The sequence below is a fragment of the Pholcus phalangioides genome, unplaced genomic scaffold (assembly GCF_987345545.1).
Source record: "Pholcus phalangioides strain wild (caught in Gottingen) unplaced genomic scaffold, Ppha-v1.0 ptg000007l_1, whole genome shotgun sequence".
Classification (NCBI taxonomy): domain Eukaryota; kingdom Metazoa; phylum Arthropoda; class Arachnida; order Araneae; family Pholcidae; genus Pholcus; species Pholcus phalangioides.
Genome location: NW_028301600.1, coordinates 42431669 through 42484347, shown reverse-complemented (window position 1 = coordinate 42484347; position 52679 = coordinate 42431669). Strand labels below are relative to the sequence as shown.

Here is a 52679-nt window from a genome sequence, read left to right as displayed (position 1 = left end):
TCGGGAATCCGGTAAAAAATTAAATCTACGACATCGCTGCGGATGGAAAAAAGACCATGCAAGAACAGGACCAACGACGACTGACGAGAATCATTAAACGTGACAGACGTGCAACCCTTCCGCAAATTGCTGCAGATTTCAATGCTGGGCCATCAACAAGTGTCAGCGTGCGAACCATTCAACGAAACATCATCGATATGGGCTCTCGGGGCCGAAGGCCCACTCGTGTACCCTTGATGACTGCACGACACAAAGCTTTACGCCTCGCCTGGGCCCGACAACACCGACATTGGACTGTTGAGGACTGGAAACACGTTGCCTGGTCTGACGAGTCTCGGTTCCAATTGCTTCGAGCTGATGGACGTGTACGGGTATGGAGACAACCTCATGAATCCATGGACCCTACATGTCAACGGGGGACTGTTCAAGCTGGTGGAGGCTCTGTGATGGATGGGGCGTGTGCAGTTGGCGTGATATGGGACCCCTGATACGTCTAGATACGACTCTGACAAGTGAGTAAGCATCCTGTCTGATCACCTGCACCCATTCATGTCCATTGTGCATTCCGACGGACTTGGACAATTTCAGCAGGACAATGTGACACCCCACACGTCCAGAATTGCTACAAAGTGGCTCCAGGAACACTCTTCTGACTTTAGACACTTCCGCTGGTCACCAAAATCCCCAGACATGAACATTATTGAACATATCTGGGATGCCTTGCAACGTGCTGTTCAGAAGAGATCTCCACCCCCTCTTATTCCTACGGATTCATGGTGTCAATTACCTCCAACACTACTTCAGACATTAGTCGAGTCCATGTCACGTCGTGTTGCGGCACTTCTGCGTGCTCGCGGGGGCCCTACACGATATTAGGCAGGTGGACCAGTTTTTTTGGCTCTTCAGTGCATATTAATTTTTTTTAGTCACAATGAAGGTTAAAAAAAATAAACTTCATTTTTTCCCTTTTGGAATCAAATGTTATTTAGAAAAATAGGTGGCAATGTAGGTAAAATTTTACTGGGGAGCTATAGCCCCCACATCCTGGAACAGGGCCCCTAGACTGGGATCTTTTTCAATTTCTCAAGCCACACTTTTCACGGGCCCTTTTGTAGTGAATTTAATAGCATGAAAAGCAAAAGATAATGATAAATGTCTCGGACCCAGGACTAGAGATCTGCCAGCCACACCCTTGCGGGAGCCAATGCTGAATTTAAAAAAAACATTGTGTTTAAATGATAGAAGTTTGTTTTTCCAGAGTTATTCATACAAATAAAATTCTAAGAACTCATTTAGATAAAAGTGGACTTACCCCCTTGAAGTGAAGCAGAATCTACTTCATCAATGTATCAATACGAAATTCTTTTGAGGCAACAAATATTATGTAGTCCATAACTTTCAAAGGTAGTTTTTGTTTTCCCTAAAATTTGTCATCCTCTCAAAATTGCTGCCCAGGGCCAAAAGTTTTTCTGAAAACATCACAGCGTTTTACACGCCGCACGTTATTTTTCTGCAATGACTGATGAAATACTGATATTCAAATAAAACTTAATTTTTTTCAAATTAATTCCCTGGACCGACAGCCATTTAAAGCCGCCGCTGTGATGGTCGAGTGGTCATAATGACGGACTCACATCGCGGGGAAAAGTCTGGCTAGGGCTTGCCAAAGATTCCAGCCTAGGCGCCCTACTACAGGATGTGAGGGCCATGCCACGGAGTGTTGCTATATTAAGCTCTTTACGGGAGCAATACGTCCAAATGAATTTTATTTATCAATTAAAGTATTTTTGCGGTGAATAATTACTCAAAAGCGCATTTTTTCGGTGGTACTAACAACGCCGATTCAGAAAAGATGCCAACAGCAACAGAAATTTCAGGGCATGTGATGATAATGTTGCTTTTTCTACAAAATTTCTCTACAACGATATTTTTTCTTGGTCCGCAATCGTTATATCGAGGTTTCACTGCATTTCATTTAGATACTGTTTATTTGTCTCAGTGTTATATTAGTCATTTAGTATTTTGTCAAAAATGTTTTGGCCCGAGCTCCCGAACTCGATAAGTAAAATATGACTCTCGGAGTGTACTTGTTTTGGTTTCAATCATTTTATATTGGCCTGCTAGCACCTACAGGACACCCAGTATATTTGAGAAAGGGGTTCCTTCCTTGTGTTGATCACAGACGCATACTCCTTTGCAGAATATTCAGAATACAATAAAGGAATAAAAAGTGAATTGTTTCCTCATCCAAGCCAATACCTTCTAAAGCAGAGAAGCTTGCTCTAGAAGGTGTTGTCCAACCTTACTGACTCCCTGAAATGCTTGGATCCAGAGGAACATTGTTGGGGGGGGGGGGAGGCGATTTATTGTGCAGGTTCGTTGGATCGTCCCATACTTCACGAAACATGCCAATTTTTCCCTACCCGAATCCTTTGGAAGAACCGAAATAAACAATGTTCAAGTTCACGTGATCATACGTAAGGCTACCTTTAAAGTAGATTGAAGGAAAAACGATTTTTCATTTTTTTGTTTTTTTATGAAAACAAGCAGAAACTCTCTGCAAAACTCTGTAAGCGCTCAAGCAGGAACAGCACCCCTGGTTCTGATGCCACACCAAAACATATGTATCTGGATACCCTCTCTATTCCTTAGGTAAAACAGAGAATCCTTGACACAAGCAAAAATTGTGAGATGGGGGAGGGTGCAATGTCTCCTTTATTGGTGCCTAAAGGCTGTATCTATTATTTGGCAATGGAGGCTCCAGCAAGATTCAAAACGCATAGGGAGGATAGGTGTAGAGGCAGTATTTCCTTTCAAATATTTTTTTTCATGCTTGTGTTTGTGAAAAAAAATCAGAAATCTACCGTATATATATAGATTTTTATTTCTGAATCAATTCTGTGGGTGCTCTGCCCCATGATACAAAACACTGTGGGTGTTGGAGCACCCACAGCTCCGATGTCACTGCATAGCCATATTTATTAAATCGCCACCTATGGAACTATGCAAATTTTGCCGCCTTTTTCCAGTTCTAATTTAATATTCTTGTGTGTGTGAGATCACCAACTACTTAAATTTGTCGCCCCTTTGAACTTACCTCTCTGGGCAATAGCCTGCTTAGCCGTCCTGTGAATACACCTCTGCTCTTTCATTACATACAGGGCACATGACATTTCACTGGTGATCTGTTGATCCTAGAGGCGTACTTCCAATTAGAAAAAGTATCCAAATAACGTGTAGTACTCAGATATGTCATTCATTTTGCAAGGGGTTGTACAGTTATTAATATGAAAAAAAATAATTTCTTATATGGACACCGTGCTGAAAAACCCAGTTAAAACATTGTTATCTTGTCTTTCCTGATGCCAACAAAAAAATCCCACGTTTCTAAGTGCAATATTCAAATTCGAAAAATGGAGGAATGTTGGGGAAAAATAGCATTATATAAATGCATGCAAAACAAGAGAGAGAGAAGTTGTTTACCCACATTTTTAATGCTATTATATCCCAACTTTTCACCATTTTTCGAATATCTTTATAAATATTGCACTTAGAAACAAGGAAATTTCTTTGTTAGCCTCAAAAAAGACAAGGCAACAACTTTGTGTTTTAGGGCACAAGGTATCTGTATAAAAAGTTCACATTTTTATTTTAATAACTATACAAAACCTCTTGCAACATGAATGACATACGTTATTAAAATACTTTTTCTAATTTGAAGAATGCCTCTAGGATCAATGGTTTGCCAATAAAATACCATACCCCCTGTTACCTATGCACCCTGTATATGCTGGTTCAACTTTTGTGTCACTGACACAGGATGGAAAAAAAAATTGAATAAGTGCATTTTTAATTTTTTATGATCATTATTTCGAAGGTGTTTTTACTATTTTGTTAATTTAAAAAAAAAAAATCATTTCAGTGGTGTGCGAGATTAAAAATTGGTCCTTTGAAGTTCAAAAGTCCTTCAGACTGAGGACTAGGCACTAGCATCAGGCATGGATTCAGGGCAATGTCTTGGGAGGGGCGACTTATTGTGTAGGTTTACGGGATCATCCTGTATTAAAAGAGACTATCAGTGGCAGCTGAAAGTTTTGAATACAGTTGCTAGTCATACATGCAGTGCCGTCTTAACGCATGGGCCCACCCGAGCTTCACAAAAATGAGATCCAGTTGACATTTTTTAGGATTTATCAGGTAGGGCCTCCGAAAAACCACTTGACCCGGGGGCCCATGTTACTCTTAAGACGGCTCTGCATATATATTAATATCTTAATGCTGCACTAAAACATATTGTCTCCCTTATGTCAGAAACATGAATGCATAAATTTCAAAAACTTGGGTAAACATTCAAATGTACATATTCATATTTCTGGAAAAACTTACACCAAAATAAGTTATCCAACCAGCTGATAAACCCAAAAGTGAAAATTTGCACATTCATGTTTCTGACATAAGGGCCGATATATATATATATTGTACATAAAAAAAATCGTACTACATACTTTTTTTTATTATTAATAACAAGATCTCTATAAATTCTCAAGAGATCCATATGATCTGTCCAGAGAATTTGTTAGTGTTAGTAAACATCCAAAAATACCTGAACCAGAATTAGAATCCAGACCTGCTCAGCCGAAAGCAAGCATGCTAACCACTCAACTGCAAGGAAACATTTAATTTTGCAATTGTATGTAATTTTCATAATCAAATATTTATTTTATTCAACAGTTAATGCAATTATTGTGTATAATGTCTTTGAATTAATGCACAAGTATACTAGGATATGATTTGTTACAGGTGTCAGGGCACGATGCAGATACAAACACAGAAAATACAGTACTCTCTCCCAAAAAATACCCTTCACCACCTCCACTCTTTTGCAGTATTTCATATAACAATGCCAGTGACCCCTTTGAAGGGTTTTCTGCATATTGTAATAATCAGATGAGAAGTTACATTTCAGAGAAGGCAAATCATGAAGCATTCTTTTCCTACAATGTTGGCAAAATGAACTTTCAGTATTTGTTCAAGCTGTATAGCAAGTTTGGAAATTCCAACAAGATAACTAACAAGATTACTTTGATGAATAGTGATAAATGGTTACGGCAAGCAAAAGTCATAGATAACAAAAATCTCACTGCTACAGACACTGGTATATATTTCACGCAAATAGCAAAGTAAGTAAAATACAACAGGAATCATTTTTTAGTAACTTTGTTTTGCACTAATAAAAGTGAAAGTGTGATGCAAGTCATATATGGGTCATTCCCAAAAAAAGTGTACAACTGTTTCCGAGACTTTTTAATTTTTTTTACAAAATTTCAGAGCACTCTGGTGGTAATTTTAATTTTTTTCTAGTTTTTCATTTAATTCTCTGTCATGCAGTGTTTCTTAATTTTTTTCATATGGCATGTAATTTTTTTTAAAATCATTGTTTGTAGAAAAACGTCAAAATCTGGCTGTCCCAGCTTCAAAAAAGTGAGACTTGGTGCAAACCTGGAATTTTTTATTTCAGAAAACTTGGAATCACATTTTATATATGTGCCATAGATGAATAGAACTGACAATAAATTTTGAGAGAATTTTTTTTTTCTTATGAAAAAATTTTTTGTTCGTGTCCCGAAAATTTTCCCGTTTTAAAATGTCCACTCTGTTACGGTGTCATTTCGGAAATATATTTTTATACCAGATTAAATCTGATAACACTTTTGAGCTCATTGAAAGGTTTACTTTTAATGCTTGATCAACAATTTTGGATTTGACTTTTGCAAAATTACAATATTATATGTCTAATATAACAAATTTTATGTCTTTAGCACCAGATTTTTCTGTCAGATGTCCACTCTGTTGTCATTATCATAAACAATTACGATTTTTTTTTCATCTATATCAGCATCTAATGATAGTACATGGAGATGTGCTTCAAAATATAATAAAAGTTTGCGCAAATCATTTAAATTTATCATAAAAAAAAATAATTTAGGCTAATTTGTCCACTCTGTTACATCTTCCAAAAACTCAACCAACGCAACAGAATGAAAACTGATTTAAAGTAAAGTTTTCTTAGTTAAGAGGTTTTGAAGTTTTAAGTTAAATTTAATAAGTTATCTATTCAATTTAAACCCTTTACCAAAATTTGAAATGAAATGTCTCACATGCATTAATTCATTATTGCTACCAAATCATTAGTTACTAGATTTTTTTTACTAAAGTCAGATTTTTCCGGAAGATATTCCCAGTATCCTCTCAATGACCTCCCACATCCTGCAGCAAAGGCCACTCTATAGTGAATTTGTAAGGTGAAAAACAAAAGATAAGAATCGTTCGAGGATTCCGGGCTGAAACCCTGTCAGCCCCAAACTTGGGGCAGGCATGATCCGCTCCACTCCCCAAGTGAATTCAAATATCAACTAACTAAATTACATGTTATTGCGAATCAGTTCAGAGTATCTAGCCAGTACTTTCTAATAAATTTTTTTTTTGTACAATACAAGAGAAAAGAATAACTACTTGAATGAGATCAATTTTATCCAAGGATATGATGTCACTCTACACTATCCATACAAAGGTTTTTAACAGCTGGCTGATGCGAAGATATATTTTAGAAAGAGAAAATTCAACGCCCCTGCAGGGAATCTAACCCATGGCCTTTCACTTTCCGTGTGAATGCCCTAGACAACTAGACTACAGAGGCATTGAATTTCTCAATCTTTCCTTGGAGCTCTTTTGCACTGAATGGGACTGTACATGGACGGTCAAACATAACTCAGGTCAAAGCTCATAATTGCTGATAACGCCACCAGATGGCAACTTATCTGGAGAGTGACATCATCCTCAGATAATTCGTCATCTGGTGGCATTGTCAGCAATTGTGAGCTTTGGCCTGAGTTAGGTTCGACCGTCCATGTACGGTCCCGTTCAGTGCACACGAGCTCCAGGGAAAGACTGGAAGATTTGATTCCTCTGTAGTCTAGTGGACGGGTGTTCACCCGGAAAGTGAAAGGACGTGGGTTTGATTCCCCGCAGGGGCAGTTGAATTTTTTTTCTTTTCAAAATATATCTTTGCATCAGCCAGCTGTTACAAACCTTTAGATAAATTGTATCCTAATGTGTAATGTGCAGTAGTTATGTTGCACTTACACCAAGAAAAAGGGAATTTAGTTTTTGTTTCATGCTACACATATTATTTACATTTGGAGAGAGCAGGCATGAAAAATCCAGGTCTAGGATTCAGTGAGAGAAACTAGCCTGGGAGGGTAGGGATACCAAGATACCACATTATCCAACATCTCATATTTTTTCAATTAAATACAAAAATTAAATAGTACAGATCATCAAAATTACTGCCAGGCACAGATTCAATGAGAAGGGGCATTTTAGTATGAATAAAGGTTGTTATAGGACAATACATTGTGTATTTTATGGGACAGAATAATTATTTCCTTATATTATTTTTGTTTCCTGGCTCTATCTCCCCCCCCCCCAAGTCTCACTGGATATACTCTGGATCACTAATGTGAGAGACATAAACGCAAAATTTATACCAACATCAAATTATCATTCAATTTCAACAAAAAGTTTTGAAGCAAAAGAAAGTTGGAAATACGGAAACATGCTTATGTTGGCAGCACAGTAATTTTAAATGTAAATTGATTTGACTATATAAACTGAGATTAATCCAAACATCTCAAAGAACCATAGTTGATGATGATATGTGTAACAGAGAGTCTAAATCCTGTATGTATGGCAAATGTTTGAATTGTCATGACAAGATGGTATCTATGAATGAAATTTCTAAATCAATGGATGAGAATAGCACTGTACAGTGTGAAGAATGGCAACACAAACGAGAAAAAGTGGAAAAGAATGGAAAAATGATAGAAGTTACAAAAATAACAAAAGAGCAGAGATTGGGGAACCTAACAGACTTGATCAATGTTTTTAAAAAAAGAAATGAAATTGTTCAAGAAACACATTTTTAACATCCAACACCAATATAGAGCTTACAAAATGTGCATTAGAATCATACAAAAACATGAAGCTGTTCTTCATGTGTATTTCAGTGAAAATTATAATTGCAAATTATCTGAAGAAGTGCAAAGTCATCATTTCGGTGGGTCAAGAAATCAAGTATGTCTTCATACCCAAGTGCTGTATGTTGCGGAATGTGAGAAGCCAATTTCATTCTGCTCAGTGTCACCGAATTTGGGGCATGGACCTTCATCTATTTGGGCTCATTTGGAACCGATTTTGAAAGTGATGAAAGAAGAATATGAAATAAATGTGGTTCTTTTTTCTGATGGACCTTGTACTCAGTACAAACAAAAGAAAAATTTTTACTTATTGGACAAATATGTCGCAAAATATTTCAAGTGGTGTACTTTGAATTTTTTTGAAGCAAAACCATGGCAAAGGAGCAGTTGATGGTGTTAGTGCTGTATTGAAAAGAACAGCTTATAGATTGGTTGCATGTGGGAACGACATATCAGATGCTACTCAGTTTTTTGCAATTCTCAAACACGGCACCAATGTAAAATTGTATGAAATCAAAAATGAAGAAATAAAAGGTATAAAAAAAATTATCCCGAATGATATATACCTGTACCGAAAGGCACTATGGCAGTCCACCAAATAGTTGCAACTGGCAACGGATTGCTGCAATACAGAGATGTTTCTTGCTTTTGTGAAAGAAATGCTAATCTCTCTCTGAATGCTACGAAAAGAAAACTAACTCTTGCCAAAGAAGCATAAAACTGAAAATTCCACAACCAATTTCAGAGTTTGAGTCTCTGGAAAATGACATTCAAGAAAATAGTGAAAAACTATGCTATCGACTTCAAAGGAAACAGCAATGAAGAAATGACAACTGGTCTAATTAAAGTATGTGTTCATATGCTGGTGAAATTTGATTCTGGTGGTGTATATATAAATCTACATACAGATACGTTGTTGTAGCTCAAAATGACATTGAAAATGATGGGGAGGTCAAAGTTATGTGCCTCAAAACTATGAATGATGCTAGGAAGCTGTTCAGAGCTGATGACAAAGATATCTCTTACATCCACTTTGACCAGATTTTAAAAATTTTGCCAGAGCCAAAATTCAAACCACGAGGGGGCATGTGTTTTATAAATTTCCTCATAGCATGGATGTTTTTCAGATGTCATGGAGGAGTCTCTGGGACACCTTTCAATATTGTCTACATAATTGTTGAAAAAAAAAGTATTTAGAATAATTGTGATTGCTCGCTCTAACATTTTTGTCCACTCTGTTACAGGAAGCATTTTTGCAGTTCACAGGCAAAAAAAAATTAAAAAGCACTTCAAACTAAGATGTTAAATTATACGTTATCAACCCATTGTCTGCCAGAAATAAAAAAAATATTTTTAAGTAGTTAGAAAAGTTCATTTTTTAAATTTTTTCATGTGCTATTTTGAAAAAATCATGAAAAACAATCAAAGCAACAGAGAAAAAAGTTCAAAAAATTTTTTAAACTACTTTTTTTTCATTATTTTAAGGGTTAAAAACAGCAGAAATAATATTTATTTTTTACAGCTATATTTTTTTTCGTAACAGAGAAAATCCATCGAAAAATCCTTTCGAAAATCCATAATTTTCAGTCATAAAATCCAAAAAATAAAATATTACAAAATAAAAGTGAAAAATATTTATGAAATATTAAACTTCATCATGGCTATAATTTGAGATCAGTTTAATTTCGAAAATTCAACTTTGAATTTTTTATCTCAAAAATGTGGAATGTACACTTTTTTTGGGAATGACCCATATATACTTTGAATAAATACAACAATTGGGTTTAAGCAATAAACATCTGAACAACAAAAAAAAGGCTTACAAGAATTTTTTTTCCTAACCAAAAGAACCTAACCTGATTTTTTTTTAAATTTATCAGCATGTTTAGTTATGAAGTTAGCACTCTATGTTCATTTTAAAATATAGCCTGTGTATCGTCACATTTTTTAATGTTGTGATGAAGTTGGCTTATGGGATTGAGGTAAAAAAATATTGTTAATAAACTTTCCACAGGACAGAAAAGGCATTAAGTGTGAAGGAATATGAACATTATCTAGATTTTATAGCTAAGAGGAAACATATGAATCCTGAACAACTGAAATTCATGCTTACAACATGTGGAAAGCCAAAACCATGGAAAATAAAGGTATATAAAATTTCATATATATTAAGTACATATCCAAATTGTGACTAATGAGTATAAAAATAAATTCCTGTATCTCATATTTATACTATTACTTAGAGAGTAGATACTGATTGTCATGAAATAAGGAGGGCACAAGACAATGAACCAGACTACCAGTGGGAGATCGTAAATGGTAAGAAATTAAAGAAATCTTGCATATTCAACAATGAAAATGAGTGTTCTGATCAAGACTCTCAATCTATTAGTACACTCAGCAGCAGTAAATGTTCATCTTCAATGTATTTTACATAAAAGTAGACTTTAGCCTCTGAATAAAATTTTGGAATAAATTTTTTTAGTTGGAAAATTTAGTGTAGACGGTCATTATTATCACAAAAATGAGGAACTTTGCATGGTTTTAATTTATATAAAATCTACCACATTTCCAAGACAAATAAATTCAATTGGTCGAATGGTCGACGCGTTTTGGCTCTTCAAATGAACAACTAATTTATTCAACAAAATTGATTAGGACTTTTTTAAATCATGTTTCAATGTATGAAATTTCAGAAGTTTTAAAAATAAACCGATGATTTTTTATTGACAACAATAAAAAAGTAGTAAGAAACATTTTTGCTTCCTCTGTCTGTTCTTTACACATAGATAACAAGCTTAATACATTGCAGGCGGGGGTAACTCAAGACAAAATGCCTATCCATGCAGAACCTATTTATGGCACCCCCCCTCCCAATTTATCCCCCCATCTCAACAACTCTTAAAAAACTTTATTTTCTTAAAATTTTTTGACCCTTCATCCTGGATTTGCTGCTCCACCTAAAGCAGACAGAAAAAATTCTCCCTAATTTTCTTTGTGGTCAATAATTTTTTTTTTCACTATCAATTTGGTATCCCTCCTAGAGCAAATAGAAATTACTTTTCCTATTTTTTTTAATCAGTATGTTTTTTTTTTGCTCTTTGGATTTGACACCCTTGCTAGAGCAAACAGAAATAACTAATATTTTTTAGTCAATAAATTTTATTTTTGTCTTTTCACATCAGATTTGGCACCCTCTCAAAGCGCAAGGACCTTTCTATCCATGCAGCTGCATTGGTCAAGAGCTGCCCTTAATTGCAGGTGGGAGACCGAGATCTCAGTCAAACTATACATACAGCGCATCCTCAATAACTCAACTAAACAATACTAATTTTAATGGTCAAAAACATCTCTAACTTGACACATGATGACCACATCTCTCTTAAGTTGACCACAATAAATTGGATCTGTAACCACAACTCATTTTCAGAAATCGCTAATGTGTTCAAAAAATATTATATCACTCTGGTGTTTCGAAATTCTGTTTCATTGTTTCTGCCATATCCAAATAATGTATAGAACTCAAATATGACATTCATGTTGCAAAGGATTTTATAGTTATCAAGATATAAAAATTAACTTTTTATACCGACACCCTGCCTTCAATTGTTTGACTGAAAAAAACTTCTTTTGAAAAATAAAACACAAAAAGTGCAAAAAATGTATTTCCATTTTTGGCAGTCAAAACACGAGTATAACATTTTATTTATGATTAGACAAAAATGTATATGATCCATGAACAGAATATATTATACAGGGTTTTGAACTAAGAATTTTCATAACTTAACTGATGGAACTCACACATATTCAAAAAGTAAAAACTTGCACATAAAAAATTACAAAAGAACCAATGTTTTATTTTATAAAAATTTCAAAATGTATATACATAAATAAAATTATTAAAAATGAGTACAAAAAAGAAGCTATTTTAAAATTTAAAATCTTATAAAAATGAGTGTAAAAAATTAAAAATGATACTTGAACAGTTTTTTCAAATTTCATAGCCTTATGTTCAAATGTGCCAAAAACATTTAAAAAAATGTCAACAAGAAAAAAATGATTATAAAGATTGAGCTTAAAAAAAACAGAAGTTCTGCTTTCTAGATTCATTAACATTGTAAGGAAATGAAACCATTAAATATATCATTTATGAAACAGAATAAACATGTTGAAGTTTCCTCCAGAAAATCTTATTTTTAAAAGTTAATTTTTGATTTAGGCAGGCTTTAAACCCTTTAGTGACAGATTTCTCACAAGTTTGGATAATGTATAGTTGAGTAGCAGCAAAAACATTTCCAAAACTAAAATGACTATTGAATTTTTCTTTACAAGTAGAAAAAAAAGAAAAAGACGAGTCAATTTGGTTCTTCTTTTTTTTTTTTTTAAATCAGCATTCCTCAATAAGCATTCACCAACCTTCCTATATTTCTTCTGAATTTGTCAAAACCAGTCTCTCTTATTTAGGGCCATAGCCAGAAATTTCTTTCAGAGGGAGATGAGACAGGCATTTACGAGGGAGAGGGATCAGTCATATAATCAAACCATATTATTCAATGTACATTACTCATTTTCTCTCATTTTGATTTTCGATGAGATGAACACACCAGACTTTTTTTTTAACACATTAACTGGCAAGGTTTTGGCCCACAGTAAAGAGAGAAAAAAGTTTACTCGTGGGCTATGAGGTTTTCTATTTTTACGATTATGACTCCCACAGCACTGTTGAATGCCCTTTCTTCAAAGGAGGCCGCAAGTTTGAATTTATTTTAAAATGCCCCCCTCCCCAGAACCTTGCTCTTATTCTTTTCCTTGAAAACGAGGAGAAACCATAACTTATATGCGAATTGAAAAAATATTTTTTTCTAACCTCACTTTATTGTATCTAAACAACAGAATAAATAATGTAACAGTCAAGTGCAGTTGTTCCAAACGGATTGAGATGATATTGGTTCTTATCAAAAAAGCAGTAAAAAAAGCTCAATACAGTTTGATGCTTGTTATAGCGACCATTCCATTACACAACTGGTAGAAAAAGTTTCAAATGTCTTCATATAACAACTGTGCTATATGGTTTCCTTCCAATATAATGACCTCTCACTATAACATTTATTTTCTAGGGAACGATGGGGGTTGTTATAATGAGCACCGACTGTATAGAGAAAAAACCAACAATAAAGTGAAATAACAAGGAAAAGCCACAAAATTCTAAAAACCTTCATCTAAAACTTGTCTCATAGACACTGGTCAGCTGCCTGTTATAAGTTGTTTCCCTCAAAAATTTAAAACGTGAGCATGGGCCATTTCGTTATTTTCATGATGTTTTAAAATTTCAGAGCTGTTGCCAACAATCTTTCCTATAAATGCGCATAATGGCTGTGCATGCCATAAAGGCACACACATGATTGAAATATATGCTATTAGTGTAAATGATAACATTTCATTATATTGTTATACCCTACAGAGAAAAAACAGTTTCACACACATGGAAAAAGAAATTAGAGAAAATGTTAGGTCAGTGAATCTGTACTTCAGTGTACTTCTATTTTTTTTAACAACATACATTATTTCCTTACCGATTAATTCTCATAAATTAATAAACTAATAGGTGTCCTATTATATTATTTGATAGGACTAAACAAAAATTATGCAGAAAATTGTTTTTCACATTATATGATTTCATGCTAACAATTTTGTTAGCGCAGAGAAAAAAATACTACAGGTCAATGATTCCCAAATGGCATGGCTCTGTGAGTCCTTAGGGCTCCATTTGTGCAGATCCAAGGGTCACCACTGCCACTCCAGGAAAATATAATCTATCAGCAAATTTAGTGGATGATTAAAAAAAGAAGAGATTTAAAAGGCTCTGCCATAAAATTTTATTTTAGTTAGAACTCCTCGTGTCAAATAGTTTGGAAACTGTTGCTACAAGAGAACATAAATAGAAGGAAAAAAAGATGCAAAATGGAGAAAATGAGGGAGAAGAAAGTAACACATGGAGTAGGAAGGAATTAAAGGATTGAACTTAATGAACTTAATCATGTTTCCAGCCCAGATTCATGGCCGAGTTCCAAACACTCCTGTGCTTATCGAGTGAAAAACAAAAAACAATCTAAAGGATTGAACTATGTAATTAATGCAATTTGAACTTGCGTTATTAGATTTTCAAATAATGTAATTTGAACTTCTATTCTATGAAAATCTACTAATTTAATTTGAAGTGTTAAAAAGTATTCATTCTTACTTTAATACTTAAGCCTAATGCATAATTTACTTCTTTAGTTACTTTCATTACAGTCTATCTTGGATAAATCTCCTTTATACTCTGTATATAATTTACTATGTTCTTCCTTTTCTTGTTCTTTTTCTCCAGTTTGTATCCTTCTCTCTTTTTTTTAATTGGATTTCCTTGAGTATTGCTCTCTTGTGGCAACCTATGGTAATTTTTCCTGGGTACTAACACTAGTTTAAAAAAGATGATGTTAAAAAGACGAGGTTAGAAGATGAAAAAAAAACTTTCATTTTCAAGTGGTACTTTAACTCTTAGGTTGAATAATTTTGTTTTTTACATAACAATGAACGAATCTTATTTAAAAAGTATGTTTTCTCCCCATTAATTATTGCCAATGATATGAGAGTGAACAAGAAAACCAATACTTTCGGACAGTAATTCTGTGATTGAATATAAAGTTCTCACAGGCAATATTTATAGTCAGAGTTCACAAGTGTAAAAGAATGAATGTAGTAAACAAATAAATAAATATATATTTTCAACTTCTTTTAGCTTAAGAAATCAAAAAACAATTATTCTACAGTTCTGATTTAAAAATATGGAAAAATAAACTCTGGCATTTTTATCTTCATTAGTTTAAACAACTTTCCAGCTTACCAATCAATTTTTCTTCAATATTATAACCCATCAAGTCTTTACGTGTGATTATACCAACAATTTGATTATCCGCATTTACCACAGTCAGATGACGTAATCCTAAAGAACGGAAAATTATGTAGGTACGATGCAATGAAAAGTTTTGATGCACACAAATCGCTGACCTATTCACATAAGGGGCCTGAAATATTAAAACACAGAAACATAAAATTTACAGCAAATCATGATGCAAGGAAAACTAAGTAACATTATGTGCAAATTATTTTCACATCATCAACAATGAATCCTAAAAATTTGAATGAGACTATGACACTCTTGATAAAATTTGAAATGTTTCACATGCATTAATTCATCATTGCCACCAAATCATTAGTTACTAGATTTTTTTTACTAAAGTCAGATTTTTCCGGAAGATATTCCCAGTATCCTCTCAATGACCTCCCACATCCTGCAGCAAAGGCCACCCTATAGTGAATTTGTAAGGTGAAAAACAAAAGATAAGAATCGTTCTAGGATTCCGGGCTGAAACCCTGTCAGCCCCAAACTTGGGGCAGGCATGATCTGCTCCACTCCCAAAGTGAATTCAAATATCAACTAACTAAATTACATGTTATTGCCAATCAGTTCAGAGCATCTAGCAAGCACTTTCTAATAATTTTTTTTTTGTAGAATACAAGAGAAAAGAATAACTATTTGAATGAGATCAATTTTATCCAAGGATATGATGTCACTCTCCACTATCCATACAAAGGTTTTTAACAGCTGGCTGATGCGAAGATATATTTTAGAAAGAGAAAATTCAACTGCCTCTGCAGGAAATCTAACCCATGGCCTTTCACTTTCCGGGTGAATGCCCTAGACAACTAGACTACAGAGGCATTGAATTTCTCAATCTTTCCTTGGAGTTCTTGTGCACTGAATGGAACTGTACATGGACGGTCGAACATAACTCAGGTCAAAGCTCATAATTGCTGATAACGCCACCAGTTGGCAACTTATCTGGAGAGTGACATCATCCTCATATAAGTCGTCATCTGGTGGCATTGTCAGCAATTGTGAGTTTTGGCCTGAGTTAGGTTCGACCGTCCATGTACGGTCCCGTTCAGTGCACACGAGCTCCAGGGAAAGATTGAGAGATTTAATGCCTCTGTAGTCTAGCGGACGGGCGTTCACCCGGAAAGTGAAAGGACGTGGGTTTGATTCCCCGCAGGGGCAGTTGAATTTTTTTTCTTTTCAAAGTATATCTTTGCATCAGCCAGCTGTTACAAACCTTTAGATAAATTGTATCCGAATGTGTAATGTGCAGTAGTTATGTTGCACTTACACCAAGAAAAAGGGAATTTAGTTTTTGTTTCATGCTACACATATTATTTACATTTGGAGAGGGCAGGCATGAAAAATCCAGGTCTAGGATTCAGTGAGAGAAGCTAGCCTGGGAGGGTAGGGATACCAAGATATGGAATCCTATCAGGTCCCCTCAGGTGCGACTCGAAACAAAATTCTCAACAGTGTGAGACATATTTTTGCCGTTCCTCTGGCATATAAGCTGTAAAATGACCCTGAGAACCCACAACTGTATCAGCTACATAAAATGCATAAAAAAATTGTTTTTTTGTGAATCATTCATAGTTTGAATTTTACTGGCATAATAGGCACCAGAACCTGATGGCAGAGGCTATTTCAGCCCCACAATAAATTTTTTGAGGGGCTGAGCCCCCTTCAAAATTAATGAATATACAATGCAAAGCATCTTTCCCATCCTGTGTATGGGCTTGAGTCCCATATATGTAGGATGAATGGAAATTTTTAGAACCCATTAATGTTTTCTTCATGTTGGTGCTTCTGAATGACAAAACGTTTTTTCTAAAATTTTCTGCTATAATTCTCTTTTTTCTTGATTCACCATGTGAGCCACCCCCCCCCCTGCCCAGCATGGAATCTTCTGCCATCTATTAATTTAATGAAGTTTTTTTGTATATATAATTTTTTTATATCAGTGGTTCTCCCAGGGGTGTTGCTGTGAGCTTGCAATATATGACAGTTTCGCGCTCTAAATTTTTTTTTCTGAACTGTTCTAGAAAGCCGCAGAGACATGATGGCTAGGACAAAGAGGGTTGGATTGGCAAACATTTGAGAACCACTTCATACTGTATAAATGGAATTATTTCTTACCTAGTTATTTCAAATAAAAGAAGTTTAAACACACAGAAGAAGTCACCTTCATAAACAGATTAAAGGAAATAACGAACGCAGAAATGGCCTAGCCACTGTCAAGATCTCATAAGCAAATTATACCATATAACTTCCGGTATCAGTCATAAACAAGACACATTTTTCTAAAAAATTCTTGCATTCTCTTCAGGCATTCATTGGTCCACTGCAACATGTTTGTATTGCTCCATATATCAATGCAGAATTTCATTTATTGGAAAACCCACTTTTACTTTGAGGCAAAGGAAGACACAATCCAGGAAAATTAGAATGCGAGCTCTATAAAAATACCCTTCATAAATATCTGAAGCCATACAAATAACTACTGGACACACAGTATAAATAAAACAAGTCAACAGAACGAGACGGATAGGGTGAATTTCCCCCCCCCCCATTTTTTGTTAGTTTTTTACGAAAACAATCAGTAGAAGGTTTCAGTTTACTGTTGGTGCTCAAGCAGTCACAGCACCCCTTCATTCTAATGTCACTGCTAAAACCTATGGTATCTGGATACCCTCTATCTCTTAGGCAGAAACAGGGAATCTTTGACAAAAGAAAAAATTATGAGAAAGGGTGGTGGGAGCTCTACAGTAAATGCCTCCTTTATTGATGCCTAAAAGGCTATATCAACTGTTTTGAAACAGAGGCTCCAGCGAGATTCAAGATGCATAGAAAGGAAACAGGAAGTTTTTCTATTACACTTTTTTCCATGTTCAATATTTTTGAAAATAATCAGAAATCTATGCGAGATATTTTTATTTGTAAATTAGAGCTACACTTTAGTAGAAGAATTCAGTGTAAAATCACTAAAAGTCAAAAATCACTTAGAAAATTCATAATTCTGAAATGCAAAATAGAGAAGGCCTTCCTTCTTATTCTATAGGTATTTTATACGTATATAATAAACACAGAAAAAGTTAAATCATTTCAAATCAAATGAATTAAAATCACGCTGAGAGAACAGTATTCTTCACATACGTCAACACTTAAAAAGTACAAAACAAAAAAACATTTACTAACCAAATTCAAATTTCTGCTTTCATACATCTCAGATGAAAGTGAGATCAACAGTTCTTTAAAACTTCCAGAGTGACTTAGTTTTTCTGCATAATCATCACAAAACTACAGAAAATAAAAATTCTTAAAATATTGAAAAAATAAAAGAATGTGCAGAACAACAATGATTTGATGAATAAAAATTGTTTGTTTTATCTGATTCACTAAATCAGAGTTTGATATATGTGTGCATCCTAATTATTATCATTCGAAAAAAAATCTGAGTAAAATACAATAAATCACTTTTATACAGTGCACCACGAAAGTTTAGACACTAGTTGAAATCACACAATATTTGAAAAATACTAATATTGCAGCATAACAAACTAATTATCATTTATTAGGGTGAACATGTAATTTATTTTCAAAGTAATAAAATTAGACTGAACACTTTATAAACAATATAATGACAAAATAAACAAAAAATTGGCAAAATAGAATATAAACAATCAATGCAAAAGTTTAGACAGTCTATTTCTCAGAAAAATAAAAATTATCTGAAATCTGGTTGGGTTCCCTTTTTTAAATAAGTAAATTAATGCAGATTTTCCATCGAAGAAAATAAGTCTTGCATTATCTGCGGTTCAAAATTATAACTATAACTTTCAATGGAAGCTCCAAAATCATGAATATATTTACATTCAAGGAATGGAGTGGCAGGGGGATATGATCGAAGTGTTTAAAGTTTTCAACAGGATGGACCATGAGTTATTAATACACAATCAACTACTTTGACAAGGGGGACACTAATATTGTTCAGAAGGGACAATTCCAAGTTGTGGTGTCAAAGGGAGTTTTTCTCTAATAGGGTTGCTAATAAATAGAACAGCTTACCTCTGAAAGTCATAAATTCGAACACAATTGACATGTTTAAAAAGAAGCACAATAAACACTGTGAATAAATAGAGAAGTTATCTATACTTAGATAAGACAACCATAATCGTTTTTATGTGGACAGAATATTATACATTATCACTTTCAGTTTTTTTCTTTCATGATATAGGCTTTAATATTGGGTTGCTGTATTTTTGTTATATCTGTGTGTGACATCCATATTTTTATGGGCATCTTTTTTCAGCCACCTTGCTGGGTAATTTCACTGTTGTGGCCTTTGTATTAGCATTTGAACACCATCAAATATTTCTATAAACCTCTCGCAAAATGCCACAAAGATTCTCAATAGGTTTGAGATCGGGGCCACACATGTTTCAATGTTTTGCGCATTAAACTAGGCTTTTGCATGACCTGCTGTGTGCATAATCTGCCTATCGCTACAACCTGCCTTACATTAGCTTGCTAAGATTTTCACTGGAGACCAGCTAGAGATTAACCAGATGATAACAGATCATGTTCTAGTATCTGTATGTAATGCTGAGCATTTTAGCGACATCTAGAAGTGACTGTTGATACCTGCCCATTGCAGCAGAACACAGCTGAAAGTATCAGTAAACCACCACCTTGTCTATGACTACAATTAGTCCATGGTTTCTTGTGCAAATCATTTGAATATTACCCTCATCTATCTGACCTATCTAGGATCCCCTTCTCTTTCATTGCGGAAAATAACTGAACACCATTTTGGTCCATATGACACACATTTGCGAGCCCATTGTAATTGTTGTGTTTTGTGCTCAAGTTGAAACCTGAGTGTGAAACAGCTGGTTCTTTCATAAATTTTCAAAATACTACCATACCTGTTCCTCGTATACGTGTACCAATTGTATCCATTCACACTGAAAGTCCAGACAAGTTTCTAAGTTGCCGGGTAGCCATCCTTTGCATAGATGCCAATCCTTGGATTCTTCTGTCTCTTTTACCTGTAACATCTTGCCTTCCTGATCTTGGTGTTTGACATTTCATGTACCACCTTCAGATGATACTCAGTAGACAGACATTTTAGAACATTGTGAGAGAGAGCTGCAATTTCTGAAGCAGTCTACAGTTCTAATTTCAACTTCCATATTCTGTTTTTCTGTTTACTTTTTTCAGATTTGCTTGCTGTAGCTAGCGGCATCTCAAATAGCTGATGCTGTCATCTGGAGAAGATAAATACTGAACAACGGTGATGCAATTTGTGGGGAATTTGTATATTTCAACATTTCAACGACCAATCGCAAAAATTCCTTATTGTGTTTAAACTTTTGCAGACACAAATTTCACTCTTTTCAAAAAAACTTATTTTTATTTCAAATTACACAACTGTTTTTCATATTGAAATGTTTGAAAAAATATTTTCAGAGACAGTGAATAATTATCTGTTAATAATTATTATTCAATAACTAAATTTTTTCATGTTTATGTCTAAATTTTTGCAGTGCACTGTATAGCATTTATGTGCTTATCTCAAAAATAATAAAATTAATCAATGATTCATTCTGAAAATAATTAGTTGACAATTTTTGTCACACCATGGTCATTTTCAAGGGCTAATTAGACCGGGACCTACAATTTATTGCTGATTCCAAATGGCAGGCTTGTTTTTTATACTCATAGAGAGGTTGGTGCGCTAACCCCTCGATGGGGGACTCCCTGCGATAGCAATTTTTTCTGCAGTCATGTCGCAATTTCTGTTGTACCCCTGTGTCAGGAAACAACAAGGATGAACTGGTTATCAAACTCGTGATGACTCCAAACATCCTTTGGTACTTTAGGCTAGTATCTTATCGACCTGGGCTACCGCGCCCAAATAATTAGTTATCAAAGTTTTATTTTCAAAGAATCGCAAAATATTCAGTGAGAATGTTTTTAAAAGTATGTGTGTGAAGGGTTGATGCTATTTTTCTTTCTTCTGAAATAACATTAGCATTTTTATCTAGTTTAAGTCTACAAGTTTGATAGTGAAATTATTTAAAATGTGTGTTAAATCAGGGTGTGATTTTATTTGCAGAGTATGAGAATATGAGATGTTCCTCCAATTTAATAAATTCTCCACCTTTGATTTTTGTTTATATTTAGAATCATAAAGGCATCTTAAGAAATCCATGGTACAGGAAAGATAAAGGTTTATTTTTTTTCCTTGGCCTAAAGGAAAATGTAAATTTGGTTTGTATGTAAGAAAATTTCTTGGAACTTCTAAATTCAAAGAAGCATGCATAAGTGAAATTAAATGAATTGAATGTAAATATAAACAAACCTCTAAATAATCGACATCAACAAGATCAGGTAATTCAGAAGATGCAGAATCAGAAGGTTCAAATGAACTCTCATGACACAAGAGAACATATATTTCTGTCCTGGAAAATAAGTGGACATGTACATTTTGTTAAAAGTAAGAGCTACAACACTTTTGTTTTTGAAAATATAATTTCAGAACTTATGAAAAGGTTGTGCATACATTAGATTTGATTTTGAAATGAGCAATTTAAAAATATTTAGATTGGCTATAAAAAAGCCTAAAAAACATTAGTAAACATGTTCTCATCCCTTGAAATATTGATTCTTGGTTAAATGCATTTAAAGTATTTTGAATTGAATCAAGTATTTGTAAGATACTTCTCCAAATTTTTGTTTGTAAAAATACAGAAAACAGACAGTGAATTTGCGAGACCTAAGGCAACTTTCTTTTATGAGGATCTTAAAATGACAACAAATGTTAATGCTCCTAAAATAGACAAAATTTTTATTTTTGTCCTTGTTATGAAGAGCATCTTCAACTTGATGTCCTCCTAAAATGTGAAGCTTAAATGAGCCCCTTCTGTCAGACAACTTATGTTAATGTGTTCATAAAGTTATGGAATCAAACAATAAAATAATATAGAGAAACGATGTCACTCTCTGCTGTTCATACGATCCAGGCCAACATTAAGTTTTATAAATATTTTGAATGATGTCTATTGTGGGGAGGGGTCATTTTCCAAGGGAGTTTTAGGCAATTTTTGCATTATTATGATGTTTTGACATGGTCTCTTGAGCAACATATAAACGGTTGCGTGGCACCTTTCAAAAAGGCAGTTTTACAGAAAAATATGTAAACAATCGATTTACATAAATCCATAATTCCAAAACATTGAAAAACTTGAGAATGTTAAACTGAAAAACAAACAACTTTCAATAAATGTAAAATATATTTTATAATTACCTGGTGATGATGCCATAAAATTTACCATCTGAATGTTGTGAAGATTTGGAAACTGGGAAACCAGAGTGCTGGCAGGAAAGCATCACTTTGGCTAATTTGGAAACAGTGACTCTTGTTTCTAAGGTAACAACAGGACTGGACATGATAGACTGGCATTCAAATAAATCGAGATTTAAACTGCGGATAAAGATTTTAAATTAGTAAGAAGTTAGATTGTAGTAAATTAATACTAGAATTTAAAAAAAAAGACTTTCTGCTTTTAGGTGAAGGAAACAATCAGGTAATGTTGGCAAACATTAGCATAATATTTTTTGGAAAAAGCGCTATAGTTCAGATGTTGAATTAAACTATACATGAATAGGGACCAATATGCAAACATGTACTGGGCATATACATGACCATAACTTCTTTGGATGCACATGTATAGTACTTAAAAAAATGTGGACAATTTCAAAATATTAATTCAGAACTTATGTAAATAAAGAATATTATAGTAAGTTAATTTTTAAAAACAAATTTTTTAAAATGAAAATTGGAGGAAAAAGGCAATAACTTGATTATTTTAGCATAAGGATCAATTAACTTAATTTCAATTAAAATATTCAGTAGTTATAACCAGAGAGAGGACATTCCTTTATAGATTTTAATTGAACTACCTAAACATTATCAGAAATTTTTCTCATCTTTCTAACACAAAAAATTCAAATGTACCACGTACTAGAAGCTACGATTATGAATCATTAATCTAAGTTTAATTAAAAGAGTTCCAGTAAGAAAAGAATGTTTATAACTGATCATTTTGCAAATTCTTTTCCGCTAATGTTTATTATGTGAAGTAAATTAGAACATATTTAAATGATGTATCAGACACGAAACTTAAATTTTATTTCATAATGGAGCAAGCACTATTGTTGTGCTGTTTGTGTCCATATGAAATTTAGTTTACTGTTTCTTTTCACTGGGGTACATGTACTAATGTAGATGGCTTATTTTACGGAATATGATAATAGATTTAGAATGAAAAAATACATTGAAGGAAGAATTGAGCTGAAAAATGTTTTTGCATTTTGAAACAGAGAATCTTGATGAATACATACTTCTTTTTCCCATTGCATAAAACAACTGGTTCAGAATCAAGAAATGGTATGCATTTAAACTCAAGAAGTGAGTGATAGAATGGATGCGTTGCGTAATCTCCCACCCACTTTGCAACCATAATTACTATCATTATTAGCAACAGAAACTGAACATCATTTGTAAGTTCAACCTGAAAAAAAACCAACAAAATGAAAAAAAGGAATACATTATACAAATTATGATGTTTTTCTGACAATTAACAAGTCGATTCCAATCATTTTTAGCTGTGTTATTTGTTTTCAGAAACAAAATTAGATTGAGCTTGGAAACTATAAAATCAATCAGGCTTTAAGTAGTTGTTCTCTTGAAAATATTTTATAGATATATAAGAAATACTGAGATGCTTGTGAATACTGTTACAATTTTGGAAATGGTCAAAGAAAGGATTCCGTCTTGTTTCTCAATTTTGGGATCAATAAATTTTTTCTTACATAATTTAAAAAAAACAATAAAATATTTTAATTTATAAATCATTTGAAGTCTTAAGATGTATGAAGTAATTAAAAACATTAAGAAAAAGATTAAAACTCTAGGGATAGTGAATTTCTATTACTAATATACAACTGCAGAAAGCACACAATACATCAATCCTATTATAAAAGTTCTCAATGGGAAAATCTTATTGACATCAAACAATCACCTTGTTTCACCTTTGTTATATTTCAAGAAAATAAATTAAAATTAGAATAAATTCAGTCAAGATATAAAACACCACTTATCACAAAAATAATTAGAAAGTTGCTGCCCTGTCTGTCTTGAGGCCAGCAAAAGAAATTCCATGTTTTCAAGTGCAATATCCACTGAAATATTTGAATTCAAAAATCTGAGAAAAGTTGAGAAAAACAACATAAACTAACAGACAATGCCTTCTTCACTCATTTATGCCATTATTTCTAACTTTTTTAGGATTGTGAATTCAAATATCTCAGTGAATATTGCACATTAGAAATGCAGATTTTTTTTTTGTTGGACTCAGAAAAGATGGGGCAACAACTTTCTAATCAGGTTTTTGGGGACAGGGTGTAAGTATGAAAAGTTAATTCTCTCATATTTTAATAACTATACAATTCCTTGCAACACGAATGATATATATGAGTTCTACACATTATTTGGATACTTTTTATAATTGAAAGTAATCCTTTAGGATAAACAGTTTGGCAGTAAAATGCGGAAAAGGGGAATTATGGAATCATCCTGCATATTTATGAATCAAGGATAAGAGTATCACTAACCATAATCACAGTAAGAGACATAGTTAAACGTGAAACACCACCAAAAAAAGCTGCTGCACCCAAAAGAGCAAATGCACCTGGATCCATCCACTGCCAAAATGGATCATCATATACACCAGACATTTCAACTAAAACTCGCCCAATCAGCCTACCCATCATTCCTCCAATAAACCTGAAAAATTGTTTTTGAAAACAAACAATATCATAGTATGTGTCATCACTTTAACTATAAAAACTATTAGTAGTTAATGGAAGTTTGATACAATTTAAAAATGTTTATGCAAAGAAAGTCTGGAAGAAAATAAAATTTAATTACAATCAAAGTTCATCTATAGGTTATAAGCTTAAGTAAATTTCAGAAATAGTGCAACTAAATACTTCACACAGTATCATTAACAATAGGTTTTTCCAAACCATTTTTTTTGTGTTTAAAACTATATAGGCCCCCTAATCTGTAAATAAGCAGTTTATTTGAGGATAAATTATTTTTGAACGTTGTTGCCCTGTCTCTCGAGACCAACAAAAGAAATTCCATGTTTCCAAGTGCAATATCCGCTGAAATTTAAATTCCAAAATCAGAGAAAAGTGGATAAAAACAGCATAATTTAATGGACAATGCTTTCTTCACTCATTTATACGGTTATTTCCAACTTTTCTCTGATTTTTGAATTCAACTAAACTATTTAACCATTTTTATTTGCATATTTAACGTCTTTGATTATTTTTATAGGTGTAATAAAAAGTATTGTATAAATTATGAGTTATCATAATTTCTTCCTGCTGATCCTTTCATTCTTTCTGAGCATAGAATGGAGAAATATTTTTTTGCATGTGGATGAATAAGACATCATATATATGTTTGATTGTGCACTCAATTTTTATTTAACTGCAATGGTTAAAACCATCAGAAAATGTTTTTATGGTCTTGAAGTGATGGAAAATGTTGATGATGCCAAATGTTGTAGTAACACTAAGTACCAGCTTAAATATATGCATCCAAGTGGTAAGATGCTCGCCTTCCACCATGAAGATTATTGTCAAGGTCCACAGGTTCAAATCCAGGGGAAAAAAATTGAAAGCAAGTTCTTTACCTACTGAGCCTGGAGTGACCACAGATAGATGGTGCCTTCATTTCCCACCCAACTCCACTGGCTTGAAATTGCTTTATGGCGATATGACCGGAGTTGATGTGTGGTAAAGTAGCTTAAACATATGTCTTTTTTGTTAAAACATATTTTGCTTGATAATCTTTTTATAATCTGGCCCTCTTTAACTTTCACCCTTAAAAACAAAATCCTGTCATGCTTGGATGTTATGACTTGTGACTTTTTTATCATCTTACAAAGAGGTCATGATGCTATTTTTTCCATATTTTATTTGGAAATTTTCCTTGCTACAGCAGATTTATAGACGTATAGAAATGTATCTGGGCATTATTATACTACAGAAGCATGCTACTGTCATTAATCTTTTATGGTCCAAATTTGGATATGGATTGATTTTCATTATTATCAGTTTTTATTTTTTCTAACGAATGAAATTTGTTTTCTGAGAATTGAGTTTAGAATCTCTCCCCTCCAGAAAAATAATTTATTTCAAAAAAATAAAAACACATTTTTTAATTAATCAAACATTGCTTATTAAAAGGTTAAATAAATATTATTAATAATAGAAAAGCACAAACTACTTAAAAAGAGTGCAACTACAACTTCTATTTTTTTTCCATGATTATGCAAATTAGGATCACCAGTGAACAAATCAACATTTCAGTTTTATTAGTTCCTAAACTCAAAAGGAAGGTTAGTTAAAATGCTATATGTACCATATACTTCTTTTAAAATAAGAATAATTTTGAAATATATTTATAGATGACCGAAAAAAAACTGGAAAGAACACTGCATTTATATTAGGTATATTTACATCAATGTGTGTGTGTGTTTTTAATAAGGCATGATTGAATTCGAAAGAAAATCATATTAAACCACTATGAACGTCCAAGTTGATAAAATGCATATCAAATACACACATTCATATTATCCTATGACCACTACTATACATATCTACTGTCTGCATTTTTCAATAAGACAATAATGCAATGCATACCTTATTTAGAGATATTGTTTAATTTTTTTTTCATGGCTGCTTCGATCACCTGGTTTTGTTTTTTTACAGAAAAAATTATAAAAAGATATGATCAAACTACATTTGTTAGTTTTATCATAAGCCACCATCAAATCCTAGAGATCTATGAATGTAGTTGGAGTATCTATGCACATTTTGCATATAGTTTTAAAATTTTAACTATTCTTTCTACAGTTGTCACTACACCCTTTCAAAGGATTTATTTAAAAAAATTATATTAAAGCTCATGGGGTAGCTTACATTTTTGGTACAACAACTCCACTGGCTATAGATGTTCCTGCAGACCAGCAAGCAAGAAAGAAATAGCATGGAAGTATAACTAAAAGTGATGCAAAGTTGAATTCGAAGTGCGTCTCACGTGAAAAAAGATGCTTGATTGCACGCTCCCCAGTAAGAAATAGAAGAGTAGCAGCTATAAATTATACCAAACAGTATAAATTATAAGTTATGTCACTTTCTTATTAACAATTTGCACTCCACTAGTATCATTGTGGGAACATTTATAGTATATTATCAGTTTATACAATCATATATAATCAAATATACAGCAATCCAATATGAAGCATATATTTTGAAAGAAAAACATAATATAATTAATACTATATAATACTGTCCATAAAAAAATTGTGGCTGTCTTAACCCAAGTATGGATAGTTTCTCAAATTATCCCACTATGTTATCATACTTCTTTTTAAATGTGTCAATTGTGTTAGAATTCATGACCCCCGGAGGTTAGCTATTCCATTTATTGACAACCCTATTTGAGAAAAACTCCATGCGACACCACAACCTAGAATTATCCCTTACTAAACAATACCAGTGTCCCCTTGTCCAAGCAGTTGATTGGCTGTGTATTAATAATTTATGGTCCATCCTATCCAGTTGAAAATGACTATTTGGATCCAAGCTAAGAGGGATTAAGTCGGTTCTAGAAGAGAGCAGGAGGGTGGGAGACACAAGACAAATGAATAATGCACCATTTGCCATTTGTTTGAGAAAGCCAACAATGCACATGGGGGATTGCTTTAAAAGATGTCATACAATGGAGACATTTGGTGTAAAATTTGAGTTTTATTTACAAAGCAAAGTAATAAAAGAAATAAAAGCAAATTAAGGGTCCACAACTTGAATATGTGAAGTAAAGTGGATTTTCGTTTTTCCCCAGTGTACAGAAACCTTGTTTTTTTTTTAAAAGCTTTAACATTGTTCTACCCCAAAAATGAATGCATGTGGGAGATAGTAGTCCTTGAATGTTACAAGTTGGCTATGCTATCAAATTTTCGAAAAAATTGCTGTAAAGTGGTTTTTACCCCTGAGCCCTTCAAACACTTTAAATTTTTTTAATTCAATTCAAAACAGCACACATAAATACATGAATACACATATACAAAATAAAATAAAAACAACAGAACAGAAGACAAAACATACACTATGCAGCTCTTTTTTTTTTCTCGATAAAATTAATTTTTTTATTTCATTTTTTAAACAAAACATTTACCTTTAAAAATTTTTCACCCTGAAAGTGTGGTGGGAAGAGTTGCTAATTAATCATATCAAAAAAATTTTGGAGCGCAAAAAGTTAAAATGTAAATGCAATGTTTTGCCAATGTATTTTTGTGAACTTACAAATAATAAAACAATATATTTTTTATTTATAAAGAGAAAAATGCATTAGGGGAGACATACATCACCTTACAAAACACCAAACATCATCAGAAGAAACAAAAGAGAAATATCAGCTTGCTATAGTTACATTGGTGAAGTTTATAAAGACTGTTAAGAGAGTATTTGTAACAATAACAAACACAGTGTTACATATTTAAAAAAAATAATAATAAATGTATACGGAGATAATGTTAATTCTCCACTAACCATATGAAGGTTTTTACAACTAGCTGATGAAAAGATATATTTGAGAAAGAGAATATTCAACTGCCCTTGTGGGAAATTGAACCCAAGTCATTTCACTTGCCGGTTGAGCACCCGACTACAAAGGCAACGAGTATCTTAATCTTTGCTGCCACTAGATGGTGACTTATCCAAGGATGACGTCAGTCTCTGCTATCCATACGAAGGTTTTTAACAGCTGGCGGATTTGAAGATATATTTAGGAAAGGGAGAAAAAATTCACCTGCCCTTGTGGGGAATCAAACCCACATCCTCTCATTTCCCAGGTGAGCACTCTAGACTACTAGACAGCGAATGTTTCAATCTTTCCTTAGCACTCATATGCACTGAACGAGACCATGCATGCATGGATGGTCAGTCCCAATTTCTCTCTTTTCTAAACATATCTTCGCATTAGCCAGGTGTTAAAATCTTCCTGTAGATAGCAGAGTGTGACATCATCCTCGGATAAGTCACCACCTGGTGGCAGTTTCAGCAATTGTGAGCTTTGGCCTGAATTAAGTCTGACTGTCCATGCACGGTCTCATTCAGTGCACATGAGTGCTAAGGAAAGATTGAAATATTTGTTACCCTTGTAGTTTAGCAGTAGGGTGCTCACCTCACGAGAGAACGTGGGATCTATTCCCTCCAAGGGCAGCTGAATTTTCTCTTTCCTAAATATATCTTTGCAATCAGCTGTTAAAAACTTTTTTAATAAATGTATATATCACAATTTACAAAATAAATTAATTCCAAGTAGAGAACTAAAAATTTCAACTTTAAATATATTGAAAAAAATTCACATAATTCACCTTCATTGTATGTTTTGTTTGTGTAGACTGAACCATTAATTTCTTTATCAATACCCTTTGGACATGTGTAGTACTCCACGCTACTTTCTATATGAATCGATTTGTTATAAACACATTGGGGGTTTTGGTCAAGGGTCCAGTGACAGTTGAACTTAGTGCAAGAAAAAACAGCTGGAAGTAATAATGTCAAAGTACCCATAAGCACCTAAAATTTTAAACAAAAACAACAAAAATCAATCAAATAAATGACATTAGTGAATGAAAAATTTTAGTTTTTAATATAATCAACACATGAAAAATCTGAAGCAAATATAAAATTTTTAAAAATGAGGTGTTGGGTTTGAGGTGCTGAATGAGTCTCAATAAAATACTATGATATAATTGTAAAAAAAATTGTATATACACAATTTCTAAATTCTTTATTTAGAAAATTATTTTTCTTCCTTTCTTTTTTGATTATTAATCCACAACAAGAAAATTAACAAAATCATTCAGCATTAGTTTGGGAGTTGAAAATAAATAGTAAAAAATTGAAGAATTGGATACCACTACTTGGTTTGATTCCTAAAAGGTCTCTTCACGTTCTCCTAGAGTCATCCTTCCACTTTCTGCTTTTCAGAGGCTAGGTGTGTCCTGGCCTAGAATATGCCATATGGTTTTGGAGGCCCTATCTTAAAAAGGATATACACTTGATTGAAGGGATGCAAAAAAGAGCCACTGGAGCACTAGCGGGTATGGAAGGCTTGAGCTATGACAAGAGACTTGAATCATTGAATATTTCTTTTTTGAAACAATGTAAGCATCATGGAGATATGATTGAAGTATTTAAACTTTCAAGGGGATCGATATGATGGATCATGAAATATTGTTATGTGTCATTCAAATACTTCAATTCTGGGACACCAGTTTTAGTTAGTTAGGGATAATTTCAGGTTGTTGTATCGTAGGGAGTTTTTCCAACTAGGTTGTAAATGCATGGAATATGGAATAACTTACCTTCTGATAACATGGATTCCCCCACAATGCACACCTTCAAGAGGGAGTATGATAAGCTGGGTGTGATTGAGAAGCTATCCATATTTAAATGAATGACAACCATATTTATATGGGTTTTTTTTTAATAACAATATTATTTTTTCTATATATATTTCTTCTTTTTTCATTATTTTTCCAGTCACCTTTTTAGGCGATTTGTCTGTTATGGTTTCTGATTTTGTTTTTGTATAGGGTTGCCACAACAAGTTTTTGGGGTGGGAGTGGAACTTGTCTTTAAATTTTGTCAAAGCTGTAGTGAAAGGAAGGATCTGGTGTCCATCCCCTCCTGAAATGTGGGAAAATGACTGATGTATATAGAGTAACATGGTTGAATATATCACTTTGAATTCAGTCTCCCCCCTAAAATACCAGTCATTCCTCTATACAAGATATTTCTGGCTACAGCCCTGATTTCTGTGAAAAATTTCTTTCAGTGGTACAACACAAATTAAAATTGCCAATAACTAAATAAAATGAACTACTGAAGTGAGAAATAAAAAATACTTATAAGAAATTTAGAATAAATAAAAATATCTAATAATTTCGGGAGATCTCTGTTTGATGTGCGTGGGGTCCTAGCGGCCCATTGATTAAGGCACCACTGCTATTTTATAGGCATGCTAGCCTTTGGCTGTGCAGGTCTGGGTTTTTGCCGCTGTGGTGGTCGAGTGGTCATAGTGACAAACTCGCATCGTGAGGTCCCAGGTTCAAACCCCACCATTGCCACAGTGGTGGTCGGCTGAAGTTGGTTTTCTGTGGTTCCCAACTTTAAGGTGCAAATGCGAGCCAATCTCCCTTTTAAAAAGTCTGGCCACAGAGAGCAACAGACCTACAAACAGTACAAATGTAATTCAATCATAACACATCACTCACTTCACTTCTGAAATACAGATGGCAGCACTGAAAAATCAAACACAACACTACATACACACTCAGACTGTTAGGTACACACACAGTTACACTTCCGGCACAACTTACAAGGTAGTAAATAACCCATAGATGGCAATAGACCAGAGTTTTGCTCCATTTGAAAGGAAGGTCTAGGTTCACATACTGGTTCGGACATGGATGCCTACTAATGCACGCAGGATTTTCTCAAAGGAGGGGGGGGGGTAGGGAGTATTCATAATTTTCCTTCTTCTGAGAAGGAGGGTTTTTATTTTTTCCTGCAAAATAACACTATAATCTTGGGGGGTTGGAATCCCAACACACACTACTTGCATACAGTAATCCTACTAACACTAACAAATTCCCAGGAAGATCATACTGAATAACTTAGAAATACGAGAGTACAACATTATTATTGATATTAATTTTAAATGTAATCCATATGTTTCATACATTCCTTCTCGTATCCAGCTTTGCTAGTTATTAGATGGATTATAATTTTGAAGTTTATATAACAAGCAGTATCATTCAAACAACAGGTGCATGAGATGTAAAAAATCCATGTTCCAGAATGTATGAGTAGTCCTTAAGACAAGAAAAAAATCTGCTTTAATATTGCAGATCTTCATAAAATTTGAAACCTACCATGATTATCATAGGTTCACATATCTGAAGAGCCTTCTGGTGCCATTTTGACTTCCTTGATGAAACTATTTTACGACGGGCACGAGCAACTTTCAAATTCAGAAAAGTAAAAGCTGCACCCAATATACCTCCTGCAGCCCCAACTATCATAGCAGGTATGAGTGCAATAATATTGAGAGCGATTCCACTGTCAACCTATTAAATTGAATATCATTAATCATGATTGAAAACAGTTACTAATTATAGCAATAAAAAAGCATACTACATACTTGGCACAAAAACATTATAATGTTGATTTGATTGTAGATTTAAGAAACAGATCATAACATTTATAATATTCACAACTTCTAGTTTATACTTAAATTCTAATTTGTCTTTTCTCTTTTGTCAACTCAGAATTTTTAACACTTTGTCTTTTTTGTTTCTGAGCATATCAGATATTTCAAAATCAGAAAGGAAAAAAAACTTGGAAAATGAAAATTTTATCCTATTTCAACAAACTGTCAGGCTCACTAATATTTTTGTGCATGTATTTACCACTCAATGTCTACAGTATAAATGAATTGTGATGGCATCAACTGCACATGATTTTTGAGCATTCTTAATGAGAAGAAAACATACAGAAACTTCACCATTATATGGATTTAAAAAAGTTTTATATATGCAACCTTATAAAAATCTAGATGAATTTTTTTTTATCACAGAGAAGCTTTACCTGGAACAATATATATTTTTCAGTCTTGAATAGACCAAAGTTTCCTTGGTATCGAAAAGCACTAAATGCAGAATTGAATAGGTCAGTTGTGAAGGTTGATACCATACAACAAAAAAAAGTTTGCCATGAAAGTTTCATATTCCAGAACGATGACACTTCCTCCATTGAAAATAAAAGGCCACCAACTGGAGCACCAAATGCTGAAGCAACACCAGCAGCTGCACCAGCTGATATGAAATTTCTTCTGAAAAATAAAAGTTCATGACAATAGTCAGAAAAAAATGTAGGCCTATATGATCAGATTAAGAACTTGTGAATTATCTTTACATTTTTAAAAATTTTTGGAATTTCTAGGAAGTAGGAAAAAAAAAGTTACCATAAATATAAAAATATATAACATTTTTTTTTAAATTTAATTTCATCACACAAGATTGTAGATGGTATGCTCTGGAAGTGAAAATTTAAAGCCATCAATGTGATCACATCATGCTACTGTAATTTATGGTCAAATACAGTAAGAAGAGATTCTGGTTTTTTTATCATACGACTCTCTAAGTTTCTGTCAATTTTCACTGAAAATTCTGTTACATAGCCAATATAATGAGTGTTTTTGCCTTCTTGACTATTAACCTTCTTATATTTTATGGTAGAGGGGTCTGCACTACCCTGTATAAATATACTGTATTGCTATTATTGTATTCATGGGTGCTTAAACTAAAATATTTGTAAATTTAGTCACCAATCCTGAAGAATATGTAAGAACTTTCTTCTCAAATGTGATGGGAGATGGAAAAATAATTTGTGAGAGAAAAAAAGGTATTATAAACTAAAAAAAAATGACTTGTTTGAATAATTCATTTTTCACTTTATCATTTATTTTTATAGTGATAGAAGAAATGATAGGGCCAGGTGAAAAATGATATTTAAGAGAAAAAGAACTGTCAGAATTTTTTGAAATTTTTTTGGAGATGAATACAATGTGTGTGAGAAATGATATCTTGAAAATTCCTATCAAAATTCACAATACTTTTTTCAGAAAAAAAGGGTTTTTTTTCTTATCATTACCAAATGGGAAAACTATAAGACCACTCCCCTTAACTCACATCACTTACCTTATTTGCATATCCTTTTGGCTAGGCATTATTTATGGGAGCCTCTTGAATACAATTCAAATATTTTGACATGGTTTTTTTCTGTGAACCCCAATTCATAAAAAAATCACAGATTCGAGGCAAAAGGGTATTTTTTTATAGCAAAAGGGAAGATCCTTGTTTTAAAAAGTATAAATTAGTTTCTCAAGAAATTAGATAAAATATAAACGTCTTAAGACTTTTCCTAATAGTTTCCTGAAGAACAACAAATTTCATTGTGAGTATAAATGAACGGTTAGGCTTTAACAGATTGGCAGAAGAGAATAGCAATAATACAAGATGGAACAAAAAAAAAAAATTTTTTTTAGAGAAAATAACAAACATTTTAAAATTCTTTTGGACCAGTAGAAATGTTCTCAATAGAAGATTAGGCCACTGCATACTTTGTGTAGGAAAAAAGCTTCCCTGACCACTCTTTACAAGCACACAGTGATGAGATTGGAGTTCATTAAACATATTTAATTTCAAAGGGGGAAACGTTTGAAATTTTATAGTGCTTACATGAGTTATAATCTGAAAAGATATTTTACCACACATTCATTTCCCAAAAATTAAATACTTTTTAGTGAACTCTAATCTCATCACTATGTATGTTCATAAAGGGTGGTCAGAGAAGCCTTTTTTCTCAAACACATGGTATGCGGCATCCTATTCTTCTACTGTGGACATTTCTGCTGGTCCAAGAGAGTTTGTAAACATTCACAGTTTTCTCTTAAGAAATTTCTTTCATTCTATCTTAAATTATTGCTATTCTCTTCTGCAAATCGGTTAAAGAAAATGGGCTAACCATCTTTTTATACCCAGAATAAAATTTGTTGTTATTAAGGAAATTATTGAGCAGTGTCTTTGACATATTAATATTCTACCCAATTTCTCAAGAAATTAATTTACACTTTTTTTAAAACGAGGATCTTACCTTTTCTATAAGAGATACCTTTTTGCCAGTGCCATCTTAACGCATGGGCCCACCCGGGTACGGCACGGGGGCCTCAAGGGAAGAGGAGCCTCACAAAAATGAGATTTGGTTGAAATTTTCTAGAATTTACCTTGTAGGGCCTCAGAAAAACCACTTGGCCCGGGAGCCCATGATGCTCTTAAGACGGCCCTGCTTTTTGCCTCATCCTGTTTTTATGAATAGAGTTTCGTGGAAAATGACCACGTCAAATTATTTGAGAGGCTACCAGAAATGATGCCTAGCCAAAAAGATACGTAAATTAGGTAAGTGACACAAGAAAATGAAAGTGGCCTTATAGTTTTTCCATTTGCATTGTAATGATAAGAGAGAAAAAAAAATGACTTAGAAAACATTATTAATTTTCAAATGAGTTTTCAACATATCATTTCTCATTATCTCTGGTAAAAATTTGGAAAAATTTTGTTACTTTTTTTTAATTGCTATTTTTCTCCTGGACTTATCATTTCTTCCACCACTGTATTCTATAAAGAGTTTGTACTCACAAAATCTCCCACACTAGCCAGAGAGAATAAGAAAAGAAACATTTTTTTCCAGAAGATAAGAATCCTCATATGGATTAATTTAATTTACATAAAAATAAATTTAAAAAATTAAAATTGTAAATACAAGTGCAAAAACACACATTTTATAATCACCAATATTTTAATTTATTATTAGCTCACTATTTATTCATCAGAAAGCTGTAACAATTTAGGGAAATCTTAATACAAAGAATTTTCAAAGCCTCTTCAAAGACCAAAAATCTCTGTAAAGCTACTGATGTGGAATCAATGCTTTTGTAAAAGATTTTCACTAGCAAAGAGCATACATATCCTTGTAAACTCGGCATCATATCAAAGAATTTAGGCTTTTATAGGCGGTGGAAGTGTTAGACCCATGGTGCAGTCAGATTATTACCAAATGTTTTGTTCATATCTGTAGCAGACACCCTCGTGGAGACTAGAGATCTCGGCTTTTCAGACATGACTGATGCCAAGGTTGCACTTGTATTTGAAAATGCATGGTTTTTGTTGCATCACTCATGTCAGGCTGTAGGCCAATCAGGTTAGAGTTTATTGGAACAATCAAGAGAGGATTTCTTACTCTCTGTAACACTTGATTGAAAGTAAAGCCAACATACTCTGTTGATTGGTTTGATAGTTCAATAAATCATTCAGTTGAAAGCCTGATAGGAGCGTGACAGATCTAAAGCATGACATTTACTTAAAAACTCCAGCCCTAGCCATCTTTGGGTGGCAGAGAGATTTTAGATTTTTTTACTCCTCTCCACTGAGGATATTCATTATAAATGTGAAAAAAATGTATAGTAATATTTCGTTTCGATAATGGCTTTTTAGTACAAAATCCCTTTTATATTCCACAGTGCCATATTCATTTAATGTACAGATAGGAATGAGAAAATGTCTACTGATGTTTAGATACTCATAACATGAAGGTTGAGTTGAGCATATTCATCACATGGTTGCAAAAATTAACCTGAGTATGACTATTTGAATAAAATAATAAAATGCATCCTCAGGTGAAGTCCAAATCCAACTTTTTTTTATCTTGATTCATTCCTCCCATGTATTCATTAAGATGTTTCTAAAGTTTATAGTTTTTTGGACAAATAGTCACAATTACAGACAGCTTAAAATAGGGTAACTTCAATTATAGATACTGTGTATATTTACCTGTCTTCTGGATTTCTGAATCGGCTGAAAAATGGCAACCTGAATTTGAGGGTTGATGATCTAAATTGACTACATCCAGCTCCTACCAAAGCTCTAAAAAATTAGATGATCTTTTTGAAATAGGCACAGTAAAGAAAGATCTTTTTTCATGTAACAATATTAGAATGCAAAAACAGATGTAAATTTTAAAAATAAATAGCGGTGTACCACTATGAAAAAGTGATAAATCCCATCAAAATAAATTTTACGTTGAATTTTTTTTAAAATCAAAATTCAAAATAACTTGAGCTTAAAAAATCACATTCATGTACAGGTATAAATTTAGGTGGGGCAGAACTTTAATTGACGAAAGGATGGAGAAAGACAAAGCCAAATTTATATTTAAAAGAAAATAGAAATTATTTGAAGAATATCAACCATTATGTATCTTGTGAATATATCCAATATTTACCCACCAAAATCAATGAAAACTGACAGCAATATGTTTGTCAGAAATAAATGAATGCATCCATTTTATTCAGTGCAATTTCTAGTTACACTTAGCTGAAAAGAATGAAATTCATGCTAGAGCATTAAAATTTTTTCTGGTAGAATATCTTTATTTTTATATAAATCCATTATAATATGTAAAATTACTTTGAAGAGATGAAAATACTGATAGAGTACAAAAAAAAAATAAATTGGGTCTAAATTTTTGTTTTTATTTTTCAACTATTTGGTAGATGCTCTTGATAGACAAAATTTCTTTAATTTTTACTAAAGTGGTTTTTCTATTTTCGGTGTCATTCTTGTGTTTGCCCTTCACCTCCTCAGTTTCACTCTTAAATTCCATCTAGCATCTTATGTTTAATTTTTGACTATATAAAAAAAATTATTATATATTTCAGTTATTCTTCAGTTCATATTATTACACTGGTGGAAAATGAAATCCCAACACCAAGAAATTAGTTTAGAGGAATGAAATTTAGGGAAAGCAATTGTCTAGGTAACATATTTATGATTAAAGTTTCAAGGTCACAGGTTAAAGTAAGTGCGAGAAAATGTATTTCAACTGTGAAATGGTGGTACATTAATAACCACTGTAGTCGCCACGATTGTGAATGCAAGCGTGCACATTGTCTCATACAGGTGCCGTATGTCATTTTGTGAGATGGAGTTTCATGCTTGTTGCACTTGGTCAGTCAAATCAGCAACGGTTAATGCTGGTTGTGGATGACGCTGGATTTGTCTCCCAATAATGTCCCATACGTGCTCGATGGGAGAAAGATCTGGTGATCTTGCAGGGCTAGGCAACATATCGACACTCTGTAGTTGGGTGACACCAGCAGCATGAGGACGAGCATTATCCTGTTGGAAAACACCCCATTGAATACTGCTTGTGAATGGCAGCACAACCGGTTCAATTACCAGTATGACGAATAAATTTTCTGTCAAGGTGCTAGGAATAATGACGAGAGTGCTCCTGCTGTCATAGGAAATCACTCCCAAGACCATGACTCCTGGTGTAGGTCCAGTGTGTCTACGCTACAGACAGCTTGGTTCCACGTACTCACCAGGCCTCCTCCTTACCAATGTACAACCATCATTGGCACCAAGACAGAAACTGCTCTCATCTGAGAACACAAGAGATCCCACTCCGCCCTCCAATGATCTCTAATTTGATACCACTGATGTTGCAGATGGCAGTGATTTGGAGTTAGTGGAATAAAAGCTACAGGCCGTCTGGCTCGAAGCTGTCCCTCAAGTAATTGATTTGTTACAGTTTGCTGTGTCACTCACTGGGAACAACAGAAGCTCTAATTTCTGCTGCAGATGCAGTAGGATGCGCCACAGCCGTGGCAAATACGGCGGTCTTCCCTCTCAGTAGTGGCCCGTGTGCAGCTTGACCCGGTCTTCTTGAGACAGTGCCTTCCTGTGACCACTGCTGCCAATAATTATGTACAGTGAATGCATCCCTGCCAAGTCATTCTGCAATATCGCAGAAAGAAAATCCACCTTCTTGTAGCCCTATTACATGGCCTCGTTCAAACTCAGTAAGTTGACGATACTGCTTTTTTCGTCTCCTTAAAGACATTCTTGACTCAAACGTAGCTCACAACGTCCAATCCAGACGATAAATAATGCTCTCCCATGAAGTTTACATCGCGTATTTAAAGCAAACGTGAGTTGCATGATTATAGTGGTGCAACTAGCGCCACTCTTTCATCTAGTGCGAAATTTGAATGAGCGTCATCTTTCAGATGTGCAAACACGCTTTCCAAATTTGGGTTATCTAGCACAACTCCTTCTTGGTGTTGGGATTTCATTTTCCGCCCATGTATATATTTTCTATTGTCTTCTAAATTTTTCTCACCTTTTTCAGAGTCAATTAAATCTGCAAAATGAAAAAAGCTATTTGTTGCTCTCTACATAAGACCACAATATTGTTCACTTCATGTCACTAAGATCATTTTGGGTTATCGGCTTGTAAAATGGAAATTCTTAAATTATGACAGAATGAAATACAGATTCTCAGTAAAAAATTCAATTTAATTTAATGTGCAGGTTTTTTTTAATGCTTAATTGAGCAAAATTTAAAATTTAATTTTTATCAAGACTTACAATAAATTACACTGATTGAATGATGGAAGGAGCTATTTTTTCTGCAAAACTATTTTGAAATGCAATACAACCTAAACAGCTAATCACAAGCTTAAAATTGTGACTTTACTTATCTCCTTGGAGCATTTGAATTCTTAGAAGATGAATAGTCTAAATTTTATAGGTTTTACAATTGAGTGGTCAAATAAATGTTTTGCCCTAAGAACAACAGTAGTAATTAATACGATTAAATACTCGACGTTTGGGTTTACCCAAAATTAAAAAAGAACACAGCTATACGCGTTTCAGAACCATATGAAGTTCCTTCATCAGTAGCAGAAACAAAGAGGAAAAAGAAATATTGAAAAAACTCCTTCAAATTCACCTTCTTTTTCTTCTTTGTTTCTGCTACTGATGAAGGAACTTCATATGGTTCTGAAACGCGTATAGCCGTGTTCTTTTTGAATTTTGGGTAAACCCAAACGTTGAGTATTTAATCGTATTATCAAACCCAAAAGGTAATCCATTTCTAACAGTAGTAGTTATTTTGACTGCAATAGAGATTGTACATAAGCAAGAGCATAGGCAGAATCAACTTTTGGGGCAGGGGACAAGGAATTTTTTCCCAGAAAAATTTTGAGTTACCAATCTTTAAAAGCATTTAAATTAACAGAAATTGATTTTTTAAAAATCTTAAATAAAGGAAATTTGAAAATAGTATATGAAAAGTATTTTCACTCAATATTTGAAATTTTTAAATGAAAATATTTAAAATATTTTTAAATTTTTGGTTGGCTTTGGAAGGAGGGACAGGAGCCTCCTATGCATGTGCGGAGATGGACTTGAAAGGCTGGGGAATGGTACAATGATGATGTCAATTCATATATATACTGGTGATTATGCATAGTACCCAAGTGGCATTGGTAAATTCAATAAACACTAAAAATATTATCACTTTTACCGTTGATTACATATAATACCCAAGCACTGCGTCATTGAATGATAAATCATACTATACATGACAATTTATACTTGTATTGTATCATTAAATCAGGGTATGATCGTAAAATTTGTCATCATATTGGGGTCTGACTGTATTCATTATACATACTAGACTTATTTGGAATTAAGTGATAAATTTCAAGTATTTGTGAAATTTACCAATGAAACTTGGTTATTATGCATAATTGCTGGTAAGAGTGATAATTTTATCAAACTTACCAAGACAATTGGTAAGTATGCATAACAACTGGTTATTATGTATGTACCAGTTTATCACATTTACAGCAACATGTATATATATATATTAAATCTGTCGGCTCTGTCATTGGTGCTGGTGGAGCACTGCCCAATAAAGGGTCTGCCTAGCCAAAATCTGTCCGTTTTCCAAACATTTCACATAATTCTGGATCTGAAAAACAGCCTTCACAAAATAAAAATGAATAAAACTATAAATACTGCATTTTGATTTCTTTTGTGACAGGTTAATTATATTATTTCACTTCCCACAAAATTACTTATTTTTTACAAAATTAAAGAAACATTTCACAAAAACAGAATCCTAAAAAAAGTTTGAATAGATCCCAGCCCATGCTACCCATATCTCTGCCTATGCTCCTCCCTGCTTATGCCTCGGTACATGAATATGAAATATACTATATAAAGTAGAGAAACTTTGAGAATTTTTTTTTATAGTAATATAGGTTTTATGATAGCATTTGCTCTTGTACCAATGTTGAACCATTGAAAGGTGTACCTTTGAAGATCATCCTCTATTGAAATTTGACTCATGGCACATTTCTATAAGGACATTGACACATTTATTACATTGTTATAAGCAGCAGGACAGTTGCATCCATCTTGGGACATGAGCTAGATATAGTCAAAAAATAGGAACCAGTATTGGCTGAAACAACAACGTGTAGTAAAAGATTCTCTGGTTCTCATGATTTCACCAGCAATACACACTTCTGATTTGGCTAACCACCAATACAATCATTCTCTTCCAAGTCAAACCACATTTTGTTTGAAAATCGTAGGTTTGTACTTCAACTGATGAAAACGTGGCATTTAATGGTGAACTGTACCATTGAAAGCATATTGCTTATTCCTAAAGCTACACTAAAATTCTGGTTCAATGTTTGCAGAAAAGTCAAATGAAATTTTTTTTTTCATCGATTAGATTTTATTTCATCACTAAGGGAATCAATCCCTATCGTTGTTACAATATGAAAATCACAGCAAACTTTCAACGAATTCAAAGGATACAACTAAGGGGCTTTTCTCATTTAATGTTGCAGAAAATGGCAAAGACATACCTGCTGTCTGCAGGCATGAATCAATAAAAAAAAAATCAGTGCCCTGAGTACTTGTCATAGACAATTTAAAATCATAGGCAAAACCACACCAAAAACTGAAGGATTTTACATTTAAATCAGCTGTGTTGGAGATAATCTTGACCAATAATTGTCTGAGCATAACACGATCAGCATCATGCATATAAATAAGAAAGCTTATATATATATGTATATATTCTTTGCAATCGTGGATTGATTACAAATTTACACTTGATTACAAATTCAAATTAGCTTCATTTAGAATAATTCAAAAATACAAGAAAATCACAAATTTCATGTCGCATGACTATTCTGAGCTACAACACCAAAAATAAATGTTAAAAACTATAAATCACTGCTTTATCATATGAGAATTAGGCTCTTCTTTCATAATTTGCAATCCATTAGCTCAAATTACTTTTCATATTTTAAAGAATTTCATGCCTGTGTACAACCATTAATTTCAACAATAACTGCTAAAATAACAGTAGAAAAACAATACTCAGTATAGCTGTTCTGTTGAAAATAAAAGAGTCAAACAATAGAAGAAAAAAAGCATGGGAAAAAAAGGTAGTGCACGTACCCTAAATGAACCATTGGCCCTTCTGGGCCAACGGGGAGACCACTTGCTACAGCAAAAATACAAGACAAAAATTTTATACCCAAAGTTTTAACATTAAATATGTGACGAACCAAAGCTCCATTTAAGTATGCAATGATTTCTGGAAGACCAGAACCAGCAGCACTTGGTCTCAAGAGCTAAATAAAAATAAATAAATAAAATGAATAATAAAAGATAATAAAGGAAATAAGTAAAAAAAAAACAAAAAAAAAGATAAATTAAAAAAAAAGGGGAAAAATCAATAAATAAAAAAATGTTGACTTATTCTTTTAAATAAAATGTATTTGTTTTGAACCAAAGCAACCTCTCCAAGATCACTTGAAAATTTACTTCGAAAAGTGGTCTCTTTATAGAGGGTGCACACCACAAATTACTAGTAAACATTGATTCTAGAGGCATACTTCCAATTAGAAAAAGTATCCCAAATAATGTACAGACTTCAGAGATGTCATTCCTATTGCAAGGGGTTGCAGTGTTATTAAAATAAAAAAAAATTAGCTTTTTAATATGGACACCCTATGCTCAAAAACCCAAGTGGAAAGTTATTGCCCTATCTCTCCAGAGGCAAAAAAAAAACCATTTGCAAGTACAATATTTGCAAAAATATTTGAATTCAAAAATCTGAGAAAAGTTGGAGAAAAACAGCATAAATGAGGAAAAAGTATTTTCTGTTAGTTTACGCTGTTTTTCCCAACTTTTCTGATTTTTTAATTTAAATATTTCAGCGGATATCACACTTAGAAACGTGGAATTTTTCCACAATTTTTTTTCTGGCCTCAAGAGAGACAGGGAAACAACTTTTTAATTGGATTTTTGAGCATAGGGTGTCTGTATAAAAATTAAAAAAAATTAATAACTATACAACCCCTTGCAATATAAATGACATATCTGAGGTCCACACATTGTTTGGATACTTCTAATTGGAGGTATGCCTCTAGAATCAGCAGTTCACCAGTAATTTCCAGTGGGATGTGTTAGCTATGCACGCTGTATAGCGGTGAACAGGGTGCATAGCTAACACAGGATGAGTCTGAAAAGATGGACAAAATTTTTAGTAGTAGTAGTGTTATGCTCGACTTTAGGTCGACCAAGCAAAAAAAAGGGAAAGTTAAATAAAAGTTTAAGTATATGCAAATTAGAAATCTACATGACTTTCTATTGGTCCCTTTGTCTCCTGCTTGAAAATAAAAAGCCAGGATAATGTGTGAGGCGCTAGTTTTTTTCCCTTCTCGTTGAGGTGCTCAGTTTTTCTTTCCTTCACTGACAGCAGTGGCTGGGACACGCATCGAGATGTGAATTTGTGAGGCGCTGGTATTCCAGAGGCAAGTTCTGAAAGGGGAACCGACGACCATGCTCGAGATTGTCTTCCAAGTGGTGAGTGGTCACTAATATTTATGTCAGTGTAGCGGGCTCTGCGCGGGTCAGTTTTTCCTTGGGTTCTCTTAATATCCCCGTTCAACTGGATAGTGTATTGAGCTGATTCAATAACGGTTAGAGTTTATGTCTATATTAATCGTTTTTCTAGTTTTGTCTCATGCAGAATCGATTTTAAATATACTGGTAAACTTATGTAAATCATTCAACGTGCTATTAATCCGAATAAACTTGTGCTATATTCTCCGAAATGTGTTTTTTATCTACTGAGTGTAGTCATTGTAACCATAGGGCGGGTTTGCTATCTGGTGGCCTGGGTTTTTGCGGGTTTATACAACGTACATGGTTTTTTTTTTGACGTTATTGATCCTGTGTCGTGTTGTGTGCCAAATGGTGCACAACATATAAAATGGTGCCGTGCTGACACATAAAGGGTGTTAGTTTTCTTGGCCAGTACACCTGGGCTTCCCGACCGAGGCTATTGAGTTAAGGGAAAATAGTTGTGTATTTATGTTGAAGGGGCCCTACTGCAATATTTTTTCATGTTTCTGATTTTTGATCTTGGAATTGTGTTTATTTTTTATGTGGGATCATTGGTTATATGATTTCTTGTGTTGTATTCCTGTGTGCATTTGTTGCGGTCGTGATCGGGCAGTGCTGAAGAGAAAAAAAAAATTTGTTTGTTTCGGTATTCCCTATTATCTAGGAATAGTGCACGGCAAGTTGGACTTGCACCTGTAGGGTTTATTTGAAAAAGAGACGGAAAATATTGGCGATCCCACATTTGATTGCTCCATTATTGATAGTATTTGGTGAGAGGACATCAACAGTTAACTGGAGGCATGGCAGAGGACCCCCAGAATTCATTTAATTTATTCCCTTTAATTGTCTGAACCTATAATAGTATCCCAAATTTTGACGGTGGTACAGTCCAATCAAATTTGACTGTATCTGAATTTCTGACTCGCATAGACAGGGCAGCGGAGTTGACGGGATGGTCTGACGATGTTAAGAAAAAGGTAGTTATACAAAAATGTACAGGTACTATGCTCGCACATATTCAGTCGTCTGCACATATTATTGATCCCATGTTGTACACACAGTTTAAGACACATTTGTTGGATAGATTTGCATCACCCGAGAGACCTGAGGTCCTTTTGTCGCAACTTACAACTACGACTCAACTGCGAACTGAAAAGGTTAGGGATCTGGCAGACCGTTTGGAGTCTCGAGCCAGGCAAGCTATACCGGTGACCCCAAACGAGAATATAGCTATTACACAATACAGAAACTCTCTGCTTTTGGCTAGATTTAAGGCCGGGGTATTGTCACACATGGAACCATTAAACGCACAAAAATATTTTTCATATGTGGTCCAATTAGAACAGCAAAGGCAATAAACAGCACTTTCTCACTAGTGTCAAATGCGAACATATTTCTCCCACATTTACAAGGTGAAAGCACAGTAATGATATTGTACATAGTAAAATAAACTTTAATAATGAGATGATTACAGGAATTTCTCATAAGAGTGACTACCAACTACAACAGAAATGGTGCCAAGATGGCCACAGAACACACTGATGAAGAACACACATAAGAAGTATTACACCAAGAGGTTAGTGAACCAATCTGTCTATTAGAGACATTGTCAGACAAAAACAGTTTAAAACAAATTTGGTGAAAAAAATCTCTGTTCACTCACAAAGGTTCATAGTCACCTCATAATCACAACTTGGCGTACACACACACACACACACACACTTGTGTGTCAACAGCAGTGAATGTGTAGCAATACATATTTTTCCATATAGCTACTAGTGAAAAATTACATAAAAAACAACAGAAAGACTAAGAGTTTGAATAAGCAAAATTATACTTAAACCATTTTTAAAGGAATTAAAATGAAAGAAATTTCAAATGTTCATAACAATTTTTTTGGCATATGTTTTTTTGTGTGTGTGATCCTCATGTGAATGAATTTTACTACCTCAAAACCATATAAATTACACGAGAGGAAACAAACTTACCACAACAGATGATGAACTGATAAAAACAAATGCAAGACTCAAGCCAATTATCCATAACCATGCAAGAATGAAATTTTCTTCCTGATTTAATAAAAATTTACATATAATTGTGCATGCATTCACACTTTTTCAATAGTTAATCTAAAATTACCAACTGCAAAAATTGTTGAAGTAAATATTTATATAGAAAAGCAGTAAAAAATTAAAATAAGGCAATTTAACTATTTTGTAACTATTTAAGTATTTTGTATGCTTGCATAAGTAGATAAACTACTCAAACGGATAATGTGCTTCTGCTGGTCCCAACCCCAGTAGCACACTATATTGTTAGTATATCGTACTGGTCTGATATATTAAAATATATTAACGATATAGTGTGTTACTGGAAAAGTCATCATATTTAATTCTCAATGTGTGTAAGACATTGAAAGTACTCATATCAGCCTGAATTAAGACTTGGACAATTCATAATAATTTTAGGTTATGGGAAACATAAAAATGAAATTTATCAGGCATAAATTTTTACAATGGGAGGATAATGTAAAACTCATGATTACAAGTAACTCGGTTTATGAGTGTTTTTCAAGGTGAGCAAAAATTGGAAACAAATTTTGACAATAAGAGCCATGTATCACAATAAAAGTTAAAATTTTGAAATGTTTAATATATTTTGGCTCAATAAATTTTAGATTAATTTACTGTTTGAATTATTTCTGTATGTTAGATAATTAACATGAAAATTGCTTAATGTAATAAAATGCAAACATATTACATTTGACGAAGAAACAATAGGACATAGCTGTCCAAATTTTGGTAATTTTAGAACAATTTCTTTTCGTATGTTGGAACTTTTTTGTTTGTTCTGAGCAACTGAGAGTTGTAGCTATATTTTTCCCCAGAAATAAAGTTAAAATTCACCCAGTACAGATATCATTTAAAAAAATATGCAACTCTTGTCCTAAAGTTACCTTGGTTTAGAGTATATAATTCAGTATATATTTAAATGGTTCAATTTAATAATCATAACATCACCTCTATGAATTCTCTTGCTTTGTCCCACTTAATTTCAGCCAAAACATCAATGAACTGGTGCAGAAAAAATCCTAATATGCCAACAAAAAAGCCAATGAGACCCATCATAAGCCAACGATCCCAATCCAACCTTAAAAATTATTACATCTAGTTAACAAAAACAATTTCATTAAGAATGTTAAATAAAAACACATGCATTAAGAAACAAAAATTTCTATGATTGAATGAAGTGTATGCTAGAGTTTATCCAAAACAAAAAAGTGTGGTCGCTCATGTTTAGAAATTTCAACAATGACTTTAAGTTATTCATGAAAGCAAAAATGAAGCAGAAACTGATTATATTCTTCATTAACATTTTTCTTTAAGTAAAATTTATAAATGAAACATTTGGCCGAACAACAGGCTACGTCATTTTTGTCAAACTTTAGAGGAGATGCAATAAAAGTTATCACTGAAATTTTTTTTAACCTCAAAGTAACATAGACCATTATTCTGTCTGGGAAGGTAAAGTAGTTTTCTTGGGAGCAGGTTTTCTTCGTGTAGCGTGAGGGTGGGGATTGGTCAAAAACTTGAAATTCAGGTTTTTTGAGTAATTTCTACCCTCACACTGCACATCATAAAGAAAAAAACCTATACTCCTAGGAAAAATCTGCTTAATAGAGATGAAAAAGCGACAGACTGTTTATCCAATTAATCAATTATATAACTCAGAATTGCAGCTGTTTAAAATGGCATAGCAATGACATGTAATGGTTTCTGCAAGAACTGACTTAAGGAACCTTTAACAGAAGATATATGAAACGTTATTAAGCAAAAACTGATTTTGCAAAAATGTAACATACAACTGTTATTTGGCCAAACACTTCAAATAATTTTAACAAAAAATAACGTACAGTTATCCTTTGCATAATGTGATCTCACTTTATACATTTTTTCTATAATGTGATTTTGAAAAGTTAATTTAAAAAATAGCAAAAACAACCTGTGAATTTTTGTCTGGAGTTTGTTTTTAAAATGAGCTTGCAAACTAAAGGCATGACATGGGTAAAATCAGTTGAATTTGAGAATTTACTAGAGGTATATAGGAAGGAACACTCAAATGACACTTACCACAACTCATTAACACACATCTTCTGGAAATGAAAAATAAAATAGTTGAAATTGAAAAAAGCATATGTACCTAGATGGTTGCCTCCTGACCCAATCTCTGTAAACCTTACTATGTGGAGGCAAATAATCTAAGCTTTCATATTTTCTCAAAATTTCTTTTTCCTTTTCTGTATATTTATGATTAACATAGGCACTTTCCAAATCTCTGCCCTGAAAATATCAAAATAACTAAAAAATTGAGTCAATCGCAAATCTTACACAAGTAAAAATGAACATTTAACTATTGTTTGATCATTTTTGTCACACTGGGGCTAATTAAACTAGGACCTACAATTCATTGCAGATTCTCAACACAGCAATGTTCAACATTTTTCTTTTTTTACACATCTGACTGACAGGCCATGCACTAACCCTCGGTGGGGACACTTCCTGTGGTAGCAATCTTCTTCTGTGGTTATATTATTGCAGTTTTTGTTATACCTCTGCATCAGGAAAGATTCTGACAAGGACGAATCAGGTATCAAACTCGAGACATCTCTAAAAATCCTTTGGTACTCAGAGAATTTATATTTTTATTCCACAAGCTTGAAAAAGCATTAGGCAATTGGTACCATGCTTCCTGTAGTACACTATTCCACAGTTCTGCAGAATTTTGAGGTGCTGGGCTCAGTGCAAAAATGATTGCATGACTCTCTTCACATCGTGGATATACTGTATATTGTTCACTGATTCATTATACTATATAGGTTTTCTTGAAAATACAGGCTCTCACTAATCCATCACATATCAGACCAGGGTGTGCTGGATTACTGGAAGGTAACTGAAAAAAGTTATCTAAATAATATAAAATTCTACCCATGGACATGTTTTCCCATTTTAAATGTGCAGAAAATCTGCCTAGAAATGCCAGATTATAGACCGTCTACTGTATTCACAATTTAAGCACAGACACTCATTATAATCCTAAATAAAACAAATGCAATGAAAATACCTGATAAGGATGATAATTTATTATTCTCTGGTTCTGATACACTTCCCACAGTGTTACTATATTCCACGTATAACGATAAATCATGTACAGTACTTTTCTCTGGTCCTTTGAACAGAGTTATTATTAGAGTTTACTGCATTTTTCTATTTCTGTGACATAGGCAGAGATAGACTTGAAAGTCTGGGGTAGGGGGGCATGATGATGTCAATTCATATATATGCAAATACATTAGATCAGCGGTTCTCAACCGGTGCTCCATGCGTACTTCCCAGGGGCTCCACGGACACTCGAGGATAATAAAATAAATCAGTAAATTTGATAAAAAAAGGAGGCCTAAAGGGTACCGTCATATAATATTCCTAAAATTGTTCCTCGAGTGAAACAGAGCTCTGCGAGTCAGAAAAGATTGAGAACCGCTGCATTAGATCATTCGGCTTTACCTTTGATGCTGTAATCTCCCATATCTACGCCCATGTTCTGCGAGTATGGGGCCCCTCTAAACATGAAGCCTAGTGTGGCTGTACTTGTTACAAATCCCTAAGGGTGACTCTGGGTTTTTCTTTTTTCGCAGTGAGAGCATCCCAAATGTGCTGATGTGACCTGGTTACTTGGGTGGCTATGACTCGGATAACTGTTTCTCTAACAGAGATTGGGTATCTAGACATTTGTGAGAGAGGAAGGCACATTCTCCTGTTACAAAGAGGTTGAACTCACTGAAGTAAATGCGATATAATACAGGGTGTTTCAAAAAGAATAATCCAATTTAAAAAAATCATAACTATTCAGCTTTTAATCCGTTTTTATCGAATAATGTATAGGTAGAAAGAGAGAAATCTCAAGTTTCATGCAGTTGCCAACAGGTAGTGCTCTTCCTTCGGCCGCCACTTCATTGTTTGTCAAGATTGGTTTTTCCCAGTTAGAAACTGATTCGGATGACTTCATTTTCCAGCAGGACGGGGCACAACTACACTGGAGCTTGGATGTTTGAGATTTTTTGAACAATCACATTCCTATACAATAGATTGGCTGTACCGGACCTGACGATTCAGTTAAACATCACTGGCCTCCAAGATCGCTGTACCTCACAGTGTACAATTTCTTCTTGCGGGGGTTTATAAAAGGATACGTTTATGTGCCTCCCTTTTCAGCTACATTAGCCAAACTGAAGATGATAATAATGCATAACAGCAGCCGTAGATGCAAACATGCTCGCGAAAGTTTGGGACGAATTTGACTATCGTATAGACACATGCCGTGCATCCGAAGGTGGACATTTTGATCATCTTTAATTTGGTTTATAAAAAATTCGATTAGCCATGTAATATAAAATTAATCTTAAGTGTCTATGTTCAATATTTTTCATAATATACAGTTCAAATCAGGTGATTCTTTTTGAAACACCCTGTATATCAGAAATAATTTTTAAATGCTGGATGTGGTTTTCACTAATACCCAAATTCCCTCAATTACTCTATGCAGTTGGAAAGTTGACTTGTCAGAATAAAATACTGATTTTCAATCATCCTGTGCCCAGTGGCAGTTCTCTGAGCCTATGTGAGGTGCAAAGTTGTCCTACATTTAGAGAGGGTAATTTGATAATTTGACTGGACGTACCACCTCCAATAATGTTCTTTCCATTATTCACACACACTATTACAGGTGAATGAATAGATTGCATAGAAACATATATTATCAATATCAATTAAAAAAAACATAGAAAAGCTCTTCTAAAACAAATATCATTAGTGATTTATTCAAACATTCATACTCTTTCAAAAAAGCTATGTTTCACATCATCAACTTCAGGTTGATGAGGATCAAAATCTTCTGTAACAGAAACGACATGCCTCAGTACATGATGCTCTATACTTTCTTGACTTGCAGAAGGATAATTTGTTTCACTCTGCAATTCCAGTGACATGTTCATCGGATGTGTAACTTTAAAAATTGGAAAGAAAAACCATCTAAAAAAAATGCTATATTTAAATAAAAACTTAATTTTTTTTTGTTTCACATTTTCATAATATATATGGAAGCTTCAATCAAGTATTAATATGTTTATATAGCAATTCCTTAATGAAAACACAAAAATTATGCAAGTGTATGACTCTCAAGGATATTTAGCCTATAACATGGAATAAAATAACTTGTATAACAGAAATAACAAATTCTGTATTAACAAATCCAATTGACTTCTTATTTGAGCTTCTTTTTAGGTTTCAGAATATATCTTCAAAGCGTTTTGTAAAACGAGTAAATAAATTAAAGTTTGTTTTAATCACTTGATAGTGCAAAAGATCCGTTACACTGTGCTTTGGAATTGGATATATCATATATCTCCATCATATTTCTATTATACAATTGTAATTAAGATAATTCATTCTTATATGTTGCCCCATTATACTGTAAAAAAAACATATTCCTAGATATCCCTGGTATAACAAATTTCCACTCTAAAAAAGTTGTTACTGTTATTTTCTTCATATGTGCCCATATTTTTATTTATTTTTTCATTCCATCAACACACGAAGGTTTGAACAGAATTAAGCTGAAAATCCCTAATCTGTATTTCAGACCACGTATCACAAAGAGAAAACTCTGAGTCAACACCTGATTAAAGTGTATTTCTTTCATTGCAACTTGAAATAATATAAATATTACTTCGCTACCTCTGGTAGTTAAGTGGTTAGCACGCTTGTCTATCTCTGTGCAGGCCTGGGTTCGAATCCCAGTTCAGACATGGATGTGTATTGACACTAACAATTATCCTTGACAGATCACATGGATCTCTTGGAAGAATGCAAAGATTACACTATTATCATTATTGTCAAGTCTCAGGTGAAGATGGACATGGAAGGTTGAAAGGGGGCATGACTCAATCACTTAACGTGTGTAAACAGGCTTTAAATGATGCAGAATGTACCAGTTATAACCAACTAAAGAACAAAGCCCAAGACAGATGAGTGACGGCTGCTGAACATGGGGGCGTACCAGTCTTAGGACTGATGATGATGAAATAGAGACATCATTTTTGGTGATCAAAGTCACAATATATAGGCTTTCATAATCGTCATTTGGTAGTTTTCCGGAAGTGAAGCTGTCAAGTGTTCGAATGAAGTTTCAGCGTTTCGCCAGCTTCACCCGCACCATGTCACTCGCATCCCCAAGGTATAATGATCTGTTAAGGTGAGGTGACAACTTGAATTCGTTGAACATTTCAGTTGACTAAATGACCATGACACGCAACAAGATTACGAATACACTATTTATGAACATGCAACTGTGACTTTACTTTGCACGAATCGATAATGATTCCTTAAGTACTACCATCGAGCCAAATCAAATCACGATGAATAAGTGTAAACCGTGACTTTTCAAATGGTTTTATTCTTTTCGAATTAATTCTGCCACCAACAGCAGACGACACCTACCAAAAGTAAACCGGAGAGTTACCTACTTCTTACAGGAATTTTGTACAAACTTGACCATATTTTGTGAAGAAGAAAGTGACCATATGACCCTTTTTATTGAATTTTTCTTAACTTTTTTTCATAGGAAGGTTCTGTTTTGTACCCCCCTTTTTAACGAAGCTTACCCTCCTCCTGCTAACTAGATAATGACCCGCCGCTCTGTCTCAATGAAGAGATTTTAGCAGTTAGTCGAAGGAGACCTGGGCCATGCTGGCTTGGAAAATGTGCGTGTATGTCTTATGAAACTAACGTGAAGTTTGTTTCTGTGTAATGCTTGTTGTAATGCTGCCATCTATCATCAAGTTTTCAAACTCCGAGAGAAATGTAATGATTGAATAATTGTACCGTTGTAGGCCTGTTGCCTTCTTAGTGAGACTTTTTAACGAGGAGATCAGCTCGCATTCGCGCCTTGAAGTTTGGAACCTCAGAAAATCAACTTCAGTCGACCACCCTGAAGCTTACCCGAATTCGTATTCTTGACAGAAATTAGGCAGGAGAGAAGGGACTGGCAATAGGGCGATCGCTCTTCTTGAGAGTCAGAAAGGCAAAGGAAAATAATTGTTCGGTCACGTAA

General features: G+C 33.7%; 2 protein-coding genes across 2 annotated transcripts; one reads left to right on the top strand and one right to left on the bottom strand.

Annotated features, from left to right (window-relative positions):
* Window positions 1-5068: 5068 nt before the first annotated feature.
* Window positions 5069-10582, top strand: LOC149085316 (uncharacterized). The gene is made up of 3 exons (XM_089233943.1): window positions 5069-5180; window positions 10051-10183; window positions 10280-10582. The coding sequence occupies exons 1-3, from the start codon at window positions 5086-5088 to the stop codon at window positions 10472-10474; spliced, it is 423 nt and encodes a 140-aa protein (XP_089090069.1). The 5' UTR covers window positions 5069-5085; the 3' UTR covers window positions 10475-10582.
* Window positions 10583-11872: 1290 nt separating this feature from the next.
* Window positions 11873-52143, bottom strand: LOC149085315 (chloride channel protein C-like). Its single transcript, XM_089233257.1, has 17 exons — window positions 52093-52143; window positions 50404-50573; window positions 47715-47854; window positions 46535-46664; window positions 45503-45583; window positions 42060-42235; window positions 36561-36653; window positions 32761-33004; window positions 32046-32240; window positions 29478-29682; window positions 27019-27190; window positions 24637-24808; window positions 23365-23534; window positions 22268-22444; window positions 21323-21422; window positions 18154-18255; window positions 11873-15103 (listed from the first exon to the last, which is right to left on the bottom strand). The coding sequence occupies exons 2-17, from the start codon at window positions 50560-50562 to the stop codon at window positions 14897-14899; spliced, it is 2523 nt and encodes an 840-aa protein (XP_089089383.1). The 5' UTR covers window positions 50563-50573; window positions 52093-52143; the 3' UTR covers window positions 11873-14896.
* Between the last annotated feature and the right edge of the window lie 536 nt (window positions 52144-52679).

Coding starts and splice junctions, on each gene's coding strand:
- LOC149085316 (XM_089233943.1), top strand. CDS start 5,086: ATGAATAGTGATAAATGGTTACGGCAAGCAAAAGTCATAGATAACAAA. Junction 5,181..10,050: donor TATTTCACGCAAATAGCAAA/GTAAGTAAAATA, acceptor AACTTTCCACAG/GACAGAAAAGGCATTAAGTG. Junction 10,184..10,279: donor CAAAACCATGGAAAATAAAG/GTATATAAAATT, acceptor ACTATTACTTAG/AGAGTAGATACTGATTGTCA.
- LOC149085315 (XM_089233257.1), bottom strand. CDS start 50,562: ATGAACATGTCACTGGAATTGCAGAGTGAAACAAATTATCCTTCTGCA. Junction 47,855..50,403: donor AACATAGCTTTTTTGAAAGA/GTATGAATGTTT, acceptor TGATATTTTCAG/GGCAGAGATTTGGAAAGTGC. Junction 24,809..27,018: donor GGAGTTGTTGTACCAAAAAT/GTAAGCTACCCC, acceptor ACAATTTTTCAG/GTTTATTGGAGGAATGATGG.